The 71,655-nt window shown below is 37.0% G+C and overlaps 5 protein-coding genes and 2 long non-coding RNA genes across 11 annotated transcripts; 6 read left to right on the top strand and 1 right to left on the bottom strand.

Annotated features, from left to right (window-relative positions):
• The first annotated feature begins 7,459 nt into the window (after window positions 1–7,459).
• On the top strand, window positions 7,460–11,270 carry LOC113704015 (uncharacterized). Of its 4 annotated transcripts, none has more exons than XM_072050726.1 (3): window positions 7,460–7,620; window positions 7,732–7,843; window positions 8,549–11,270. In XM_072050726.1, exon 3 carries the CDS (start codon window positions 8,581–8,583, stop codon window positions 10,873–10,875), a length of 2,295 nt encoding a protein of 764 aa, XP_071906827.1. In that variant the 5' UTR covers window positions 7,460–7,620; window positions 7,732–7,843; window positions 8,549–8,580; the 3' UTR covers window positions 10,876–11,270. The 4 variants fall into 4 exon arrangements, with proteins under 4 accessions (XP_071906827.1, XP_071906826.1, XP_071906825.1 ...); XM_072050725.1 differs by having other exon boundaries at window positions 7,460–7,628; XM_072050724.1 differs by having other exon boundaries at window positions 7,461–7,620; window positions 8,487–11,270.
• Window positions 11,271–30,554: 19,284 nt separating this feature from the next.
• LOC113704670 (uncharacterized) lies at window positions 30,555–32,558 on the top strand. The gene is made up of 5 exons (XM_027226552.1): window positions 30,555–31,001; window positions 31,080–31,526; window positions 31,648–31,943; window positions 32,120–32,237; window positions 32,313–32,558. Exons 1-5 carry the CDS (start codon window positions 30,555–30,557, stop codon window positions 32,556–32,558), a joined length of 1,554 nt encoding a protein of 517 aa, XP_027082353.1.
• Window positions 32,559–36,078: 3,520 nt separating this feature from the next.
• On the top strand, window positions 36,079–36,480 carry LOC113704669 (probable transmembrane ascorbate ferrireductase 4). The gene is made up of 2 exons (XM_027226550.2): window positions 36,079–36,096; window positions 36,154–36,480. Exons 1-2 carry the CDS (start codon window positions 36,079–36,081, stop codon window positions 36,478–36,480), a joined length of 345 nt encoding a protein of 114 aa, XP_027082351.2.
• Window positions 36,481–36,567: 87 nt separating this feature from the next.
• LOC140007469 (uncharacterized) lies at window positions 36,568–37,812 on the bottom strand. Its single transcript, XR_011814781.1, has 2 exons — window positions 37,669–37,812; window positions 36,568–37,155 (listed from the first exon to the last, which is right to left on the bottom strand). It is a non-coding gene; the product is annotated as an uncharacterized lncRNA (long non-coding RNA).
• A 289-nt stretch (window positions 37,813–38,101) lies between these two features.
• On the top strand, window positions 38,102–44,289 carry LOC113702807 (uncharacterized). Of its 2 annotated transcripts, none has more exons than XM_027223953.2 (5): window positions 38,102–38,259; window positions 38,374–38,444; window positions 38,616–38,687; window positions 38,818–38,861; window positions 43,882–44,027. In XM_027223953.2, the coding sequence occupies exons 1-5, from the start codon at window positions 38,220–38,222 to the stop codon at window positions 43,979–43,981; spliced, it is 327 nt and encodes a 108-aa protein (XP_027079754.1). In that variant the 5' UTR covers window positions 38,102–38,219; the 3' UTR covers window positions 43,982–44,027. The 2 variants fall into 2 exon arrangements, with proteins under 2 accessions (XP_027079754.1, XP_027079753.1); XM_027223952.2 differs by having other exon boundaries at window positions 38,103–38,259; window positions 38,607–38,687; window positions 43,882–44,289.
• Window positions 44,290–48,648: 4,359 nt separating this feature from the next.
• Window positions 48,649–49,799, top strand: LOC140007688 (uncharacterized). The gene is made up of 2 exons (XR_011815031.1): window positions 48,649–48,885; window positions 49,565–49,799. It is a non-coding gene; the product is annotated as an uncharacterized lncRNA (long non-coding RNA).
• A 6,389-nt stretch (window positions 49,800–56,188) lies between these two features.
• On the top strand, window positions 56,189–57,136 carry LOC140007241 (uncharacterized). The gene is made up of 2 exons (XM_072049940.1): window positions 56,189–56,581; window positions 56,822–57,136. The coding sequence occupies exons 1-2, from the start codon at window positions 56,189–56,191 to the stop codon at window positions 57,134–57,136; spliced, it is 708 nt and encodes a 235-aa protein (XP_071906041.1).
• Window positions 57,137–71,655: the final 14,519 nt, after the last annotated feature.

The raw sequence follows: 71,655 nt of genomic DNA, 5'->3' as shown, positions 1-71,655 counted from the left end.
ACAATCGCAGTTCTCAGGTTCGGGTAGAAACAGGACAGCAAGGGTAAATCCATCTTTTCTCATTCTACGCTACTCCGATTGACCTGAAATTTTGTAAGCACCTCTAAAATGTCATTACCTACAACTTTCATGTTTTAAACCAAGACCAATTCGGCCTCTAACATAGGGCTACAAAACCGGACAGAAAGGGGAACAAATTTTCCAGATTCTGGAATTTTTGGTCTTCAATGAAACTTTCTCAAATTTCTTGTTCCAATCACTACCAAAGCCCCTTATATAACCTTATATACAGCATATACTAACTATACAACAAGTTTAGGCAGAAAATTATTAAACCCTAACTTGCATATCTCATCCAATAATCATCACAACTACTTGCACATCTTGAAATCAAGCCAAAACTTAAGCTAAATAACATCTTAAAGCAAGATTCAAAGCAACAAAGATCATGATCAAATGTTGGTACCTCAAAAGCAAGGCTTGGTAGAGTGATCTTTCACCCCCTTTGATATTTCTTGGTTCCTCAAGCTTCCCAACTCACAATTAGCACTTTAACCGGTTTGGAAATTTGATTTGTCACTTGGATTGCTAAGATTCAAGAAGAAAGAATTTTTCTTTTGCTCTCCCTTTCTCTCTCTCTTTTGGTCGGCCAGCAGCAGAAATAATGAAGGGAAAGTGCAGAAAATTGGTTTAAGAAGGTTAGTTGCTCACTTGGCCAAGAAACTCTAGGATGGCGACAAGTGTCGCCACCTCCACCTTTCATTTTTCTCTTTCTTTCCTTGCTATTTCTAGCCTCTAATTTCGGTCAAACAAGCTGAAAATTAAGAGGATATTTTGCTCAAATACCAATAAACTTGTATGGTAAGAAAGTGGTGGTCAATTGGTGCGTTCAATCGGTAGTGCGTGGGACCCGCCGGTTCGCGCCGTTTTTCTTAAAAACACACGTACTAGGGTTTTTACTTCCTATTCACTAATCTTATCTCATTGCTCCTAATCACATATTATTTCTCACTTAAAAGTCACTTTTAATCACCAAATTGATCCTTGGTCAGTACCGAAAATTCATCCGGCGAAAAATCGCGAAAACCCTAATTTGCCCCAATCTTGAAAACGAAGAATGAAACCCTACTTTCTAGGCTCATTTGCACTTATTATGGAATAATTGGATAGTAGGGCTTTAATAAATAATAATTTCCAAATAAAAGGAAATTTTTAAGAAAACGTGAGGAATTTTCCAATTCCAGTGATTAAAATTAGGGTTTCAATTAAAATGTGAGAGATTTAAGAAAACCGGTTAGTCACAAGTAAACTAGGGTTTTTGACTAAAATATTAGGGTTTCTAGTCTTTTAAAACAAAATAAGGTTTTAATCAAACCCAAAGAAATACACTTTAGTATCTTCTTTACCAACAACCTCCTTATTATTATTATTATTTTTTTTTCGGGGTGTTACACGCTAGGTTGTTTGTACAACCAAAATGACACAACAACCACAATGAATAGACGAATATCAGTAGCAAGTAACGACCAAACTAGACAGATTGCACACACGACACAAGAACTTAGAACACAATAATGAAACAAGAACCCTAGCGGCTGGATTTTCTTGTCTTTTTTTTTTACTCGATTACTGCCAAGGCTCAACACACGACACTAAGATGCAAATAAGGACAAGAATCACAGCAACAACACAAGGAACAATTCAGATAGTAAGAGGAAATTTGCGGACAGCAAAGGAAACGAAAAAGAACTAGTGACTGGAAAAAATTTTTTTTGTTGTTTCTGCTCTTTGACACACGAAACAGATTTGAAAAGACAAGACTATATGATTCGACACAAAAGAAAAGAATGATATAACCTGGTGGTTGTCGACTAGCTCTGATTACCAACTGATGTGATACCAACTTGGACACGATCTAGACAACGAACACCGATGGTTTGGCAGCGAAAATTTGACCCAATCTAATCCCCGAAGTAGCGAACAATATTGATACTATCTCAACCCACTACTTAACGAATTAGCAAACCAAACTATAGGTAGAGGAATGCCACAACCAAGGAATTACTTGATTGATAAGTTCACTTGAATAACTTGAGAAAGATTCTCAAATATTCAAAGAAACTCTCTTAGAAAAAGAAAAGTGAAAACTCACAATTTTATTCATTCAAAAACTGATTGTAAAGGTCTCTTCCCTTGGCTATATATAGCCATACAATTGACAACCTAAAGTGACTTGAAAAAGAACCCAAACTCGGCTAGGCTAAGGCCTTTTGGGCCCAAATAAGGACTAAATGGACTCTCTAATATTCGGCCAACTAGAAGGCTATTTGGCCGAATTTATTGAACAAGGAAACAACAATAAAAATGACAAATAAGGCTCGGCTTGGATTAAGCCAACTTGCATGACTATTCCTCATTTGGCTCTTCAACTTGGAGTAAGGTATATATTGTCGTATCTTCATTCTCCAAGCCTTCAATGGTCTTCAAATCATCTCCACCTCTCTCTCGGATGGTGCATACAAGAGCTTGAAGGGATTCGCGCATCTTCTTGGCACGAGCTCTTGTGATTGGACCACTTGGTAGTCGAATGACTTGCTCTTGATCGCCATTGGTCCTTGGTGCTCCGTCATCAAATGTGTAATGTTGGAAGATGCAGAAGTTCTTCCTTTAACTTTTGGATTGCTTGGGTTTGAGAAGATCCCCAAAGAGGGGATGTCCTTTTTAGCATTTTAGTCAAAGGGCTAATATGCTTTGCTGCTTTGGGAATAAATTCCTGAACATAATTGACAACTCCAAGAAATTGTTGTACCTGTGTTTTTGTCAAATCTTTTTCTAGAAAATTTTTGACAATTTGTCCAATATGTTGTTCAGATGTACATTGTCTATTGGAAATTTCATTCCAAGAAATGAAATCTCTTGTTTTGCCATAATCATTTTCTTTTCAGAAATCATAATACCATATTGCTTAACAATATTATGAAAATTATTAATCAATTGAAAATGTTCTTCCCAAGTATTACTAAAAAGAAGGATGTCATCAATGTAAATCAATGCAGAATGCAAAATAGGCTAAAAGATTTTTATCATGGCTTTTTGGAAAAGTGAAGGTGCCGTTTTGAGGCCAAAAGGCATGACCTTCCATTGAAAATGATGATTTGGAATACAAAAACCTATTTTGTGCCTATCTTCAGGATGAATTCCCAATTGCCAGAATCCAGATTTTAAATCAAACTTTGAAAACCATTTTGCTTTGGAAATTTGGGCAAAAAGAGTAAATCTATTGGGAATTGGAAACTTGTCATCAAGTAGGAAAATATTGAGAGGTTGGTAGTTGATTACCAATCTCATTTTTCCTCTTATCGTTTGAAATATCTTCATTTCTTCCGGAAGGGTCTTCTTGCAAAGCTTTTGTAACTCTTACTGAAACTTTTGAATCTTTTAAACTCCTTTCTTTTCTTATAAGAGGCACAAGCTTGACATTTTCCTTTTGTTATCAGCTCAGGCTTCTTGCAGGCCTAATCCAAGCAAACATCTCCCTTAAGATATTCACGAGTAACCTTTCTCTTGTTGCAAAGATCATCAAGAGATAATAGAACTACTTGCTTGATTTGTCCGGTGGATAGATTCAAGATAGATCCATATTTATTATGGATATACATTTCTGCACCATCTGCAAGTGACTTTGGAAATGAACTGATAAAAGCTTGTTTGAGATTTATATCTGCACCAAGAGCAAAGAATAATTTAGTCGTCTTCTTGAAATGTTTATTTAAATCTTTTCAATCATAAGATAAACACTTCATCTGAAAGAATTCTTTTCTCTTTGTTTCTTTGCTTTCTTTGCATCACCAATAAACATCAAATGAAGAATATTGACGTTTTCAGAGAAATCTTGTCGAGTCAAGAAATACATCTTGTCAGCTTCTCCTAAACTTGACCACCAATCTTTAAGTATTTTGACAAATGAGCAGTAAAAACAGATAAAATTTCAAAATGAGATTCTTCTACCAAATTTTGAGCAATCATCCAAGCACGAAAATCTTGGAATTTTGCTTCCCATTTTTCTGCAGGAATATGATCAATTGTAAAAATCTGTACTCCCTTTGCTTTAGGAAAATTAGTCTTTTGAGTTCTAGATGCTCCTGATGTTTCTCCTTCATCTTCATCTATATCATCAGGATGTACAACTTCAGCTTCAGTTGCCATATTGATCACAGGGATTTCTTCTTCATCAGCAGATGTTTGATTTGAAGAATTTTCTTCTTCTGAAGTCTGACTGTCATCTGATGAATCTGTTTCTTCTAATTTAGAAGAATCAAATGCCTGTGTATATGTTGAAATATATGGAATTGATTCTTCATGTAATTCATGCATCATTGATGAAAAGGGATTATCATAGATCTTGGTAGCATCATTAGCTTTCTTTTCCTGTTCAAAAGAAAAAGCAGGATTAGTATGTACAGTATACATTAATGCAGCTTGAGGTTCTGGTCCTGTACAACTTCTTTTTCTTTCTATTTCAATTCTTTTCTGTTCTTCTTCAGCTTTTTTCTCTTTTAGCCATGTATCATTGCCTTGTTTAAAGGAAATAAAAAGGAACTTAAGCTGCCATAGAGTTTATGAAACACTCGAAATTATTTTTGGATAAAAGCTCGATGATCCTTCAGATGATAGGATTCATCTATTCATATTACAAAGGGTGACCTTTTAGAAAAGTAAATAACAAACGGCCTTTGGACTCTTGACCTTTCAGAAAAGTAAACACTTTAAGGCTTTTTATAGACAACTTTAACCAACTGGCAGACAATTTTGGCGGACATCTTTATTGGATGGGACCCTTGATATATATAAGCCAACAATCTTCATCTGGAGTATCCGAGGGAGTGGAATCTGGATCAGTGATATTGTACATTTCAATTCATTCTTCATGAGCTCTTTTATTTCTCCTCTTGTTGTCTTGTCTTTTCCATTCAGGTCTTGATTTGTAAGAGGATAAGGATGGTCCTGCATTTGACTTTTGTTGTGAATTTTCTGGTTCATCAGGATTTTGGGAATCTTGCATAACAGAGGAATTCATCATATCTTGCCATTGTTTCTTGGCTTGTTGAATTTTAGTCCAGTAAGGATGACTGTTCTAAAAATTTCACGAGCCATATGGACCTAGCCAAATTTCAGGAGGAATACAACTGTTTTCCCGGAATATATATCTCTATGCTTCCCCATATTCAATTTCTTGATCTAAAATAGTATAAGGATTTTCCTTATAAATAACTGCATTGGGAAGGGATTGAATCTGGTTATTGATAAGATGGCAAGGCCGGTAAAAATGGAAAATAACATTATTGGGATTGGAAGAGAATAGTTTAGACCAATATGTTAAGGGTTTAAACCATTGGAGGAAAACTTGGAGGTTAGAAAGGACTGTCAAATTCCATCAAAATATGATATTGATGGCATAAGCACCAAAAATACCATAATAATTGTTTTGGAAATTCAGTTGGATTGTCTATGAAGATTTGGCAAAATGGGTAATCAAGGTTTGTACCGAAGGGACTTAAAATTGAACCACCATATGAACTAAAAAGGTCTAGGTCATAATTGTTTCAGATTCTTTCAATGTTTTCTTTTTCCCATGGGTGCGGAATTTCATGGATATTCGGAGGTTCTGATTGTATGGATGTAAACATCAGACAAGATGAAATTACCAAAGGATCTGGTTTCAAAGGAGGGTCTTGGATAGGTTCTTTTCTTGAGAAAAAACCAGCAACAATATTTTTCTTTCCCTTAATGTGTTTAGCATCAAAGGAATATTGAGAAAACCATGCTGACCATCTTTTCTCCCATGAAAAGATAGAGATATCCTAATTGCTCCAAAATGAATATGAGAAAATCCTTGTTCTTTCCATTGAGAAGGAAAATCATTGGGAATATGTAAAGTGATAAACTGTTCCTTCTTAGTGGCAAAGATTGGATGTTGATCTACCTTAGAAGCTTGAATATATTCATTCTAACTTGTCTACTAACTATAGAATAAGACATATGATGCAAAAACTCAGAATAATTTTGCTGTTCATCTTGGTACATATTTATAAGCATAAGACAATCTTCTACAAATACCAGCATGCTTGTATTGCAACTGTTGAAACAACTCTTAATGCTAGAACTGTTTTTGTGACCCTTTTCCCTAATTTTAATATGTCTTTAGAAGATCCTCATCTGTTAGATACCTTAAAGGTACAGGTACAGATTGTCGGTGCAGATCAAGTTACAGATGCAATTGCAGCAACCCTACACTACCAAATGGTTTATCGAGTGCAAAATCATGCCTTAGATCTTGCAATTCCTAGTGGTGAAGATGCTCTTCTTATCCGTGTTGATGAGAAAAATTCTGCATGTTGTACACATGTTCCCCGACAAATTTCTTTTTCTTTATTCAAAACAAAATTAGCTAAGGAAGATGAATTTGAAGGTAATTCATACTTGAGATTTTCAAGTCTTCTTTCAAGAACATCAATCATATGAGATACTTGAGAATTCTGTGTTAACACGACTCTTTTTGCAATCTTGGTTATTTTTTTAATAAAGTGGGTAACCATCCCCTCTCGCCAGGTTTGATTGGTGGTTTTAAAAGAAAACTACTAAACTAACACCATGAAACTTGATGAAACCTAAACTCAGCCAAAAGTGATGCTGGAAACTTGAATCTTCATTGGCTTAACTTGAGAGGTCAAGTTTGCATCAAACTATCTCAAAGAATTGCTATTAACATTTTGTATGTATTTCAGTATTTGATGAATATTATTACTTTATATTAAATTTAAGGTGTAAAAAGCTTTTTAAAATTAGTAAGGTGGTAGTAAATTTAGAATACAATTTTTTCTAGAAAGCATATTTAAAATATATTGTTGTTACTTATTTCTTGATTTATTTGACAAATATTATCGATCATAATAAATTTCAAATATAAAAAATTTTTGAAATCAATGTGGTAGTTGAACCTTTAAGCTACAACATATCTTTTGAATAAAAATATAAAAATATTGTTGACATTTCATTCTTGGATTTTTTATGCCATACAAAGGTTCACAACTATTCACAAGGAAAAAAAATTTCAAATATAAAAAATTTCATAATAAATTTCAAATATAAAAATTTCACATGGGATCATAATAAATTTCAAATATAAAAATTTTTAAAATTAATGTGGTAGTTGAACATTTAGGCTACAACATATCTTTTGAATAAAAATATAAAAATATTGTTGACATTTCATTCTAGGATTTTTTATGCCTTACAAAAGGTTCACAACTATTCTCAAGGGAAAAAAATCCCGTGCTAAATGCGCCAAAATAACTACCAGTATGTGTTAATATTGAGTCCTCTAAAAAGTATGTGTTAAAATTGAAATATGTCAAAATAAATAAGTAGAGAAATACAACTCTAATCACACACATTATTATTTAGCTAATATTTGCTTCTAATTGTATCTACGTGTGTAGGTTCTGTTTAACTACTATATACTAGCAACAGTTACATTTTTCTGGTCGGCGTTTTTGAAGGCGGGATTTATCCACCCTTCGCCGCTGCTAGCTGCCGGAATCTTGGGCCCCCAAAATTTCAGTAAAATTGTACATGAGCCCCTCTTTGAATATTTACTTTTCTTTTAGCTCTTTCTTTTTTTTTCATTTACCTTTTTTTAATATATATATTTTATGTGGGGTTGCTTTATAGATGTACCCTTTAAGGATTCCTAGATTTGGTCAAGATCTGAAGCAAATTTGAGGATCAAAATAGCTTTTGCTCATCTGGGTCTGCTTCAGTTCTCGCTGCAAATCAAATCTCAGTAAGTTCAGTACAACTCTATGATCTTTGATTAGTGCTCATCTTTTTTTCTTTACTTTTTTCTTTTTTTTTAAAGCCCCACTTCAGCTTAATATGTGAAGAAATGGTATCTGATTGTTGGAAAGTTTCTTCTATTTTTTGTGTAGGGTTTAGTTTCGATCTTGTTGCTTCTTGAAGAATTTTGGTTTATTCTCAGTGATTAAGGAGCAGTAATTCAAATTTTATTTTATTTTTTGAATTTTGAATTTTGAATTTTGACTTCAGACTTGAAACAAAGTTGAAATCTTTTGACTGAAATGAGCTACTTTGGGAAGCTGAAATTGGCTGATTCAGGATATCCTAAGAACTAGTCTGTAAATTACCTGGATTATGTTTTTTTTTAACCGTATTTATTAATTAAAAATAAGGAAATACAAAGGTTCACTTAATTATGTTTTCCGAGTTATTTTTGACACTGTAATGGGAAATTGGTAAGGTCTATTTGTTAATTGAATTCATGTTTACTGGGGTGGACAAAAGGGTGGGTTTTGGAGTTTGGATTGAATTCTTTTGAATTGTCTATTTTTTCGAATTTGGGTTTAATTGTTAGTTGCTGAAGTGATTAGAAACACTGTATTGTTTATACATCCATCATATTCCTGTAGAGGTGCTGCTGAAGCCGGAATATAATTGTTGAGGAACAATGATCCTATTATAGAATCTTCAGGATAGTTGTTGTTTGGATCCGCTGACGTTCATATGGAGTCAAACATAGACGAAGCGCTTACAGTGAAAGCATATGCCGAGAAGCGATTTGTGGAGAGGGACTTTGCAGGTGCGAGAAATTGTGCTTTGAAGGCTCAAATGCTCTGCCCTCAGTTAGAGGGTATAGCGCAAATGGTAGCGACATTTGGAGTTTATACTGCTTCAGAGGTGAAAATTAATGGAGAGTTTGATTTTTATGCTATTCTTGGATTGAATCCATCTGCAGACAAGGCTAAGTTGAAGAAACAATATAGAAAGATGGCTGTGTTGCTTCACCCTGATAAGAACAAAACTGTGGGTGCTGATGGAGCTTTCAAGCTTGTTTCTGAAGCATGGACAGTTTTGTCTGATAGTGCTAAAAGGAACTCCTATGATCACCGGAGAAACTACTTTGCTGCACATTCTACTGGGGTAAGTGGTTTTGACAATTATTCCAAGTCTTCAGGTTCTCATCAGAGACTTGATACATTTTGGACTGTCTGCACCTCCTGTCATGTTCAATATGAATATCTCCGGAAATATGTGAACAAGAAACTTTCCTGTAAGAACTGCCGAGGTGTTTTTGTTGCTGTTGAAACAGGAGTGGCTCCAGTTAATGGTTCTTTTCCATATTGTCCCTGGTCATTTGTCCCTGAAAACGGATATGCAAGTCATGGATGTGGGGTTACATACATGCCAACAGCTTCTGCATATTGTTCGGGCAATGGGATCTCAGGACATCATTCTGGACATGGGCCTGGGGAGTATGTCTCTAATGTTTCATTCCAGTGGACTTCCTTTACTGGACATTCTGCTGGAGTTTCAGATGCTAATGGATTGTCTGCTGTTACCGAAGCATCCCATCAGGTAAATGGAAAGGTAAACAGAGGAAAAGCTAATGGGCGACATCGTATGAGGAATGCTACAGGTGATGTTTCTTTGAATAGTTGTACAGTTTATGCTGAACAACCTGCACCCAAGGTTACTAGACCATACAAGAAGAGAAAGTTTGATTCAGGAGGCAATTGTGCCAGTGGCATCTCAGATTCTGCGAAAAGTGTTGCAGAAGAGAGACTGGCCAATGCAAATGGAAGTTTGAAAATTAATGCTAAGCCTTCAACTCCATCTGATACCTCATTAAGACGTTGTTCAGCAGCTCCTGCATTTGATGCACGACAATTGTTAATTGACAAGGCTAGAACAGTAATCCGTCAGAAACTGGAGGAAATTAAGTTGGCTTCAGCAGCGGCTGCTGCTGCACAGGCTGAGAAAAAGAGAAAAGCAGAGGCTGAAGCAGATAAATTTAGTGAGGCACCTAAAAGAGTAGGTTTGGGTTTGGGTCATCAATCAGAACTGAAGAAGGCTGGTTCACTGTCAATAACTGTTCCTGATTCAGACTTCCATGACTTCGATAAGGACAGAGCTGAAGAATGCTTTAAGCCAAAGCAGATATGGGCTCTATATGATGAAGAAGATGGTATGCCACGTTTATATTGTCTAATCCGCCAGATTATCTCTGTTAAGCCTTTTAAGATTCACATCAGTTACCTGAGCTCAAAAACTGATAGTGAATTTGGGCCTGTAAATTGGTTGGATTCTGGGTTTACAAAATCTTGTGGAAATTTTAGGGCATATAATGCTGAAGTTGTTGAGCAAGTTAACATTTTTTCCCATCTGCTGAGCAAGGAGAAGGCAGGTAGAGGAGGTTGCATTAGAATCTACCCTAGAAGTGGAGATATTTGGGCTGTTTATCGTAATTGGTCGCCTGATTGGAACAGAACAACCCCACCTGAAGTAAGACATCAGTATGAGATGGTAGAGGTGCTCGATGACTATTCTGAAGACCTTGGTGTCTGTGTGACTCCTTTAATTAAGCTGGGTGGATTCAAGACTGTGTACCAAAAAAATACAAGCAAGGATGCCATTAGGTGGATTCCTCGAAGGGAGATGTTACGGTTTTCGCACCAAGTGCCATCTTGTTTACTGAAAGGAGATTCCCTTAACTTGCCTGATGGCTGCTGGGATCTTGATCCTGCTGCGACTCCAGATGAGCTTCTTCTGGGAGCTAGTGAAGTGCAAAAGGAAGACAGGCCTACTCGGATTGACATAATTTCAGATGACATTTTTCTGCCTCAAAGCAGCACACGGGCTGAAGAAAATCCGAGTCAAAAAGACAAATGCCCTGCATTTCAAGAGAATGATTCCCAGATTTTGTGTGAAGTTCGGAGTGAGGAGATTTCTAGTCAAGCTGAAAACATAGCCATAATTCCAGCTGAGGTTCATCAAGCCAAGACCAATGTGCAGGCTTAGGAGAGAGAGCCTAGTGAAAAGGGAATTTGCATTGCTGCTCAGCCTAAGCATCTAATATGTAACCAGACATGGTCACGAAGCATGGAGAATGATAAGCATCTAAAAGGGAACCATACATGGTGACGAAACACGGAGAAGGCTGAGCAAATTTGGAATCAAGTTCAGAGGTCCAACTATATTCATTATTCTAACAAAGTTGAGACTAAACTTGTATAGATTTAAATACACAGCGAAGGATCAGTTCCTTAAAATTTAGATAGCTGGAAGGGATCAAAACCGATCCACGTCATGTGTCTCCTATTGTTTTAGCTGGCTCTAAATTTGTTGAGCAAGTTGTAATGGGAACTCAGTTGTATTGACTGCTTGTTTACATGAACAATTGTCATATTAATTCAGTTGTTTTGACTGCTGATTTAGATAGAATGCTTCAAATGCTCTTCACGGTCTACTTGCCTCAATGGTGAGATTGTAATTGAAATTGACGTTATATCTTGGTATGCGAATTTTGCTATGTATCTGTGGCTCCATTCATTTGCGGGGGTTAATTCTGAAAAACCTTGAGGTTTTGTGGATCCGGATAATCGTGAATGTTGACATTCCTGATTTATGGTTTGTACTTTGTGGTGCTGCCTATCTTATGTTTTCAATTGGCTGTAGTTAAATTCTTCGTGTTTATAAAGCCAGGTGACTCGTATTCATCACCAGTAGCTGTTCACGGGCCACAGCCATCCCAAAAGTGGATTCATGTGTTTTTACCGAAGTATTTATTTATTTTGTTGGTTCAAGGAAAATTTGGAAGTCTTAGAAGAGGGAGGGAAAAATGGAAGTCTTTTTTTTTTCTATAGAGAGAAAGAACACACATACCCAATTAAATTAGAACGCTCAAAAAGTCATCGTCAAATTGAGTCAGAGATTAATTTAAGGGAGATCCATAAACCAACACTATCCAGTCAATTGGTGATAGGAAGTACGGTTGAGGATCTTAAACCCAGGTTAAAGAACCCACAATCTTTCGATGTGGGACGAAAGCCCATCCCCTCTCCCGAGCACATCCTCACCAAATCTAAGGGGGAAAAATGAAAGTCTTGAAAGTTAAAATTAGAGATTTCATGGCTGTCCCTAGGTTAAATTGTGCCTAAGATTGCCTAGGATCTCAAGTATTGACGCTTACTGAATTCTCATTAAGCTCGGATAGCGGTTTCAAACTTCATAAATTTATCCCGAGTCGTACCTGAACCCTTCCGAAATTCTACAGCCAAGCATTTGAAACCTTTTGACAGTTGCTCTATTCCGTTTTGTGGTATTGCTATCACAATGCCACAATAATTGCAATTACTCTTAGTTGGAGTTGTGCTTCTCACATTAAATGTAATTGCTCGTCGAACTTCGAAAGATATCAAAATTAGGCAACGAAATATGTTCTGTAATGTCTTTTTCAAATAGTAGTGGTGTACAGTGAGCATGTTGCGATCCATTTCGACTTATGCATTATGTACAATCAGGTGGTCTACATTCCTTGCCATTTTACCAGGAAAGAAAAAGAGAAATCGTCCCTTAATGGATTTTGTCAGTTGGATTGATACTTGAAAATAATTGTTTATTTAATATAGTGCTTTTTTTTTATATGATCCACATGTATACAAAGAAAATTGAATGTGTTTAAATTGTTATGAGAAAAATATTTTTTTAACCTTATGATGTCAATCTAATGGTAAGAGGAGGATTCTTAGAGTTTTTCCCCTATCAAGTTCCGGATTCAAAAATAATTGAGGGGTGGACAGATTAAAAAATTAAAAAAATTTAAAAAAATGCAGTTAGAGATGGCAATTTCTAAAGGGGTTTTGGGTGGGATGGGTTTACTAATTCTAAGGTTGGGCCTAATATGGGACTAATCCCATTTACACCCATCAATTAATGAAAATTCTTGGAAAATACTTACATAACCATTGGGACTCAAACATCTCACCAAAAATTAATTCTTATCCAAAAGACTTCTGTCCAAACAATCTATAAGCCAAAAGTACGCCTCCAAAGATACTTCAATTAGTTTTTTTTTTTTTTTCAAACCATTCCAACTTAAGTATATGTACATGAGTTTGCTGCTTTATTCTTGTATAAAGAACTTTTTCTACAGATGCTATTGCTAAGATATTCAACTATGACAAAAAGATACTTCAATTATTTTTTTTTTTTTTGCCAATCATTCCAACTTAAGTATATGTGCACGAGTCTGGTGCTCTGTTTTTATATAAAGAATTTTGGTTCCTATTGGAGTAACACCATTTGTCTATTCTTTCGATACTCATTAGCCATTTATGCAATCTATATCCAGTTAAAGACAAATCTGAAGATATTTTTTTATTATTTCCTGTTGTATTAATCAAAAACTCACAATATGCTTTTGAAAATTAGTGTTGCATGATTTTGAGAGACATCCAAAATATTAATGTTTGTGTTTTTGTTATGTTCCACAAAGTTTTCATGTCTGAGTTAAATTGATAGTGATACTCATTTAGATTGATTATAAAGTTGTAACTATTTACTAGTATCTTTGTCTCGTAATACTCAAGAATTCAAGAAATCTGATCATGTGCATAGTAATCACTAGTACTCGCCTCTTTTTACATTTTCATAGGACTTGTTTTTTCCGCAACTAAAATTTAGCAACATTGGAAATCAAAGATAATATATATATATATATATATATATATATATATATATATATAATAAAAAGAAGAATCGAGGAAAAAAAGAGTTCAAAAAAATATAAATTCACAATAAGATCAAAAAAATAATAAAAGTTATATATAAAAAACAATAAGGTTGCATTTGGGTAGAGGGATTTGATGAAAGATTTGAAATTTAACTTCCTCTAATTGTTTAAATTCTTTAGGAGGTATTTGAATTTGTAGATCACAAATTAGTTTAGTGTTTAAAATGTATTTTAATAATTGATGAATTATAAAATCAAATGTCTCTTAAATAATCTAAACAACCAAAGCAATTTGGGTGGATTTCAAATCTTTCATCAAATTTTTTAATCCAAAAGTAAGGAAGAACTAAATAAAAAATATATATAGGAAACAGATTTGAATATTGGATGGCATAAATCTAAACCCATCTTATCCGGCCCAAATTAGTTTCAAAATACATATGGGTAGGATCGGGAATAAACCCATATCACTCAATCCCATCTCAAATCAACAAATCCACCCTCCCCAATCATGCCCATTTGCCATCTCTAAATGCAGCCACTTGATCTCCTTCTTTTGTTTTCATTTTTTTAAATCCTTCTATTATTCTACATCTATTCAAAAAGCAAAAGATTTGATTAACAGCCTTTATTCGACAACATTGATTATTTTGCATGTATGGTATGGATAGTCATCAACCAGGAAAGGAGCTGTAGGCCAATATTGGTAAATAATTCCATTATGGTTGATTCATGTTAAGATGGAATTTAACTTTTTATATGCAGTAAACTTGTTGCTTGTAGAACAATTTTGATGTGTTCAAACTATAAAGGATTTAGTATCTACTTGATTGCATAGCTTCTAGAAAAAAAAAAATCCATTTTAGTAGAGTTTTAGCTGAAACTATTTATGAGTGGTTTTGTTTGTATTGTTTTGAGTTTTTTTTTTTCCGAAGAGAATCAACAGTGGCGGCCACTTTATGTGAACTAACAAGTCAGGTCTAGACGTATGAATCAAGTTGAATAAATTTGCGGAACACTTGACCCTTTTAAAACCACGGAATTATGAACTTCTTGATATAATCTCAATCCACAATTTAATAATTTAGTGAATCAAAAGGTGTCGGTGGAAGATGACACAACAAAGTGCGATTCTTGGTTGATAAATCAAATTAAATACTTTAAAGTTAAGCTCTCGAGTATTCAAGAAATCTCTCTTTGCCAAGAGAAATAAACTCACGCATTTATTTGCTAGTAGAATTCATCTCTCTATGATGGAAAAGAAGCTACTATTTATAGCCCTTCTGTGATGCCCCGAAAAAAAAATGAGTTTGAAAACCCGTAAAAACCCTAATCTTTTCCGAGGGTTTTATTTCCTTTAATAGCATGTTTTCTGCATTTTCTGGCTTAGGAAATTTTCATGAGGAATTTTTATGAGTAATTATAGTTTTAGATGATTTTTCTAGCCTTGGAGAGTTTTTGGAAAATTAAGAATATATAACGGACGTGGGACCCACTAGTGCGAAAAGTTCGGAAAAATTCGGCCAATTAGGTTAAATTCCGGATACTGTGTAAAATTTATCGGGTGTTAAGAGATAAGTAGAGAGTGAGATTTGATTGATGTGAGAGGAAAAAGAAGTGATAAGATTGCATTAATGAGGTGACAAGTGTCACCCTCTTATTGGTTTTACTTTAAGATTTACTATTCCAATTTTTGACTTTTTTTGACCAAAGGTTAAATATCTTCAAAAATCACCAAAATTCACCATTTTTCTCTCCTCATATGGCCGGCCCTCTCTCTCCAAAAGGAAGCAAGAAACTCTTCAAGTTTTAGCTCCAATCTTGCTCAAGGTGAACCATCCAACCATTTGATCTTGCAATTACTCCATAAAACCTCTTCACTTAGTGTTTGTGAGTTGTTTGGTGGAGTTGTTTGAGAAGCTAAGGTGACAAGTAGCTCTCCCTCTTATTTTGCTAAGGTAAGTGGTGGATGAACACCTCTCCTTCCTCTAATGATGTTCAATTCATGATTAGTGGTGTTATAAGATGCAATTTCATGGATTATTTCTTGAGTTTGGTTGAATTGGTGAAGTTTTATTATTTTTGGGGATTTTTCTGTTTTCATATGGATATGATTAGGTGGGCATGTATGATGATTGGAAATGATGTTTAATGACTTTAGGAGGTGGAAAAAGTGATTAAGTGCAATCAATTTCTGTTTTGGAAGAAATTTCAGAAAATTAGGTTTTGTAGTTCTTCATTCTGTCCGAATTTATTGCACCATGTTAGAGACCTAATTGGCCTTTACTTAAAACATGAAAGTTGTAGGTATTGATGAGTTTGAAGTGACTGTAAAATTTCAGGTCATTTGGACTAGTGTAGAGTGAGATATGTCGATTTTACTGTTGCTGTTCTGGGTTGATCAGAATGCGAAAACTGTACTTGTAATTGGCCATTTTGACTGGAATTGCTTTGGATTTGGATGTTGGTGTCTTCTAATGAAATGTAGCTGGATGTCTTAGCTACCATATGCCTTTGGAATCAATGCATTTGGACTTGTATGGACCGAGTTGGACTCATTACAGCATTGTGTGATTTGTGAACCTATTTTAGTGGTTCTAGTTTGGTATTTTGGCATATTTGACCTAGTTGTGCTAGGAACTGGACTGAGTGACCTTCTGCATTGTTGTAGCCCTATCTCTTAGCTTCGAAACGGTGGGTCTTGCACCTTCATCCGTCAATCGTAGAGCCTTTGGTGCCATTACCGCAAAATGACGTCAAAACCTATTTTTCTGGTTTTGAACTTAACTTTCATTTCCAGACTTTTTCCTAACTTGACTTGTCTTTGTACTACTTGGAGCTTGCTGAATGACTATTGGATGAACTTGTTGTTGTGTGTGTACCTTTGGGACTGGCTGAGGAAATAATGAAGCCATGATGGCTGGGAAAGTAAGCAAATTTAGGGGGAGTGCTGTCCGAAGTTTTAAAGGACTTGTTTGCATTGAGTTTGTGATCTAAGACTTGGATTTGAGCAAGGCAATGTTATGTGATGGATGATTTCTGAGCCATGGAGGTGAGTGACTCTAAACTGTTTCCAAAGTTACTTATGAACCGTTTATTGCACTATTTACTTGATTGCATATCATGAGTGCTTGCATGTGGCCCATGACATGTTTTGGCTTAAATGAGTGCTTGGAATTCGTGTGTTGAACACCAACGTCTCCACCTCTGTGTACTGTTCATCTGGAGCAAATGGCTCCCCACTGACTGTTTACTGTTTAATGTTTGTTTGGAGCGTTGGGTGTTTAAGTACAACGATTTCGCTGGCTCACGAGAGCAATAAGTGTACATTTGATTTTGAAATCATGACATCACTGAAATGAATGACTGTGAAACTGAATTGATTACTGATTTTAATGGTTACTCGCTGAGCTTCTAGCTCACCCCAAAAATGTTTTATTTCCCCCCCACAGGGCTCAAGGCGAAGAAAAGCTTGGAGTGCTTATTCACGTGACTGGATGGCTTATATCGTGTACAGTTTAAGTTTGCATCTATTTTATGTACGAGTTGGTCTTGTATAAATATTTGGAATTGATATGGATGTAAGTATACGTTCCACGATTGGAATCAGTTTTCCGCTGCATTTGTAATATGTAATCATTGAAGAATTTGATGTAATTTTGAGATTTATATTGTAATATATTTGAGGATTGTAGTGAACGACTGAGTCCCGGCGAGAGCTGGGCAGGCCTCTAACATACTCAAACAGAAACGGGCAGAACTGAACCATAAGAAATCTCAATTCTGGAATTTTCTCAACAACCATAGAAATCATCAAATCTTCCACACAAACCCACAAAAGTGATATATAAACCATCATTAACCCTTATTAGCATCTTACAACATCAAAATCAACATTTCTACTCAATTGCTATAAGTTTTTACAAGGGTTCAAGGCTGCTTTACCTTCCAAAGGTGGGTTCACAAGGTTGCACTTCAAGAACCAAGTTCCTTAGCTTTCTTTTGCTCTAACTCCCAAGCTTGTTAGATGGGTTGCACAAAACCAGAATTTTTCTTGTTCTTTCTCTTATTTTCTCTTGGTTTTTCTCCCCTCTTTTCTCCCTAGAGCTGGCTGAAATTCTCCTTGTTGTTTTGGCCTTTGGTCTTGCTAAGAAGATTAATACCAGGTCACTTGGTCAAAGTCCAACACCTTTTTGTTTAGCAAATCACAATTAAGCTTAGGAACTTCATGGAACCTTTAGGAAGTCTAGCAATTTATGATTAACCAAAAGTCACACTATGGCCCAAACTTCTTTTAATCTTTACAATTAACTCCAATGAGTTGTCAAAAATATAATGCATTTACCGCACTAGCGGGTCCCAAAAGATGAACGAGGGATTATTTATAAAAAAATGAACGTATCCTTTTCATGAATGTTACTATCGCTTTCCATTGTACATGTTTCTTGAATTATTGATACTCCATATTTAATGTTTTGTAAATGTTGTAATCGTTTCTGGACTTATCATTTAGTTTATGACATCATTGATTTATGACATCATTGAAAAGAAATATTGTTAAACCGATTTGATTACTGATTTTCTGGTTACTCGTTGAGCTTCTAGCTCACCCCAAAAATATTTTATTCCCCTCCACAGGGCTCGTGGCGAATGAAGGACTTGTAGTACTTATTCACGTGAATGGATGGCCTATATTTTGTACAATTTGGATTTGGAATCATTTGATGTATAGTTGGGAATTAGTTTCCGCTGCATTTGTGACATGTAATTATTGGAGACTTGGATGTATATTTGTGGACCATGTGATGTATATTTGAGGTTTATTCTTGTATTGTATTTATTTGAGGATGGTAGTGATCGACCGAGTCCCGGCGAGAGTTGGGCAGGCGGTCCACCGAACCCTTTGGTACGCCCTAGGGGGAAGTGGGGCCGTCACAGTTGGTATCAGAGCTTAGGCTTCAGATCTCTGTAGTGTATCCTAAGCTTGAAGTTTAGGATGCCGGACTGTGGGTTTGATTTGACTCTTGAGAGATTTGTGCGGGGTGTCTTGACTTGATTGGTACAACAGGGAATGTCGAGGACGACATTCTTTTAAGGAGGGGAGATTGTGACGCCCCGAAAAAAAAATGAGTTTGAGAACCCGTAAAAACCCTAATCTTTTCCGAGGATTTTATTTCCTTTAATAGCATGTTTTCTGTGTTTTCTGGGTTAGGAAATTTTCATGAGAAATTTTTATGAGTAATTATAGTTTTAGATGATTCTTCTAGCCTTGGAGAGTTTTTGGAAAATTAAGAATATATAACGGACGTGGGACCCACTAGTGCGAAAAGTTCGGAAAAATTCGACCAATTAGGTTAAATTCCGGATACTGTGTAAAATTTATCGGGTGTTAAGAGATAAGTAGAGAGTGAGATTTGATTGATGTGAGAGGAAAAAGAAGTGATAAGATTGCATTAATGAGGTGACAAGTGTCACCCTCTTATTGGTTTTACTTTAAGATTTACTATTCCAATTTTTGACTTTTTTTGACCAAAGGTTAAATATCTTCAAAAATCACCAAAATTCACCATTTTTCTCTCCTCATATGGCCGGCCCTCTCTCTCCAAAAGGAAGCAAGAAACTCTTCAAGTGTTAGCTCCAATCTTGCTCAAGGTGAACCATCCAACCATTTGATCTTGCAATTACTCCATAAAACCTCTTCACTTAGTGTTTGTGAGTTGTTTGGTGGAGTTGTTTGAGAAGCTAAGGTGACAAGTAGCTCTCCCTCTTATTTTGCTAAGGTAAGTGGTGGATGAACACCTCTCCTTCCTCTAATGATGTTCAATTCATGATTAGTGGTGTTATAAGATGCAATTTCATGGATTATTTCTTGAGTTTGGTTGAATTGGTGAAGTTTTATTATTTTTGGGGATTTTTCTGTTTTCATATGGATATGATTAGGTGGGCATGTATGATGATTGGAAATGATGTTTAATGACTTTAGGAGGTGGAAAAAGTGATTAAGTGCAATCAATTTCTGTTTTGGAAGAAATTTCAGAAAATTAGGTTTTGTAGTTCTTCATTCTGTCCGAATTTATTGCACCATGTTAGAGACCTAATTGGCCTTTACTTAAAACATGAAAGTTGTAGGTATTGATGAGTTTGAAGTGACTGTAAAATTTCAGGTCATTTGGACTAGTGTAGAGTGAGATATGTCGATTTTACTGTTGCTGTTCTGGGTTGATCAGAATGCGAAAACTGTACTTGTAATTGGCCATTTTGACTGGAATTGCTTTGGATTTGGATGTTGGTGTCTTCTAATGAAATGTAGCTGGATGTCTTAGCTACCATATGCCTTTGGAAGCAATGCATTTGGACTTGTATGGACCGAGTTGGACTCATTACAGCATTGTGTGATTTGTGAACCTATTTTAGTGGTTCTAGTTTGGTATTTTGGCATATTTGACCTAGTTGTGCTAGGAACTGGACTGAGTGACCTTCTGCATTGTTGTAGCCCTATCTCTTAGCTTCGAAACGGTGGGTCTTGCACCTTCATCCGTCAATCGTAGAGCCTTTGGTGCCATTACCGCAAAATGACGTCAAAACCTATTTTTCTGGTTTTGAGCTTAACTTTCATTTCCAGACTTTTTCCTAACTTGACTTGTCTTTGTACTACTTGGAGCTTGCTGAATGACTATTGGATGAACTTGTTGTTGTGTGTGTACCTTTGGGACTGGCTGAGGAAATAATGAAGCCATGATGGCTGGGAAAGTAAGCAAATTTAGGGGGAGTGCTGTCCGAAGTTTTAAAGGACTTGTTTGCATTGAGTTTGTGATCTAAGACTTGGATTTGAGCAAGGCAATGTTATGTGATGGATGATTTCTGAGCCATGGAGGTGAGTGACTCTAAACTGTTTCCAAAGTTACTTATGAACCGTTTATTGCACTATTTACTTGATTGCATATCATGAGTGCTTGCATGTGGCCCATGACATGTTTTGGCTTAAATGAGTGCTTGGAATTCGTGTGTTGAACACCAACGTCTCCACCTCTGTGTACTGTTCATCTGGAGCAAATGGCTCCCCACTGACTGTTTACTGTTTAATGTTTGTTTGGAGCGTTGGGTGTTTAAGTACAACGATTTCGCTGGCTCACGAGAGCAATAAGTGTACATTTGATTTTGAAATCATGACATCACTGAAATGAATGACTGTGAAACTGAATTGATTACTGATTTTAATGGTTATTCGCTGAGCTTCTAGCTCACCCCAAAAATGTTTTATTTCCCCCCCACAGGGCTCAAGGCGAAGAAAAGCTTGGAGTGCTTATTCACGTGACTGGATGGCTTATATCGTGTACAGTTTAAGTTTGCATCTATTTTATGTACGAGTTGGTCTTGTATAAATATTTGGAATTGATATTGATGTAAGTATACGTTCCACGATTGGAATCAGTTTTTCGCTGCATTTGTAATATGTAATCATTGAAGAATTTGATGTAATTTTGAGATTTATATTGTAATATATTTGAGGATTGTAGTGAACGACTGAGTCCCGGCGAGAGCTGGGCAGGCCTTTAACATACTCAAACAGAAACGGGCAGAACTGAACCATAAGAAATCTCAATTCTGGAATTTTCTCAACAACCATAGAAATCATCAAATCTTCCACACAAACCCACAAAAGTGATATATAAACCATCATTAACCCTTATTAGCATCTTACAACATCAAAATCAACATTTCTACTCAATTGCTATAAGTTTTTACAAGGGTTCAAGGCTGCTTTACCTTCCAAAGGTGGGTTCACAAGGTTGCACTTCAAGAACCAAGTTCCTTAGCTTTCTTTTGCTCTAACTCCCAACCTTGTTGGATGGGTTGCACAAAACCAGAATTTTTCTTGTTCTTTCTCTTATTTTCTCTTGGTTTTTCTCCCCTCTTTTCTCCCTAGAGCTGGCTGAAATTCTCCTTGTTGTTTTGGCCTTTGGTCTTGCTAAGAAGATTAATACCAGGTCACTTGGTCAAAGTCCAACACCTTTTTGTTTAGCAAATCACAATTAAGTTTAGGAACTTCATGGAACCTTTAGGAAGTCTAGCAATTTATGATTAACCAAAAGTCACACTATGGCCCAAACTTCTTTTAATCTTTACAATTAACTCCAATGAGTTGTCAAAAATATAATGCATTTACCGCACTAGCGGGTCCCAAAAGATGAACGAGGGATTATTTATAAAAAAATGAACGTATCCTTTTCATGAATGTTACTATCGCTTTCCATTGTACATGTTTCTTGAATTATTGATACTCCATATTTAATGTTTTGTAAATGTTGTAATCGTTTCTGGACTTATCATTTAGTTTATGACATCATTGATTTATGACATCATTGAAAAGAAATATTGTTAAACCGATTTGATTACTGATTTTCTGGTTACTCGCTGAGCTTCTAGCTCACCCCAAAAATATTTTATTCCCCTCCACAGGGCTCGTGGCGAATGAAGGACTTGTAGTACTTATTCACGTGAATGGATGGCCTATATTTTGTACAATTTGGATTTGGAATCATTTGATGTATAGTTGGGAATTAGTTTCCGCTGCATTTGTGACATGTAATTATTGGAGACTTGGATGTATATTTGTGGACCATGTGATGTATATTTGAGGTTTATTCTTGTATTGTAATTATTTGAGGATGGTAGTGATCGACCGAGTCCCGGCGAGAGTTGGGCAGGCGGTCCACCGAACCCTTTGGTACGCCCTAGGGGGAAGTGGGGCCGTCACAGTTGGTATCAGAGCTTAGGCTTCAGATCTCTGTAGTGTATCCTAAGCTTGAAGTTTAGGATGCCGGACTGTGGGTTTGATTTGACTCTTGAGAGATTTGTGCGGGGTGTCTTGACTTGATTGGTACAACAGGGAATGTCGAGGACGACATTCTTTTAAGGAGGGGAGATTGTGACGCCCCGAAAAAAAAATGAGTTTGAGAACCCGTAAAAACCCTAATATTTTCCGAGGGTTTTATTTCCTTTAATAGCATGTTTTCTGTGTTTTCTGGCTTAGGAAATTTTCATGAGAAATTTTTATGAGTAATTATAGTTTTAGATGATTTTTCTAGCCTTGGAGAGTTTTTGGAAAATTAAGAATATATAACGGACGTGGGACCCACTAGTGCGAAAAGTTCGGAAAAATTCGACCAATTAGGTTAAATTCCGGATACTGTGTAAAATTTATCGGGTGTTAAGAGATAAGTAGAGAGTGAGATTTGATTGATGTGAGAGGAAAAAGAAGTGATAAGATTGCATTAATGAGGTGACAAGTGTCACCCTCTTATTGGTTTTACTTTAAGATTTACTATTCCAATTTTTGACTTTTTTTGACCAAAGGTTAAATATCTTCAAAAATCACCAAAATTCACCATTTTTCTCTCCTCATATGGCCGGCCCTCTCTCTCCAAAAGGAAGCAAGAAACTCTTCAAGTTTTAGCTCCAATCTTGCTCAAGGTGAACCATCCAACCATTTGATCTTGCAATTACTCCATAAAACCTCTTCACTTAGTGTTTGTGAGTTGTTTGGTGGAGTTGTTTGAGAAGCTAAGGTGACAAGTAGCTCTCCCTCTTATTTTGCTAAGGTAAGTGGTGGATGAACACCTCTCCTTCCTCTAATGATGTTCAATTCATGATTAGTGGTGTTATAAGATGCAATTTCATGGATTATTTCTTGAGTTTGGTTGAATTGGTGAAGTTTTATTATTTTTGGGGATTTTTCTGTTTTCATATGGATATGATTAGGTGGGCATGTATGATGATTGGAAATGATGTTTAATGACTTTAGGAGGTGGAAAAAGTGATTAAGTGCAATCAATTTCTGTTTTGGAAGAAATTTCAGAAAATTAGGTTTTGTAGTTCTTCATTCTGTCCGAATTTATTGCACCATGTTAGAGACCGAATTGGCCTTTACTTAAAACATGAAAGTTGTAGGTATTGATGAGTTTGAAGTGACTGTAAAATTTCAGGTCATTTGGACTAGTGTAGAGTGAGATATGTCGATTTTACTGTTGCTGTTCTGGGTTGATCAGAATGCGAAAACTGCACTTGTAATTGGCCATTTTGACTGGAATTTCTTTGGATTTGGATGTTGGTGTCTTTTAATGAAATGTAGCTGGATGTCTTAGCTACCATATGCCTTTGGAATCAATGCATTTGGACTTGTATGGACCGAGTTGGACTCATTACAGCATTGTGTGATTTGTGAACCTGTTTTAGTGGTTCTGGTTTGGTATTTTGGCATATTTGACCTAGTTGTGCTAGGAACTGGACTGAGTGACCTTCTGCATTGTTGTAGCCCTATCTCTTAGCTTCGAAACGGTGGGTCTTGAACCTTCATCCGACAATCGTAGAGCCTTTGGTGCCATTACCGTAAAATGACGTCAAAACCTGTTTTTCTGGTTTTGAGCTTAACTTTCATTTCCAGACTTTTCCCTAGCTTGACTTGTCTTTGTACTACTTGGAGCTTGCTGAATGACTATTGGATGAACTTGTTGTTGTGTGTGTACCTTTGGGACTGGCTGAGGAAATAATGAAGCCATGATGGTTGGGAAAGTAAGCAAATTTAGGGGAAGTGCTGTCCGAAGTTTTAAAGGACTTGTTTGCATTGAGTTTGTGATCTAAGACTTGGATTTGAGCAAGGCAATGTTATGTGATGGATGATTTCTGAGCCATGGAGGTGAGTGACCTCAAACTATTTCTAAAGTTATTTATGAACCGTTTTTTGCATTATTTACCTTTAAACTGTTTCCAATGTTACTTTTGAACTGTTTTCTTGCATATCATGCGTGCTTGCATATGAGTGTTCCTTGTTTGCTATATCACTTGATTTATTGGCTTGTTATTATTGATTGATAATATGTTAAGTGTTTTGAATGATTTCCAAAACGAGTTTTCTAGGCGAGTGTGTACTTTATCGCACTCGACCTAAATAAATATGAAATTTTCAATGATTAATGATTAAATGCTAGTTGCGCATGAATGTAAGCCATTTGGCTGAATTGGGCCCTGCCCTTCGTTACCGATCGGCTCGAGCCAGAAGCGGACTCGGTCGGGCGATATGGTGACCCTGGGTGAATTTGGTATACTCGAGTATTACCTTGTAGTCCGGGTACGTCCGGATGGGTGGAGTCCGGCTACGTCCGGATGGGTGGAGACCGGCCAACGTCCGGAAAAAAAAAAAGATGAGATGAACGAATAAAAAGATGAACGAGGGATTATTTATAAAAAAATGAACGTATCCTTTTCATGAATGTTACTATCGCTTTCCATTGTACATGTTTCTTGAATTATTGATACTCCATATTTAATGTTTTGTAAATGCTGTAATCGTTTCTGGACTTATCATTTGGTTTATGACATCATTGATTTATGACATCATTGAAAAGAAATATTGTTAAACCGATTTGATTACTGATTTTCTGGTTACTCGCTGAGCTTCTAGCTCACCCCAAAAATATTTTATTCCCCTCCACAGGGCTCGTGGCGAATGAAGGACTTGTAGTACTTATTCACGTGAATGGATGGCCTATATTTTGTACAATTTGGATTTGGAATCATTTGATGTATAGTTGGGAATTAGTTTCCGCTGCATTTGTGACATGTAATTATTGGAGACTTGGATGTATATTTGTGGACCATGTGATGTATATTTGAGGTTTATTCTTGTATTGTATTTATTTGAGGATGGTAGTGATCGACTGAGTCCCGGCGAGAGTTGGGCAGGCGGTCCGCCGAACCCTTTGGTACGCCCTAGGGGGAAGTGGGGCCGTCACACCTTCAACTACTAAATGGACTAATCCAAATGAATTTTGGATTTAGTCACTTATTCCTATCACTAATGAACTAAACAACTAATGACCCATCTAAACATTAAACTGACCGAGTTTTAGCCTTTAAATAACGAACAAAACGTCTAAACAATGCTAAAGATAAACGATAAAAAAACCCAACAAGACTAAGGGGTGCGTTTACTAAAATTAAAATTTGAAAACTAAAGTGTGAAATATAAAATCTGAAGTCTGAATTCATTAGATTATTGAATTATTAAGTATTAAATCTGATACATGTGAGTGCATATCACATTCAGTGATAAGTGAATAGGTTATTACTTAATTTTGGGAACAAGTTTTGTTTAGAAAATTCAGTGCCACTTAATTAATTCAAATGTTTAATTTTTTATTATCAAACGGTTTGAATATGTTAAGATCTGAATCCATTAAATTTAAGTTCTGAACTAGATTATCAAACATGGACTAAGCATGATTCGTCCCTTCAATCCGCGACCCTTGCTATGGTTTGTAAACCAGATCGTGCTTCGCCAACTTAAATTAGGGTTTTGCAATGAAACTTGTTGGACACTTGACCCCTTCAAAGCTTCGATGGACTCCCAACTTTTCAATTGACTTCCTTAGTTTTATTAGCATGTGCTCGAGTCATTGGCTCACCCGGCGCCTTCCCATGGGCTTCTTGATCACCATGACCAGCTTTGATCTCCGCATCACACTTGCCTCCAACAAGGGATTGGGCCAACTATTCAATTAAGTGACATTGAGCATATTTTCCATCTCTTTTCAAGAAACAAGTGAGCTATTTCTTTGCAAAATTATGCTCAATATCATATGTGTCAATTGGGCCAAGATCTCTTCATTAGTTGGGGGAAGGAATTGGATTTTTTTAGGAATGTATCGAGAGAGAATTGATTTAGTTAGATAATGTATGGTTGATAAACAAGGATTGATTTTTCAATAAGATATGTAATGTATCATCAAATATTTAATATGATTCTATAAGATAATCTTTTGGTGACAAGTGAAACTTATTGATTACAGGTAAAATTTATTTGTTACAGGTGAAGCAAAGTGCATTTTTTGTTGTCGTATTGTTTTGAGTGCATATTCACAATTTTTTATAGGGAAAATTATTTAAAACGTCCATCACATTTTGTAAAATGACTTTTTTCATTCTTCACTTATAAAAATGTATTTTTACATTCCTTACAAATTTACATTAGTCAAATTTGGTCTCTACCTATATTTTCGATTAGTTTTTGTTCGAAATCTACCCATGCCTTGCACGTGATCATTTTATACGGGCAAAATTGTCAATCAAAATTTATATAATTCGATCTATAGTCTCTCACATTTCACAAAATGAATTTTTTGTTTTTCACATTTCACAAAATGAATTGTTTCATCCCTCATATTTTATAAAATGAATTTTTTCATCCATCACATTTTACAAAATAATTTTCATCCCTCATTTATCATGTGTACGAATAACCTTTTTTTTTAACTCATGTATATATCTATTTAATTTCACTGAACAATACGAATAGCATGCAATATATTTTATTTGATTTCACCTGAATGTACTGTTCAGGTGAAATAAATAAATATATACATGGGTTTAAAAAAATTGTTAATTTTTCACTCATGTTTATTTCTTTTTAATCGAAAATTGAATACAAAGAAGACATTTAATCCTAAACATTATCAAGTATTTATATTGAATTAAATTTGGACATAAACAATAAACAAAGGAAAAGTATGACAAAAAGAAGTAAGTGATTAACACTTTCAAATTTTAAGACAATCACAAGACAAGAAATTCAACTGTTGATCTTAAAGGTGGCGAGTAGAAATTTCAAATTTAAACTGCAATTTGTTAACAAGATTATAGAATTCGAATTAGGACTGATTAATTAGATAACCTTATTACACAATTCAACAAATGAACTATTACCAAAAAAGAAAATATCACAAATATTGAATAGATTCACATGGTGAAATCATGTTATTCGTACTGTTCAAATGAAATCAAATAGATATATACATGAATATTTTTTTTAAAAAAATTATTTGTATATATGGTCAATAAGGGATAAAAAATTCATTTTGTAAAATGTGAGGGACGCAACAATTCATTTTGTGAAATGTAAGGGACTACAGATCGGATTATGCAAAATTTGATTTGATAATTTTGCAATTTCGACAAAAAACTAGTCGAAAACTTTGGTAGGAATCAAATTTGATCAATATGAATTTATAAAGGACATTAAATTACATTTTTATAAGTGAGGGATGAAAAAAATTATTTTATAAAATGCGAAGGACGTTTTGAACGGTTTTCTCTTTTTTATATTTGATAATATTAGGACTGCAAGTAGTATTTTGATATATGGTAATATTAGAAGTAATTCTAATAAGTAATTATTGGTATTGTATAATATACATATTTACATACAATTTTTTAAGAATCTTCGTATTACATGCCTTTCAAAAATATTCTGAAAAATATTTCGTTCTTTTCACCCATGTATTTCATAAAGTTTATAGACTTGCACCTGTAAACATGACAGTGCGAGAAAGAAACTCGTCTATTTATTGTCTGGTAAACTTCGATTCTTTCCCGTCCTCCCCGGATGAGGGGCAACCGTCCCAGGCAGTTCACGGTTTGGATGGAGCCTTAAAAATTTGTGCGGCTCAGATCACGTCTTGTAACTCGATTTTCATGTCGTGTGGAATTCACAAAAATATTATTTTATTTTACTCACTATTGTTCAATTATTACACCTTGTACAAATGATGTTACACCATGTACGCGTCCTCTTTCCTCAATCTCCGATTCCCTCCTCCACGCTCTCTTCTTTTTTATTCATTAATTCCTTTGTTGCTGTGTTCTTTTCTTTTTGGGTTAATTACATTTACCTCCCCAGAGGTTTGACTAAATAACGAATCGATCCCTGAGATTTGACCAAATAACATATTCCTCCCTCACACTAACTTCTGTCACTTATAAGTAACGGAAATAGCTAAAAGTCTGAATAACCCTTATTAATTTCCATCAAACTTTTAAGACATAAAAATAGAAATATGTACTTACAATTTTACCCTTTAGGTGGGAAACAAGACAGATAGCGACTTTATCACTTCAACCCCTACAATCCCAACATCAGATTATCATACTACACTCACTTTTCTTGAACTCTCTTTCCATGAAACCCTATGTTTCTATCATTGCTTAATCCTTAAATCACTAAGATAAAACTCAAAAACTACAGTGCGTTGTCTACATATCAACATATTGTGGCTGGAGAAATTTTTCACAACAAAGGTTGTAGGGTCGGAAAGCTATTGGAGGCCTAAGCATGGTACTATCTTTAACTGATCATTTCTTGCATGGGTATTATATACTATTTGAACCAAAAAAATGAGTTCTGCATGCACGGATCTAATATTTATATACATTAGATCCTTCTTAGTTTGATTTCTAGGACACAAATATGCTTCAAATTTAGGGGTTTTTGATTGTGATGCATCAATACAACATTGCCAGCATTTTTGGTTGCTACTGCATGTATAATAGTTATATGGGTGGTGAACGTAGTCATAAATAACAAGAAATCCAGATTTAATAATGTAAATCTGGAGTTTTTGTGAAATTTTTTAATATATCACTTTTTTCTACATTGGCAACATACATATGTAATTTTTAGTAGTTTGAACCACAATAAGGTTGTATTAGTCGTTTATCAAAATAGTTTTACAATTTAGGGTTTAATAGGAAATCTTTATTTATTTCCTGTTATGTCAGATTCCACGTTGATTCATATCTTCAAACTTAGTTGCATGCAAATCAGTTTTTTCTCATCATATTAATGCTATTTGTTAATGAAGCGCATGATAAACTTTGTTGTTTTCGTGGTTTTAGGCTGGACTTGCAAGTGTCTACGGCATTACTCTTCATTGTGAAAGCATGAAGTTTGAACTAAGGAATATTGATCCCGATCGCTATTCTTACATTGACTTGTTATCTGATGTTTGTGAGAATGTTTTGAATCGTATTTCTAGTCGACAAAATATCATGATTGCTTTATGTTGTGATATCCCTGGTACTATGGAAACAATGAACATTGAAATTGATTCGGATGTGCTGGAAATGTTTGGTTTACATAGGAGGAATGGACGTATCAATGTTTATGTTAGGCAGGTTTGTGATGATGTTCAAGAGAACTTGAATGAAAATGCTGGTAATGGGAACAATATTGATGGAAATGGAAATATTATGGGGCTGAATTTTAATAATATTAGTGCCAATGTTAATAATGATAATGAAAACAACACGGGAATAGATGGTAACAATGTTGATATTGCTATGAACTTTGAAGTGGTGGGTGTTAACTTCCATGGGGCAGAGAGTAGCAATACCAAAAGGGCTGGTAAGAAGAATTCAAAAGGTTGGGCAGAAGGAAATGCTAGACAAAATACTATAACTAGCAAAAGGTTGGGTAAAAGAAAGGAATTCGAAAATGTTTTGAATGGTGTTGATGCAGGGATCCAGGATGAAGTGGAAACTGATGATGAGCTATATGTTTATAGTGACAATGATGAGATGAGTGTTGACTTAGATGATGAACTATTTAGTACATTTGTACAAGAGGGATTGGAAAATGAGTTAGATTCTGGTGGAGACTTGTCTGATTATGAGTCCAATGATGAAGTTGAAGCTGAAAATGAGTCCGACAGTGACTTGGAGGATGATTTAATGGGTGCATGCCTAAATATTGCTGAGTTTTCCATGCCTAAGGGAGAGAAATTTAGGCTCTTAAAGGGAATGATATTTGGAAATGTTGAAACTTTTAGAAGGGTGCTATATGAATATAAAATTCAGTGGGGTTTTCCTCTAATTTTTGATAAAAATGAAAAGTCTAGAGTTATGGCGCATTGTGGCAATCAAAGTTGTGATTGGAGAGTACATGCTTCTCCAGCACCTGATAAGATGACATATATGGTAAAAACATGCACACCTAATCATGCTTGTGTCATGAGTGAAAAAATTGTTGCTTCTGCCAAGTGGATTGCAAGAAAAATAATTGACCTATTGAGGGCAGATTCCACTATTAAACCTGAGCTATTAAGGCATGAATTGGCTAAGTATTCCTACTGATATGCAGCTTTATAGAGCAAAGCAAAAGGCACAAGATATTATTGATGGTAGCCACGGTGATAGCTATAGCTTGCTGCCAAAGTATTGTGTCATGATTATGAATACAAATCCTGGTAGTATAGCTAAGATTCAATTTGAAATGACTTTGGGATCGGCTGTTCCTTCAGTTAAAAGAATGTTTGTGGGGTTAGATGCACTAAAGAAAGGATTTTTTGGTGGCTGCCTTCCTTTCATAGGATTTGATGGATGTCACTTGAAAGGGCCGTATGGAGGGGTTTTACTTTCTGCAATTGGTCTAGATGGAAATAATGGATTGTATCCTATTGCTTATGCCATTGTTGAGAGTGAGAATAAAGAAAGTTGGATGTTTTTCTTTGAATGGTTAGCTGCAATGCTTGATGACTTTCGAAGGGATAGGCCTTGGACTTTCATGACTGATAGGCAAAAGGTAAGATCTTAACAACTCATTCAACTAATCAATCACTGATTTTGGGATTTTAACACATGTATTTTTTGACGTTTGTAGGGACTGATTGAAGCCATTAACTCTAAGGTACCATGGGCAGTGAACAGAAAGTGTTGCAGGCATATATATAGCAATTTTAGAGGCCATTTTCCAGGAGTTATGCTTAGGCAATTATTTTGGCAAGCTTCCAGGGCTTACACTGAAGTAAACTTTAAGGAGGCTATGGCCAAAATTAAGGATTTAAAACCTGCAGCCCACGAGTGGCTGGAGAAAATTCCTTATCACCTGTGGTCTAGGCATGCTTTCCCCACAGATTTGAAGAATGATCACATCACAAACAACATTGTTGAATCTTTCAATCATTGGATAGGAGATCTAAGGGGTAAGAATGTGTTAACATTGCTGGACAATATTCGATCTAAGTTGATGAGTAGGCTGTTAAAAAGATTTGAAAAAGGCTGTCTTTATAAGAATAATGTGGTTTCAAATGTGAAAAACAGACTTAATGTACTTGCTAATGAATGTAGAAAGTGCACTATACTGCTTGCAAGTGGTAACGAATTCCAAGTGAAGGATTGTAATGTTTCTTACATTTGTGAACATCAATGAGAGAACATATGATTGCAAGGTATGGAACTTGTCTGGAATACCATGCAAGCATGCAACAGCTGTTCTTATTAACAAGAGAGAAGATTTGGAAAGTTATTGTGATTTTAGCAAGACAAAAGAATTTTACATCAGAGCATACAATGAAGTCATTCATCCAATCCCAGATGTAAAGTTTTGGCCACCTATTGAAGTGAATCCTTCAAAAGTACTACCACCAGTATTTAGAAGAAAAGCTGGCAGGCCAAGAAAGGCCCGGAGAAGGGAGCAAGGAGAAGCACCAACTATAGGCCAAGGAAAAAGATCATCCACGCTGAAGTGTAGTTTGTGTCAACAATTTGGGCACAATAAAAGATCTTGTGAAGGTGATCCAAAGAGGAATAGAAAAGGCAATTTCAAGAGAAGAAAGGTGGAGTGCACTATTCAAACTCTTACATTCTTACGTACCATGGACTGTAATCTTAAGCATTTTCTAACCTTGTTTTCATTACCAGTGGAATGGAACCCCGTGTATCTACTGGAACTAGCATACCAACATCTACTTATTGTCCCACACAAGAATCAGTTACTCTACCTGCTGGAAGTACACAACCTCCCATTGAAGTCTCTCAGGTGACTTCTAATGTCATGTACTCAAATTCTCATATTTGTAGATTTGGCTAACTATAAACATGCATGAAATTGTAGGGAGAAAGCAATACTAGACATGTTGCTTTATCTCAAACACCTGAAGAAATGTTTGGGAGTTCAAGAGCTTCAAATCTACCGGGCAAAAATCTTGCTGCTATAGTCATTGGAAGAAGATCAGTTGCTGGCAACAACAATGGAGGGTCAATATTAGGATCTATTCCTACTTCAGCACAACCAAGGCCTACATCAACATTGCCAGCAACTTCTGAAAAAAATTCTCAATCTAAATATGCAATGTTCTAGCCTTCAGGCTTTGTTTACATATGCTTTTTGTTGACATGGTTGCAAATGAAGATAATTAGGATTCTCAGTCTATTGTGCTTATACTTATTAGACTTTATGGCCATGTTATGGTCTTGTTGTTCTGTTGACGGTTCATAGCACATATGTGGTGCCGATACTGATAATACTCTTTTGATGATTCATAGCACAATGGAACTAAGTTTTGCTTGTTTCTCTGTTTGTTTTCACTAGCTCTTTTCAAGTGCTTGGTATGAGATATTTTAGATTTTATGCAAACTGTTGAGTGCAGCTGAGTGGTCACATATTGCATGATTTTCCAGCAGGATTAGATACAATTTGGGTTACCATTGAAATAGGAGAAATATTTTAGGAGAAAGCCAGAGTGAGTCGAGAGGCAGCAGCCAGGGTTATGTGGAAGAGACTCAGGTTATTTTGCTGAAATGGAGTACGGTCTTGTGGGCCTTGTTATTAGCTTATGATAACATAAAGAAGAAAATAAAACATAAACGTCACTTTATAAAGGCAAGTGGTACTTGCTGTCTGTGTATATACCACAGTCTCATTTGGATTCCGTCCTCCTTCTCAGCCTAAATTCTCAGCTTAGATTTTTATTCCAAACCCCTCAATTTTCTGATCTACGGCATCGAAACCAAGCCCCACAAGATAACCCGACCCATGTGTAAGGCCTGGTGCAACCCAATGAGTACAAACAATTTCACAATGATGCACAAAGATATATCAAATTTAAGCACAATAAAGAAAACTTAATTAAAGAGAAAAGATAAGAAATGCAAACCAAATATCAATCCAATAGCCTCTTCAATAGATGGCGATGCTAACCAAGATGTACAAGTGAAAGCTCACTCCTTCCTCACCCCAAACACACTTTGGTTGAGCCAAGGAGTTTTTCAAAATTTTCAAAATTTTATGATTCACTAAATAAGGGGGAGTTCTTGAGAAAGGGGGAGCTTATACTGCAATCATCAAATTTCATTTCAAACTTTTGTTTTGTCATCATCAAAAAGGGGGAGAATGTTATTATTGGTTTTGATGATCACAAAAGTTCGTTGAAATGTTTATACAGACCAAGAAAGTGAACACTTTGATCAGCCCTGATGGAACAAGGAAAGCATATGTTTGATTGACTCCAGTCTACGATGCTTTGGATGTGGCAAACAAGATTGGAATAATATAAACAAATTTAGTTATTATTTTGTTCCGATCAAAGATACAGTCTTTTAAGTGTGACAATTTTGTTATAATGATCACAAAATACTTTGAATTGTTTATCTATCCTTCTTCAAATATAAGTGTTGTTGCTTACCAAAGAATCAGGCACGAATATGACGTGAGATGCAAATCAACCAAAAGAAGAAGCAAAAACAGGACACTCATGTCGGACGTCTGGAAGGATTCTGTCGGACGTCCGAAAGGATAAAGAACATCAAGAAGGAAGCTCTGTCGGATGCTCGTAAGGAAGCATCGGACGTCCGAAAGGATCGGACGCTTGCCATCGGACGCACATCAACCGCATCGGACGTCCGAAAAATTCCAAGATGACTTGCCAACTCTTTGCCAACGATTGGACGCTGTGCTGTCGGACGAAACAAACGCATCGGACGTCCGAACTTCAACTTGGCTGTCATCGGACGATTGGTTCGGACGATGATTTGATCGTCGGACGTCTGACAGCCCCAACGGCTAGTTGACTCTTCAGTTGCCTTCTATCCGTTGGAAGCATTGATGAAGCTCATTTCTGATTCCCTTTAAAATCAAACTGGTCTGAACCAAGCAGGGACTTTTGCACACTTTGTTTGCAAGATCTCAAGAGATATTTTAGCGAGAAAATAGTCTTCAAAGCGAGATTTGTTTGAAAGTGGTGTGAACTTCTTGTGAGCATTTCTTTTGTGGTTGAAAGGGTCTTTAGTGTAGCTTTGTTGAGGGTTTTCTGAGTGATTGTAAAACTTCTTAGCTTGACTAAGTGAGGCTTAGGGCAAGGAGGAAGTGCTCCCTCCATTGTACATCTAGTTGATCTTCTTTCATCAAAGAGAAGTTGCTCAACCTAGTGATTGGTCTTCAAGTTTGAGGATAGCTTGGTAGACACTTGATTCGATTCCCTATCTTATTTTTCTGTTTAATAAAATTCTCATTGCTTATCTATACTTGTTTTTTTTTCTGATCAATATTGCTCTTGTCTTCTAATCTACTTGGTTGATCATTACTAGAAAAGAAGGTAAATTTTTATTAAAGAAAAAGTGCATAAATTTGGTTAAGATTTTAATCAACCCAATTCACCCCCCTCTTGATTGTCTTTGGGACTTACACCATGTCTTCAAGCCCCTCAAGCCCCTCAAGCCCTTCAAGTCCCTCAAGCCCCTCAAGTTTCTGATCAGATATTGCTAGTGTTAACCCGACCCACGTCTTCAATGCCGCCAGCGTCACGGGCTGTCCCAACGTCAACTGGTGCGAGTCCCACAAAGTTGAGACGATCCGGACAAGTCTTCAATGCCGCCGGCATCACGGATAGAACCAATGTCGACTGGTGCGGGTGAATTTTTAAGTATGATGCGGGTCATCCACTCGGGTCGGGTGTTGGATTCAAGGAGAAGGAAAAACCTGCAACTTTATTGGATCTTTCTATTCCAAGTTCCAAGATCAAAGCCATGGTGGGTTCTCTTTCCTTTTATCTTTTCATTCATTTTTGGTTTCCTATTTGAAATTCTAATAATTTATGTTTTAATTTTTTTATTTTTGGAAATTGTGATTAGCTGAGCTCAAGTTGTTATTTGGGTGTTTTCTTTTCTTTATATGGGATATTATTAATCTGTTTCATTAGATAGTGGGTAGGCTGAATGGTTGTCGAGAACAGCATGCAATATGGTTTAATCCGAAAATGAGAAAGAATTGCGAATTGTGAATTTCTTAAGCTGGTGCCAATCTGATTATTGAAGAATTGTGAAGAATTGTGGTTTAATCTGTATCATTTGATTATTGAAGTTTGAGTTTGGAACTGAAAGACGAGACTGGGAAGAATGTATTTCTGTATCCGAAAATGTTTTTTGTCACTTTTTCTTTAAGAATTTCCGGGATTGAAATTTACTCTTCTTGTACCTTTGGTGATAGACATTCAAGTCATCTGAGGCTTTTAGTCTTCTATATTTCAGATGTGGTCTACTGTGCTCTCAATATAGTGCTTGATTATGTTGATTATGTTGATTAGTGGCGCTTGCTACTGCTTAGATATACCTTTTCTTGGAGCAATAGGCACTGATTTAGAAAGAATCTAGTCCTACTGCATATCTCTGCAGGACATGAGGAAACTGATTCCAGCTATGTAGTTGTTTTCTTTAGAGGATGTGTGCTTGTTTTCTCCTTGATTTAGTGGGAACAAGAGTATCTACGTAGCTATCCTACAAGTCATTAATATGTACCGTTCTCCCTAAATTGTATTTTGGTTTTCAGGTTGAGAAGCAAATGCTGCTAAAAAGACTACTAGGGTAAAAAGACTACTGGGGTAACTATGGCTCCAGTAGGAGTGGTAAAAAGACTACTGGGGTAACTTTGCTTGTTATAGACGTCCTGATCTCGTTTGCAGTGGTTGCTGGGCTTTATGAACTTCTGGCATAAAGGAGAGATGCGAACCACAAGGGTGAGAGTCTTGCCATGGCATGTCTTTCTTGGCCACTACACATATGCTTTGGCAGTGGTAACAGCTGAGACAAGGCTTCCGAAAAAATTGACATTCTTGCAAACCAGAGGAGATGTATTGAGACGTTGCACCGAGTCAATGGTTGTGAACGGTTTAGGACTTGGATTGGCCCTTCTGAGTGGTATTGTAATATTAGCAGCAGTTTTACCAAAGCATGAAGCTCCACACTTTAAGATGATGTACACAAACAACAAATGCTTGTCTTCTCAGTAACAATTATCCAAGTCTTTGTTATGAATAATTATTTTAATTGTTTGCATGAAATGAAGTAGACTATAAACAACTCGAAACAACCAAACATTATACCACTGAAATAACACTAGAGGTTCCATTTCATCCAAGAACATTTACAACAAATCTTTGTAGCATTTTAAACTAGACACAAAAGACATTTCCATCAGCTAACACATATGAGCCGTGAAAATCTAGATAGCCAGTGCCACTTTTTTCAACTTCTTAACATGTTTATAAGTTGGGCAAACAAGTATGCAGCCAACAAGACAAGATTTATTGCTACCAATATCTTAATATGCCCAAGCCAGCTCCAAATAGAACAGAGCACCGTATTTGCATCATTTCTTTGGATCATATGACTTGCTGCACCAACGTCTCCATCTACATTTCTCCTCAACCATGGATTATAGTTTACTTCAGTAAATTCAGATCTTGCACCTTGCATAAATCTTGGGTTATAGTTCACCTCATTCTCTACAACATAATTTAGCAAAACCCACTTCAACCATCCATGCACACTACAATTATAATAAAGCCTTCCGGGGTTCTTTTGTGTTCGAGATACCATAATTGAAGCTATTTGACCACAACCACATCTTATGCTCTCAAAGCTCAAATTTTCAATATTTGAGCTATTGCTTGAAGAAGCCATTCCTACAAAATAAAAGTCATATTATAAAAGTAAAAACATTAACAGCAACCAAACTCAATTAGAGTAGGCATTAAAGTAACAAAAAATATAATTCCTGCAAAATGTAATTAACCCTCATAAGATTTACTAAAAGCTAATCAATTATGCTTATTGCTAACAACTACAAAATTATTACTCGTTGTTTTTACTTTGCAAATTATTTTTAAATTAAACTCTTCAATTTCATCTTATTAACAGACCATAAATCGTAATTTTATAATTTTATAAACCCCAAACCTTGAGATATCCTAAATGTGGCCACGGAATAACAAAATACCAACAAAAGCAAATAAATTACACATAAATGAAAATTAATCTAAGAATGATAATGTCATAATTAAAGAACCCTTAAATTCCGTCTTAATTAGAGGCAACTCCATAAATTCCTAAATCCCAAACCCTAAACAATAACTCTTTCAATATTAACTTATGTTAACTCACCATTACATTATGATTCGGAACCAACACATGCTTACCTGATGTAGCGGCAAGTTGATTTTTACGTAAGTAGCTTGATTCTCTCCAAGTTTTGTTGCTGTTGTTCTCTTGAAGTTTTTGCTCGTCAAACTTGGGGCAAATGGGCTCTCTTTTTGTCCAGATAAAGGTAGGCAATGGGGATGTGTTTTTCTTCTCAAGTCAAACGTGATTGGGATGTAAATTATATATTTTTAATGAAAAGGGTATTTTCGGAACTATAATTAATCTTCATGACAGCTGGATACAATAAATGGCAATTTCATCATTCCAAGTTTTCTTTTTCCTGATGTCAAGTACAATGACTAACGTCTCTTAACAGTAGGGGGGTGATTGTTAAATGTCTGGTTATTCAAAGGGGTGAACTGTTATTTGGTCAAATCTCAGGAATCGATTCGTTATTTGGTCAAACCTCAAGGGAGGTAAATGTAATTAACCCTTTCTTTTTTCCTTCCTCTTGGCCTCAATTTCTCAGTACGGGGGTAGTCACGGGGTACTGAAACTGTAGTCATTAATCCCTGTGTCGAAACAAAAGAGCAGCAGAGTTGAGGAAATGGATCCTCATCTTTGGCACAAGGTTGCTGCAATATCTGGTGGGTGCCTTCTTTTCCTCTGTTTTCAATTAAGATTGGTATTTTCCTCTCTGTTACAAATTTCCCCTCCCTTTCGTTTATTTTGATTTTGTTTTCTTCTGTCTAATTAAATAGGAATGGCAGCACTTGGGTTGGGAACCTATGGTTCTCATGTCTTCAAGCCCAAAAATCCTGGTTACAAAGAGGTTTCCTCTTCTTCTTTGGCTTCGATTTTGGTTTAGATGAAATTTTCTGATTCTTTAGTTCTTTGTAGGGTACAAACAAGTTTAGTTGCATTTTTCTGTAATTTTGAATGTGTTTTGCTAATTTTATAAATTTTCTTATTTCGTCGTAACTGGTAATGGAAGGTTTGGCAGACAGCATCATTATATCATTTGGTACACACTGCAGCGTTGCTTGCTGCTCCCACGACTAGCCGCCCTAACATTGTGAGTCAGCCCTCTGTCTCTTATTATTTCAAGCTGGATTTTGAAAAACGGTTTTGGCTGCGGCTTTTGATAAATTGTTTTTCTGTTTTTCTATTTCGTTTACTATTTTTTGTTGGTTCTTCTGTTGTAGTTTGGAGGACTTTTGACGACTGGCATTCTGGCTTTCTCTGGGACGTAAGTGCTAATCATTTTTACCTTCTTCTTTTTCTTCTTTGGTGGACAAAAGGTTTGTTGTGCTTACGAGTTTTCATGGCTAAAAGAGACATTCCTTTCATCCGGTCCTTGCTAAAGTATAAGAGGCCATATGCGCTGCAATGAAGTATCACAGTTAAGTTGAAGATGCAGTACGAGTTGAAACACAAGCTGAAATTAGAACCTGATGTCCATTAATTACACCGAAGTCCAAAAAACTGAAATTTTACTGATAACAAAGATAATTCTACCTTGTAAGTAATTGGATTAAAGGTGCCATAGCTCTCTGGAAGTTGCAGTGAAAGAGACTTTATTTTGAAATCTTAAAAATCATCCTATACTTTGTTGAGTGCCACCTTTATATCTGGTCATATTGGGGTTTAATGGATAAAAATTGAAGGATGGTAATGAAAAATAAAATGCTAACCATAAGTATGTGAAAGTAGTCATACATGTTTGAGAGTCCAAATTTGATGGTGTACATTAGATATTGGTTTAAGTAAAACATCCCTGTAACCTTGTCTTACATAACGTAAACTATCAAGATCTTTTGATGAGTTTTAAAGAATCTGACAGAGAAACTGGTATATCCCCAACCCCTTGTATGATTTAGTGGAGGAATAATGTGTAGCACAGGGCACGTAGTCAAGTGCTATGGGAATTAATATATCTCATCTCCATTTGGATAACAAAGAAAGCAACTTAATGGTTAATCTATTAAGTTTAGATATCCCTGTCCATAGTACTAGTGATTCTCTCATGAATATGACTGATAATTGAGGAATGGTAAAATTGATTTTCTCTGAGCGACGTTGCCTAATAAGAATGTCTGATTGATAATGTTTCATGACATGTATATGAATTTAGATTTTATTCTATAATTTATAATATTACCCGTGGTTTTTACAAGGTGAATGTCATGGAGTGAATGTTTGATAATGAAAGGCAAACTTATGCTGACTGTCCTGAAAATTTCTCGAAATGTGATGATGTTCATGCCTTAGAATGTTGGAGAGATCTATTGCAATAGCTAAGGGAATTGCCATTTGTTCTTTTATATGGTCTCCTTAGGGGGTCAACTTATCTCTATGTCAAGTTTTACCGTCAAATAATTAGTTAAGCTGCAGCATTTGGATAATTGCAAAGAGATGGACTTGCTGTGGCTCAAATCTCTGCATGCTTGCTATACCGAACAAGCTTTCAAGTATTAGTTCGTATTTTACTATTTTAGTTCGTCAAATATGTTTAAAATTTGGGGTAATTGCAGGAACATAATTGGTCCTGATCTGATGTAGTGGACTCTCGTTAGGTTCAAACCTCTTAAGAGATTCTGCACTGGTGTGCTATCTATATTGAGGAAACTTTCAAGTGTTAAGTCATATTTTAATTACTTGGAATTGGTGCTAAAATTTGGGGTCAGCACAGGAAGGTAATTGGCCCTTCTGATCTGACATAGTGGTATCTACACTTGGCAATTTTGATCCCTATCCAATTATCCATCCAAATAATCCTGACTTAATGAATTTAGATTAGGGATGGCAACGGCCCGCCCCGCCCCGTCCCCGTCCCCTGCTTCCCTCGCCTCGCCCTGCTTCCCCTGCGGGGGTACCCGTGGGGTTAATAAAAATTTTTTATAGTCAAATTTTAGCAAATAATCAAGTACTACAATATCAACACATCATCAAGTTATTATTCATTGTAATTTCACAATTGAAACTCATAAAAACAATCAAATAAAAGCTATTATACAATCCAACACGATAAAACAAATACAACTAAAGTAGCCAAGTTTTCACTTTTGATACAAATACAATCACTAAATCATTATTGTGTTTTTTTTTTTGAGAAAAAGTGTTATTGTGTTAAGTGTAACTAGGAATTTAGTATAAATGTATTAGTAAATTTAGTATAAATAATTAATAATTTCTATTAGTAGACATGTATAATTATTAGTATAATTGATAATATCAATTATATTGGATATACTAATATACATTATATAATACATATAATTAATAATATCATTATTTTAAGTTTGTAGCTAATTTATTAAATATTATATATAATTATGTACATATATATTTATTAATTTTTTTAAACGGGGGGAAAAAATTCCCCCCACCCCGCCCCAATTGCCATCCCTAATTTAGATGACTTTAAAATTCTTGATGACTTTAAATGGTTGACCATTGAAACCCACTTTACTTGGTGGATTTAAATGGATTATCCACCTCATCATATAAATCCATTTATTTAGAGAAAAAAAAGTCTCTCCACTGTAACTACCCAAGTGAACAACCTCTAGGGAATATCAATCCATTATTCTGATCAAAGATATCCAAACAGAGCAAAACAATAAAGTGGAAACCATAAATACCAGCTATCAAAAGATCCATTTTAAACTGAGAAAAGAAAGTTTTTGGTGTGGGGGGGGGGGAACCAGATCATCTATGGAGACTATATAGTGTTCGACAAATGGGATAATTCTCCTGAAACCTCAACAGAGAGTTCTGAGTTTATGACTCTGGAATTCCAGCTCATCTAATGCGGAAGTCTCTGGCTGCTGCTCTTTTTTGGCAAATGGGTAGCAATTACATGATTTTGTAAGCTTCTAGTGTGAATTTTGACTAAGCATTTGTTTTGAACTCCAATTGAGCAATTAATGTGGGCAATTTTGCTTCATGATGATAAAAGTGTGCAGAATGTGCTGATGTGCTCTGACACTTTCCTAGTTTCTGATTCTGAACCCATTGGTTTCAATCAGTAAATACAAGGTTATTTTGAATTAGGTTGGGTTCTTGACCTTCAATAATGCTCAAATCAGTTCACTTCAACCAGGTCACATTTTTTTGGGTATATTTTTTCCTAATCTTTGTGTGAGTTGGACTGTTGGAGTATATGCAGATATATTACTGTGTAAGTGGGTAGGGGTGGAGGATGATAAATAGTGTTAGATGTTGAGAAAATAAGTGGTTAAATGGTTGGATTGTGGTTTTAGATTATCCACTTAAATCTCATCCATTGACTTCCATTTTTTAATTGGTGTTAGTTGGATTAATATTATTATTATCCACTGTCCATTTAGCTAAGACCATTTACTATCAATTTATCCATCTTGCCACTTCTAGCGGTATCCTTCTGTATTTTGCTATGAAGGTCTAGTGTTTCTTTTGAAATGTATTTCATTGGTGTTCATAAACATCGAGCATTTCCTTATTTGCAATGCATTATTTGCTCCAAAGAAGATCTACTTTCAGCATGTTTATCTTCAAATCATTATTAATATGCTGTTGGTTGTTGCTTTGCACATCTAACTTCAGTTGAATCAGGAAATTTTGTTTGATTATGGGCTTGCCCTTCTGTTTAGAGCCCATGTGCCAATCATGGCTGTCACAAATTGCCTTTATGTTCTTGAACAAACTATCCCTATCCTCTCAAGTATTCATGCTCTTCAGCCTTGTTCTTTAATTGTTTTGCATGGTATATTAAATACGTATTCCGTGTGATTGTGGCTTTTGTCACTGTTTGGTTGAGAAGCCCTCAGATATACATAGCCCTGCCTCTGTCAGGAGATCAATGCCCTTTTTGTTACTTTCTTTTTTCTTGAATCCAATGTAGTGAGAAGTAATTTACTCTTCTCTAGTTGGATGAAGATGATGAAGGAAATCAGTTACTCCTGTGATAGTTGATTTATTTTAGTTACTAAACCTCTTCTTTATGAATCCTAGGATGAATTTGTAGGAGACCTTCAACTACTTAACATGCATGCTGTTTGATAGGTAATAGCTGTTTCCATTTTGTTTTTAGTTTGTAGTTCTGTTTCTGTTGAGTACATTTTTTTTTTTTGGAGTAAAAATTAACCTTTCATATAATATAGCAAGAAAACTTGCACATTTGCAGCAGTAAGCTGCCTTTGCATCACACAGTCACCTATGACCATACAAAGACAAGGTAATTACAAGAATCTACAAAAACCTATCTACTCATGGTCAAAACACACATGCAATACCCCCAGTCCTTGATCAAGCACCAGTTCACTCTTGACCTTGGGATTACGTGCCAAGTAGCACCAACATATCTCATTTCAGTAACTATACTATTTATATTACCAATGGGAGTAACAGAAGCTTGCTGGAACTTCACCCTGTTTCCTTTTCGCCATATATGATACACTGTTATAGCCAGAGACAACTTTCTAAGCCTGTCTATAAATGTTTGCTATTCCAATGCATAGTTAGCCATTCTATTTCCAAGCTCCATGGGTACGCAACATAAAGCCTGTACTTTAGTCCAGACTGCAGCAGCCACTGGACACATGAAAAACAAGTGATGCATATTCTCTCTTCTCTATGACATAACACACGTTCAGCAAACCCACTCAAACATCCCCATTTTCTCAATTGATCCCTTGTGAGCAGCCTTCTTTTACACAATAGCCAAGGATAAAAGAAAATCTATGAATGTGATGCTTATCCCACACCAATTTCCACCAAGGCACCACAGGATGGGACGAGCTTAAACTTCATAAGCAGGGCCGACTGTGAACTTGCCAGCAAAACTAGGCGTCTAAGTAGTTTGGTCTGGATCTGTAGTGGGCACAAGAATAGGAGTTTGTTGTTGCAACAGTTTTACCTCAGTATTGAATTTCCTGCCAAAGGCCATTTCAACACACCATTATGGATCCACTTTGCTATCTTGTCTTGGTATCCAAGGTTAGAAAGCGGGTCACCATTGAAATGCTGATAAAGAGGTTCAATATGGTGCCCCAGATCATACCAAAAACACGATTCAGCCATGAGAAAGCTGTTCAATACAATTGGTAAAACAGATGGGAGAAGTCACGTTTTTCTTATTCTCAATTTTGTGTACTCTGATTTGGAGAGCCAACATAAATTCGAGTATCAGATACTCTCTTCTTGCTTTATTTACTCTGGAATTAAATGTTTAATTATGAGAAAGATCCTTATTACATTGAAAAATACAACCAATCCTGGGTTTGCAGGTGTTATGCTGTTGCCTACCTTGAAGACAGAAAATATGCAACCTTAGCTCCTTTTGGTGGCTTTGCATTTATTGGTGCTTGGGCAAGCTTGCTGTTTTAGGAACTTTTAGCACCCTGATTAAGGAATAGCTGCTTCACTTCTCAAAGTTTTGGAGCATGCATTCAGGACAAGCCTGTTGTTACTTCATGTGTGGTTTTCTGAAAGTATGTCTTTAGGTCACATACACGTGGTTAGAAGTCAGTTTCATGGCAAGTCCTTCAAGCTGTTGTCACAGGTTCATTCCATCATCATGTTAAAAGATATCAAGGAATTTGCTGCTTACACTTTAAGTACCTCTTATCTTTGATTGTTTGTTCTAGCAGTTCGTCTTAACTGGTTTGATTAAATTAAACTGCTATCATTTTGTATCTCTTACAAAGTACTCGTTCAAATCGCCCCTAGTTGTTTGGATTCCTTAATAGGCATTTGACTTTGTAATACATCAACTATTAAAATATATTTTAAATACTAGAATAATTGGTAATTTACAAATCCAAATACTGCCTAGATAATGTAAACAACAAAAGGGATTTGAGAGGATTTTAAATCCTCATCAAACTCCTTAATCCAAATGCAGCCATATAGAATTTGAATACTAAAGAGAAGATTAACATCAGTTTTACAGAAGTAGAAAATAGTCAAATACAACAATTTGCATTCAAAATAGCAGGATGGATGTAGAATTCAAACATATACTTGACTGGTTCCCTGGATAGGCTATCAGGAAAGTTAGACATCACCATTTCCGTCAAATTACAAGAACTGAATTGTAAGCCATTTCCTTCAAGAAACCTATCCCTGGATAATAATAACTTTTTTTCTAGATTTCTTTACTCACACAAATCAATCACATAAAAACTAAGAGAATGTAATTTTTTTGGCTGATGTAGCGAGCACAACATGCATTAAGCAGATCTTTTCATGATAATCGTATATATGTTGATTACCTTACCAGTTATAATAAATGTCTCTCTGTTGATGCTTGTAAAAAAATACATTGCGGTTAGTGCTTTATATTTATTCCACTTAAATATAAAAATCTTAGATTCAACTAAAAGTTCAATCTGATACATGCAATGTCCTTAAAGAAAGGAAAACAATTAAATGAATAAATAAGTATTGATAGTCAATAATATATGCCTGTAATAATAATACATTAAGCATCAGTTCTCCTTCAGCGGCATAAAGTCATGGTGCCGTGAATTATGACCTACGTAATGTAGCATAATGCATGTTGAATTAATTAGAGTATACTACGTGGAAAACTATTTGAATATCAATGATATATTCTCTAAGAGCCTTTTTTGTTTAAATGAAAAGTTTTGAATTTGAGATCTCTTATTTACAACCCCTCTCACCTTTACCACCTAATCCAGCCCTTCCCTGTGCTATGTTAGTAGGGATTATTAGTATGTATGCCCTTAAACTGATTGACTTCTAGGGATTTGTTATACATTTTTACTATTTATATATTCATGAATTGCATCTTTATCATTTCAATTATATATGATTTATATTAGAATGATAAGGTCTTTATATTAAACCTAATTCAGTGAAATCATAAGAGCTATGATGGTGACATTCATTCGACTTATGTTTATTCTTATTTTTAGTTATAGTATTAATAAGATAAGAAATTATTAATACAGATAGACCAATATATACTATGCCTCTTTCTTTTTGAAGTAAATAGTAAATCTCATATATTATAATATGGAAACATCTAAACTAGTATATGAGTATTTGATAAAATGATCAAATTTACTAGATTAATCCTTATAGAGATTTTTATGATGATAGTTATTTGAGTGTCAATGGATTAATCTCAAAAATATCAAGAGTGTAAATGATCTTTAGACTTAGATTTACTATAGAATCTCGAATGTGGATAACCATGTTTTTACTCTATTTGATTGCTTTTCATAAATGGGTGGCTCAAATTATTAAGTTGGGTATAGTATCTATGTCTATATGTATTCAAGAAGAGGTTTTTAGCAGAAACCCTCTCAATGGCTTCTAAATTTCTCATTTTTTTTCTAGATTTTTATATTTATTTTAATACATAAAAAGTAGTGGGTTATAACCCAACTTATCACCAATTAAATTTAAATTTAAAATATTCCCACTATCTTTTAACTCATCCTACAACCACTCCTACAAATCCTCTAATTATCATCCCACGTTTCCCCTACATTTCCTCCCACGTTTTCCACTCCAATTAAGAGTCCACTCCAATTAAGAGTTCTCCAATTTAAGAATTCCACCCCTATTAAAACTCCTCCAAGCATAGCATGCTCCTTCAATTTTCTTGCATGCTCATTCGTATTTTTTGGTTAACCAAAACAAGAATATGTTATCTCTTTCATCTTTCTTGTGGTGTCAATCTTAGTCTTTATTATTTTCGATTATTTCCAATACTATAATATGTCTATAATTTTTTTTTCAACCATTTTACTGATTGACTTAATTAACTTATCGAGTTAATTCCCCCACCCTCTCTCTCAGTTTCTTCTTTGTTTTTGAAAAAAATAAAAATAAAATGGTGAACAAATAAAGGTGAAAAATTTGTACCAACAAAATTAAAATGTAATATCTATTTAACAATAGTTTAAAATATAATAGAATGTGTATATCATTGAAGAACTGTCTTTGTTTGGAAGATAGATCCTGAAAAAAATAAAAATTTATATTAAAAAAGGGAATGATATATTTCTACAAATAAATGTTGTTAAAATGAAATACTTACAAATACTAAGCATTCGATTTGATAATCTTATTTGAATGTGCGAACACTCTTCATACCAATCCACTTTTAGTACGAAAGCCAAAACCATAGGATTCTGACTAATGTGGCCCCGTGGATCAAGTTTTTTAAGTTGGACTGCGGAGGCAAAGGTAACTTTACAGATGAACTTGGTCTCCTGTGGACTCCTGATAGTCAGATGATCAGGGGAGGAAGAGCTAATATATCTGTTGCAAATGAGCAAAGAACTCAATATATGACTTTGAGATATTTTCCTGCGGATAACAGAAAGTATTGTTACACACTTAATGTTATAAGTAGGACCAAATACCTTTTAAGAGCTAGCTTCTTGTATGGAAACTTTGACAACAACAATGTGTATCCACAGTTTGTGCCGTGCCAGTAGTAGTACGTTACCGGTTTCTGCGGATAACCCATTTTCGAATAGATTTGTTACCGGTTTCTGCTCGATTCAAATGTAAATGGTGAAGTTGAGGTCGCTTTCAGAATTTTATTCGCTCATCGATTTTGGGCTTTAGGCTGAGGAGTTTTAAAATTGTGGTTCACTTGTAGAATTTGATAGGTGATCAGTATACTATTGGCCATGATAGATAGTTATGCTGAGTTTTTTTCTTTTTTCTACTGTTTTCGAAAGGCGGAATAAGAGTATTAAGCCCTTCAAAAATTTTTTTTTGGGTGGCACTTGGTTTTATGTTAAAAATAGTAAAACCCTCAATCAGGTTCCTATACCATCCGCAATTATATAATCAAGCAATACCTTATCAATTAAGGCATAGCACTAAAGCCCTTTCAAGATTTAAGTTAATTACTTCGCTAGGTTATTATAAATAAAGCATTGATCATGTATGCAATCAAAACCATCCTGTGAGAACCCGTAAATTTTCTTATTTTCTAGGGTTTATTTTATTTAATCGCTCGTTTTTCTATAATTTCTTTATTAGGAAAAATTTTCTAAATCATTTTTATGGATAAATAGGGTTTTTAAATTATTTTCCTAGCATAAGTTAGTTCATGAGATTTTAGAAATGTATACCGGGCGTGGGGCCCGCTAGTGCCGGAAGTTCGGTAAAATTTGGCCTGTTAGGTTAAGTTTTATATACCGGGATTAATTTAGCAGGTGTTAAGAGATAATTAGAGATTACTAAATGGATTGGTGTGAGAGGGATAAGAGGATAGCCATGCATTAATAGTAGTGACAAGTGTCAGTTGGAGAGCAGTTCTTGACTTTGACCACTATTCACTACTTTACCAATTAAATCAAAAATTGACCCAAAAATCACCCAAATTTGCAAGCTTCTTGGCCAGCCATCTTCAAGAGAAAAGAAGAGAAAACTTCCAACTTTCTTGCTTCTAATCTTGCTCAATCTCCAAGTTCAACCGATTAAACTTGGATTCCCTCCATAAAATCTCTTAGTTTAGTGGTATTAAGGTTGGTTGTGAAGTGGTTTGGAAGACCAAGGTGCTAGGTTGCTTCCTTTCTTGATTTGGTAAGGTGAGTAGCTAAGGGACCTCTCTTGTCTTCTCAATCATGTTTAATTAGTGGTTTTTGTGAGTTAAAGAGATGGTTTTAGAGGTTATTTCATGACTTTTGATAGAAATTGGTGAAGTTTTATATTTATTCATGATTTTTCTGTTTTAATATGTTTAATATTATTGGGCCATGGATGATAGCTTGGAATGGTTTGGAATGAGGCCATAGTGCGTAAATTGTGGTTGTTTGCGAAAATTTCCGCATTGTATGGAAAATTTCAGAATTAGGGTTTGAATTTAGGGCTTTTCTAGGGTTTCTATGTAGCACTTGTATTGGCTTGGATTAAAGGGTTTTGTGGCTCTAATGAGGGGTATTGAAGGGTTTATGACTTGTAGTGGTAATGATAGTTGTGTTTGGAAAGTATGGGTGAATGTGTGTAAGTTGGAATGTAGGATTTTAAGGGAAGATGCTATCCAATTGGAGGTTCTTGTGTGTAATTGGAGTTGGGTCGTTTTAGGGGTGACTAGAGACCTTAAGGTTGTCTAGACCCTTAGTGCCGAGTGTTTCTTAATTTATTTGCAAGTTTCTTTGGTTTACATTAGTGATTTGTAGCTTTGATTTATGACTCGTGATGGAGTCTCATCGCGCTTGTTTAAATGTTTTAGGGTGTGACGGTGGTCCGAGACGCGCGTCGGGTGAACCAGTGTGAAAATTATCTTTGCTTGCTTGGTGAGTGTACTACTCACTTGATTGTTACTATGTGGCTTTGTTACACTTGAAATCGATGACTTGATTGCCTATTTGCATTGTTGGCATTGATTGATGTGGGATGTACTTGATCACTCTCACCCTTTATATCTTATATAACTGTTTACTGTGTAACTGGAATGATACATGAATGTACTTGAATTGGTGTCGTTTGGAGGAGTATCCAACGGCCATTACTGTTATTACTGAGCTCAACCCCATTGGTGGTCAATTGAATCGAGTCGGTAAGGGTTTGGTCGTGAAAATTGACAAGCCATGGGGACTGTTATATGGAATCGTGGAGTATGAGACTCACGATTCCGGTATACTCGAGTATTACCAAATCTAAACTATTTGGAGTTCATGCCCAGTTGGGGTATGTGTGATGGAAGGAAAGGGAGTAAAGTGGAGTCTACGTTTAGTTATACTTTGTACATTGACGGAGGGTCAATGAGATACGATCAAGGATGACAAGCGAGGAAAGGGGCTCTTGAGAGCTGACCGTATCCTTTTACCACTTGTTTTGATATGTGACAGTAGTTGGTTTCCTATTGAATGAATTTGACATTGATCGGTTTTACGCTTAATTGAACCTCCTTGCTTGTGTGGAAGTACCTCATTGGGCGAAAACTCATTCTATTCTCTTTTGTTTTCCTTACAGGGATTGGAACACCTTTTGTATTGCCTTGATATTTTGTGACTGAGTTGAGCTAGTGGCATAATTTTGAAGTGTTCCTCAATGGACAAAACCCTACTTGTATTCGGACCCAACTTTCTTGTTTAAATTGTAATTTTGGAACCGCTCTTGTATAAACTTGTTGGATCACTTTTTTATGCTATTTTGGACTTGTAAATGTTGATTCAAGGTATATATGCTTTGTGAAGATTTAGATGGATTTGGACAGATTCGGATTTCAAACGGCGAAAGAAGAAAAAAATTGGCGGCAAAAGACAGGGCCGAATCCGGCCAGGCGGCCAGATTGCCCTGGGAAAATTAGAAATCCGGCCATTGCTCTCTGGCTAGCATCCGGCACTGTTCATGTCGGCTCCGATTTTCATTTTTTTATCTTGTGATTTTGAATTGTTTAAGCGCGCTTGCATGTTCCGAAACGTTTTTGATCGCATTAAATTGTTTCGTTAGTCCTGGTGAGAGTTGGACAGACCGTCCGCTAACCCCTTTGGTTCGCCTTTGGGGAAGGTGGGGCTGTCATAGGTGGTATCAGAGTCTAGGTTTGAATTAGTTTGAACGTGTTAGAAATGCTCGACTTGAGGTTTATACTTGGTTACTTCTTTAAGAGTTCTTAAGTTAACTGCGCTTTTGGTGTAGGATGGACGGATCTAGTGGGCCGAGTGGTAGCCCTGCCGGTGAGCGACCTCATGGAATGCTCCCAGTGATCAAGTATCAGATCCGGCCAAGAGGGGCCGTCGTGCGTTGGAGCCCGGCAAACCGCCTCCGACGGTGTGAGTGCCGCCACACCTATGCCTACCCCAACACCGTTGTGTTAGCCGTGGTTGAGGAACGAAAGGAGTTGGCAAAGGATAACGCTAGGTTCGAGGCCGAGGTGAACCAACTGAGGGCGGCCAACGAGAAGCAAGCCGAGCGAATCAAGGAATTAGAATATGACGTGATCGAGCGTGAAGATAGGATGGACGACCTTTGCACTCAACTCGGGGAGGCACATGAGCGTATGACTAAGAGAGCGCGGAAAGTCAGGGTTCGAGTCGAGTCAATCTTGAACCTTTGTGATGACTTGTTCAGGGAGGAGAGCAACGAAGCGTCGTGTACAGGGGCCGGAGCGGGAGGTGAATCCACCTCGTCGGGTGGGTCCACTAGCCCAACGACGGACTAGGCTGTCACTTTTGAAGTATTTTGGGGGCTTTTGACTACCGTATATAGGAAGGACAGGGAATGGTAGATTTGGAAAAGAACTTTAGCTAGTCGATTTTGTACGTTTGGACTAGCGATGTATGTATTATGGTTGGTGATGTTTTTCCCTTGTGGACTGTTTTTGTTGTACTTGACTTGACTGGTTGTGAATATGTGTTTTGTTTGACTTTGTTGAGAGTGAATATATGCTTTATTGTAAAAGCTTTTGGGTGTCTTACTTACATGCATTGTTATTTCATTGTTCTAGTTACGGTTGCCTAGATCGAATAGAGTTCATGGAGGACACACGTAGTGGACGGAGACGTGGGCGCTGGAGTAGGCAACCCACGTCGGACAGAGGCGCTGGGGAAACCTCATCTGGACCTATCCCTGAACCTAGGGTTGACCCCAACGTTCAAATAGCTGCTGCCACGCAGCAAATGACCAACTTACTGGCACGAGTGGTGCAGCAACAGGGTCAAAACCCTAACCCTGGAAACCCTGGCAACCACGTCGAGAGCGACGACAGGACTCTTGAAAGGTTCTAGAAGTTCGCCTTACCGAAGTTCATTGGGGGGTCCGATCCGGATGTTGCCGAGAGATGGCTTGAGAAAATGGTGGACATTTTTGCTGCCTTGCACTACACCGAGGAAAGGCAGGTGACCTTCGCCATTTTCCAGCTAGAAGGGGTGGCCCGACAGAAGTGGGAACGGGAGCAAACGCCCCGGATTTGGGTGAATTTCATGTGAGAGTGTAACGCTAAATTCTTCCCTCCTCTAGTTCAGGAGCGGAAAGAAGATGAGTTTATCCGACTTCGTTAAGGGGCCCAGTCTGTAGCGGAGTACGAGAACCAGTTCACCCGCCTATCTAAGTTTGCCCCTGAGCTGATTATGACCGAGCAACGACGGATAAGGCGCTTTATCTAGGGTCTGAACGTAGAAATTCAGAAGGATCTCGCGGTGGCTCAAATTAATGCTTTTAGCGAGGCCTATGAGTCATGACCTAGTCCGTTGTCGGGCTAGTGGACCCACCCGATGGGGTGGATTCAACCCCAGCCCTGGGCCCTGCACACGAGGCCTCGTCGCTCTCATCCTCGAACAAATCATCACAGAGGTGCAAAATCGACTCGACTCGAACCCTAACCTTCCGAGCTCACGTAGTCGAACGCTCACGTGCCTCCCTAAGTTGAGCGCACAGGTCATCTACCCTATCTTCTCCCTCAAGCACGTCGTACACCAACTCCTTAATGCGCTCAGCTTGTTTCTCGTTGGCCGCCCTCAGTTGGTTCACCTCGGCCTCAAGCCTAGCGTTATCTTTGGCCAACTCCTTCCGTTCCTCGGCCACGGCCAGCACTAAGGCATTAGGATAGGCGTAAGTGTGACGGCACACACAATGTCGGAGGCGGTTAGCCGGGCTCCAACGCACAATGGCCCCTTTTGGCCTAATCTGGTAATTAATCGTCGGTAGCACTCCACCGAGTCGCTCAACAGTAGGGCTACCACTAGGTTCACCACATTCGTCCATCCTACACCAAAAGAGTAAATAAACGTAAATAACCTTAAGGAACATAATCAAAATAATCCTCAAGTCGAGCATTTCTAACACGCCCAAACCAAATCAAACCTAAACTCTGATACCACCTGTGACAGCCCACCACCCCTTAAGGCGAACCAAAGGGGTTGGCGGACTGCCTGCCCAACTCTCGCCAGGACTAACGGGATAGTTTAAAGCGATCGAAAATGTTATGGAAAGTACAAGCGCGTTTAAACAAGTCAAAATCACAAAATAAAAAAAATGAAAATCGGAGCCGAACATGAATAGTAACTGACACGTCAGAATCCGGGCGGATTTCTGGCCGTATACTGGCCAGAGAGCAAAGCCGGATTTCAAAAAATTCTCAGGGCAATCCGGCCGCTAATCCGGCCAATTTCTGGCCGGATTCTTGGCCGAATTCGACCCTGTTCTTTCCCGCCAAAAATTTTTCTTCGCCGTTTGAAATCTGAATCTGTCCGAAATCCCACCAAACATCAATCAAACATATACACCTTGAAATTAAGCATTTACAAGCCAAACTAGCATACCAAAATAACCAATCTCATTTACACATGTACGGGTTCAATTCTCCAATTCAAAAGAGGGAACGGGTCAAAATACATATAGGGTTTCACTCTTCGAGGAGGTATACAAAATGAGTTCACAACTAGCTCAACTCAGCAACCAACTATCAAAGCCATCCCAAAAGTATTCAAACTCCTGTAAGGAAAACAAAAGGAATAGAGTGAGCTTATGCCCAGTGAGATACTATCACTCAAGCAGCAAAGTTCATATAAGCATCAAGTTTTTCATTCCAATTCATCAAAAGAAGTAAGCCAAGAGTACAGATCAATAGAATTGGTAAAAGGATACGGACGGCTCTCAAGAGCCCCTTTCCTCGCTTGCATTCTTGATCGGATCTCATTGACCCTCCGTCAATGTTTAAGAGTAACCAACCATAGGCTCCACTTTACTTCCATTCCTTCCACCCAACATACCCCTACCGGGCCCGAACTCCATTCAGTATAAATTTGGTAATACTCGAGTATACCGGAATCAAGAGTCTCACTACTACAAGATTCCATATAACAGTCCCCATGGCTCGTCAATTTTCACGACCAAGCCCTCGCTAGCTCGATTCAATCGACTACCAATGGGGTTGAGCTCAGTAGTGACAGTAATGGTCGTTGGATACTCGTCCAAACGACACCAAACCCAGTATTTCATGTACCATTGAAGTACCACAGTGAAACAGTGGACAGTCATATATAATGTAAAAGGGGTGAGGGCGATCAAGTACACCCTCACTTTAATCAGTTTCAACGGTACAAATAAGCATTCAAGGCATCACGTTCCAATGTAACAAAGCCACATAGTAACAAGCAAGTGAGTAGTACACTCACCAAGCAAGCAAATGATATTTCATACACTTCTGCCTAAAGAGCGTCTTGAACCACCGTCACGTCCTAAAACATTCAAATAAGCACAATAAGACTCGATTACAAGTCATAAACCAATTCCATGTACTACCAAAATAAGGCTCCATTAGAACGTATAAGTATTAAAGTAAACTAGGGAAGTCCGGAAATGGAAGTTAAGATCCAAACCCTAAAAACAGTTTTTGACATCGTTTAGCGGTTTTGGTACCACTAGCACTACGATCATTGGATGGATGTACAATATACATCGTTTCGAAGCTAAAAGAAAGGCCTACAATGTTGAAGAAGGCCACTCAGTCCAGTTTGTAGTGCAACTAGGTCAAAAGTTCAATGTACTACACTAGAACCGCAAAAACAGGTTAACAAATCGCATTCTGGTTAAATAACCATAATTCAGGCTACCTAAGTCCAATTCAAGTGATTCCAAAGCCATCCGAAAGCTAAGATACCAGGCTATATTTCTTAAGAAGACATCAACAACCAAATCCATAGTATTCCCAATCAATTTAACCAATTACCAAAGCTGATTTTCAGGTTCGGACAGAAACAGGGCAGCAGGGGTATTTCAGTCTTTTCACAGGCTACATTGCTCTGATTGGCCTGAAATTTTGTAAGAAACTATAAAATACCATCCTCTACAACTTTTATGTTTTAATCCAAGACTAATTCAGCCTCTAACTAGGAGGAACAGTAACGGGCAGAATGGGTTTAATTGAAACCCTAATTCCAAAAATTTCCTTTCAAAGCAGAAATTTTCTGCAATTAACCGCAACTTACACCTTCTAGCTTCATTCTAGATCATTTCCAACAATCATTCATAGCCAACTAATAATAAACATATGAAAACAGAAAAATCATGATTAAATAGAAAATTGCACCATTCTCAACCAAAATCATGAAATAACCCATGCAATCACCTCTTAGGCTACCATAAGCCACTAATTAACCACCATTAGATAGAAAAGAGAGGTTCCTTAACTACTCACCTTAGCAACCAAGGAAAAGAGGCAACTTAGCACCTTAAGCTTCCAAACCACTTCACTAATCACCTCACAACCACTCACTTAAGGGGTTTTATGGAGCAAATACAAAATTAAATGGTTGGAATTGAAGATTGAACAAGATTAGAGCAAGAAATTGGAGAGCTTTTCTTTTCTTTTCTTCCTAGAGAGGGCCGGCCATGAGGAGCTTGAAATGAGGAGATTTTTTGGTCAATTTTTAGTTTATTTGGTAAAATGGTAAAAGGTGAATAGTGGTAAAAAAGGTAAGAATTAATCTTTAAGTGACACTTGTCACTTTCATTAAATGCATAGCTATCTCTTTGTTCCTCTCACACCAATCCACTTGGTAACCTCTAATTATCTCATAACACTCGGTAAATTAAATCCAGCATCCAAAACTTAACCTAATTGGCTGAATTTTATCGAAATTTCCGCATTAGCGGGTCCTACATCTAGTATACGTTCTTAATTTCTCAAAAACTAACCGATACTAGAAAAATCATCTAAAAACTATATTTACTCATAAAAATTATCTAGAAAATTTTCCTAATAAAGAAAATGCAGAAAAACATGCCATTAAATAGAATAAAACCTAGAAAATGAGAAAATTTACGGGGTCTCACAAGCCACGGTTGTCTTTGCTCTGAAGAAATGGAGACACTATTTGTATGGAGTAACATTCGGGGTGTACTCAGATCACAAGCCTTAGGTATCTTTTCTCCCAAAAGAAATTGAATATGAGGCAACGACGGTGGATGGAATTTTTAGAGGATTACGACTGTACCATTAACTACCACCCGGGAAAGGCGAATGTGGTAGCCGATGCCTTAAGTCACAAGGCTCAGGTAGCGGGATTAATGATCAAAGAGTGAGATATGTTAGAGTCCGTTTGCGAGTGGAAACCTTGCCTTGGGAGTCATAAGGTAGTTTTTGGCAATATTAAAGTAGCATCTCTCCTACTGGAGCGGATTAACGAAGCTCAAAAGAAGGATTCAATGGTACGGAAATGGGGAGAGAAGGTAGAAAAGGGGGAATCAACCGACATCAACTTTAGTCCTGAGGGTATTTTAAAGTACCGAAACCGCGTAGTGGTGCCTAAAGATGAAGCGCTCAAGACGGAGATCTTAGAGGAAGCCTATCGATCCAAGTATACGATCCATCCGGGTGGTAACAAGATGTATCAGGACCTAAAAGGAGCCCATTGGTGGGATAATATGAAGAAGGAAATTGCTCTGTACATGCAGAAATGTCTCGTTTGCCAACAGGTTAAAGCAGAGTACCAAAAACCATCGGACTTACTCCAACCCCTTGAGATACCCGAATGGATGTGGGAGAATGTTACCATGGACTTCGTTTCAGGGTTGCCACGAACACAGCGAGGACACGATGCCGTGTGGGTGATCGTTGATCGATTAACCAAATCGGCTCATTTTCTGCTGGTAAACATGAAGTATTCCATGGATAAATTGGCTCAGGTGTACATGGACGAGATTGTAAGATTACATGGCGTTCCAATAAGCATTGTATCCGATCGAGATCCCCGCTTTGTATCTAGGTTTTGGCAGAAGTTCCAAGAGACTTTGGGGACTAAACTCAATCTAAGCACCACCTACCACTCTCAGACGGATGGACAATCAGAACGCACAATCCAAACTCTCGAGGACATGTTAAGGACCTGTATTTTAGACTTTGGGGGAAACTGGGGTCAACACATGACCTTAGTGGAGTTCACGTACAATAACAGCTACCATTCGTCAATTCAAATGGCTCCGTACGAGGCACTGTATGGGAGGAAGTGCCGGTCACCGATTTACTGGGATGAGATCGGTGAGAGGAAGGTCTTAGACCCAACAGCTATTCCGTGGATGGAAGAGGCACGAGAAAAAGTCAAATTGATATGGCAAAGACTCCAAATGGCTCAAAGTCGACAAAAGAGCTACGCGGACAATCGCAGAAAGGATTTGGAGTTCGAAGTTGGAAACCGTGTTTTCCTCAAGGTTACACCGTTACGGAGCATCACGGCGGGTAGAGGAAAGAAATTGCAACCGAGATTCGTCGGACCTTACAAGATTCTCCAGAGAGTAGGTATGGTAGCGTATCGGTTAGAGCTACTGCCGAGTCTCTCCAGAATTCACGACGTCTTCCACGTCTCAATGCTGAAGAAGTACTATTCCGACCCGTCTCATATCTTACAACCGAAGGAAATCGAGATTGATGAATCGCTCACGTATGAAGAGAAGCCTGTACAGTTGCTTGACCGAAAAGTTAAAGAGCTGAGAAACAAACAGATTCTTTTGGTAAAGATATTGAGGAGGAATCATGGGGTAGAAGAGGCTACTTGGGAGGTGGAAGAAGAAATGCAAAAGAAATACCCTGAGCTGTTCGCTAATTAAGGTGAGAAATTTCGAGGGCGAAATTCTTTTAAGGGAGAGAGTGTGAGAACCCGTAAATTTTCTTATTTTCTAGGGTTTATTTTATTTAATCACCTGTTTTTCTATAATTTCTTTATTAGGAAAATTTTTCTAAATCATTTTTATGGGTAAATAGGGATTTTAAATTATTTTCCTAGCATAAGTTAGTTCATGAGATTTTAGAAATGTATACCGGGCGTGGGGCCCGCTAGTGCCGGAAGTTCGGTAAAATTTGGCCTGTTAGGTTAAGTTTTATATATCGGGATTAATTTAGTAGGTGTTAAGAGATAATTAGAGGTTACTAGATGGATTGGTGTGAGAGGGATAAGAGGATAGCCATGCATTAATGGTAGTGACAAGTGTCACTTGGAGAGTAGTTCTTGACTTTGACCACTATTCATATCTTTACCAATTAAATTAAAAACTGACCCAAAAATCACCCAAATTTGCAAGCTTCTTGGCCAGCCATCTTCAAGAGAAAAGAAGAGAAAACTTCCAACTTTCTTGCTTCTAATCTTGCTCAATCTCCAAGTTCAACCGATTAAACTTGGATTTCCTCCATAAAACCTCTTAGTTTAGTGGTATTAAGGTTGGTTGTGAAGTGGTTTGGAAGACCAAGGTGCTAGGTTGCTTCCTTTCTTGATTTGGTAAGGTGAGCAGCTAAGGGACCTCTCTTGTCTTCTCAATCATGTTTAATTAGTGGTTTTTGTGAGTTAAAGAGATGGTTTTAGAGGTTATTTCATGACTTTTGGTAGAAATTGGTGAAGTTTTATATTTATTCATGATTTTTCTGTTTTAATATGTTTAATATTGTTGGGCCATGGATGATAGCTTGGAATGGTTTGGAATGAGACCATAGTGCGTAAATTATGGTTGTTTGTGGAAAATTTCCGCATTGTACGGAAAATTTCAGAATTAGGGTTTGAATTTGGGGCTTTTCTAGGGTTTCTATATAGCACTTGGGGTTTTGTGGCTCTAATGAGGGGTATTGAAGGGTTTATGACTTGTAGTGGTAATGGTAGTTGTGTTTGGAAAGTATGGGTGAATATGTGTAAGTTGGAATGTAGGATTTTAAGGGAAGATGCTATCCAATTGGAGGTTCTTGTGTGTAATTGGAGTTGGGTCGTTTTAGGGGTGACTAGAGACCTTAGGGTTGTCTAGACCCTTAGTGCCGAGTGTTTCTTAATTTATTTGCAAGTTTCTTTAGTTTACATTAGTGATTTGTAGCTTTGATTTATGACTTGTGATGGAGTCTCATCATGCTTGTTTAAATGTTTTAGGGCGTAACGGTGGTCCGAGACGCGCGTCGGGTGAACCAGTGTGAAAATTATCTTTGCTTGCTTGGTGAGTGTACTACTCACTTGATTGTTACTATGTGGCTTTATTACACTTGAAATCGATGACTTGATTGCCTATTTGCATTGTTGGCATTGATTGAGGTGGGATGTACTTGATCACTCTCACCCTTTATATCTTATATGACTGTTTACTATGTAACTGGAATGATACATGAATGTACTTAAATTGGTGTCATTTGGAAGAGTATCCAACGGCTATTACTGTTATCACTGAGCTCAACCCCATTGATGGTTAATTGAATCGAGCCGGCAAGGGTTTGGTCGTGAAAATTGACAAGCCATGGTGACTGGTATATGGAATGGTGGAGTATGAGACTCACGATTCCGGTATACTCGAGTATTACCAAATCTAAACTGTTTGGAGTTCGGGCCCGGTTGGGGTATGTGTGGTGGAAGGAAAGGGAGTAAAGTGGAGTCTACGTTTGGTTATACTTTGTACATTGACGGAGGGTCAATGAGATACGATCAATGATGACAAGCGAGGAAAGGAGCTCTTGAGAGCCGATCATATCCTTTTACCACTTGTTTTGATATGTGACAGTAGTTGGTTTCCTATTGAATGAATTTGGCATTGATCGGTTTTACGCTTAATTGAACCTCCTTACTTGTGTGGAAATACCTCATTGGGCGAAAGCTCATCCTATTCTCTTTTGTTTTCCTTACTGGGATTGGAACACCTTTTGTATGGCCTTGATATTTTGTGACTGAGTTGAGCTAGTGGCATAATTTTGAAGTGTTCCTCAATGGACAAAACCTTACTTGTATTCGGACCCAACTTTCTTGTTTGAATTGTAATTTTGGAACCGCTCTTGTATAAACTTGTTGGATCACTTTTGTATGCTATTTTGGACTTATAAATGTTGATTTCAAGGTATATATGCTTTGTGAAGATTTGGGTGGATTTGGACAGATTCGGATTTCAAACGGCAAAAGAAGAAAAAAATTGGCGGCAAAAGACAGGGTCGAATCCGGCCAGAAACTGGCCAGATTGGCGGCCAGATTGCCCTGGGAAAATTGGAAATCTGGCCATTGCTCTCTGGCCAGTATCCGGCCGGATTCTGACGTGTACGGCACTGTTCATGTCGGCTCCAATTTTCATTTTTTTTTATCTTGTGATTTTGACTTGTTTAAGCGTGCTTGCATGTTTCGGAACGTTTTTTATCGCATTAAATTGTCTCGTTAGTCCTGGCAAGAGTTGGGCAAACCGTCCGCTAACCCCTTTGGTTCGCCTTAGGGGAAGGTGGGACTGTCACACATCCCCCAGCCTAGAAAATAAAAGGAGAAAAAATAAAGAAAGTAAAAGACTAAATCACCTTAAAAGAAAAGCAAAACATGACAAAAAGAAGGGGCAGAGGGGACTGATCTGGAAAATTAAGCTGGCAAGCATATTCTTCCAGTTCACCACAAGAAGATTGATTTCCGTTGAAGTCTCTGCACATAATCTCTGCCATAACTGTTCACAAAAGAAACAAAATCAATACATTTACAAAATCAATAGAGAACCAAAAACAAAGAAGAAACTGAGAGAGAGGGTGGGGGAATTAACTCGATAAGTTCATTAAGTCGATCAGTAAAAGGGTTGAAAAAAAAATTAGAGACATATTATAGTATTGGAAATAATAAAAAATAATAAAGACTAAGATTGACACCACAATTCAACCCTTTTACTGATCGACTTAATTAACTTATCGAGTTAATTCCCCCACCCTCTCTCTCAGTTTCTTCTTTGTTTTTGGTTCTCTATTGATTTTGTAAATGTATTGATTTTGTTTCTTTTGTGAGCAGTTATGGCAGAGATTATGTGCAGAGACTTCAACGGAAATCAACCTTCTTGTGGTGAACTGGAAGAATATGCTTGTCGGCTTAATTTTCCAGATCGGTCCCCTCTGCCCTCCTTTTTGTCATGTTTTGCTTTTCTTTTAAGGTGATTTGGTCTTTTACTTTCTTTATTTTTTCTCCTTTTATTTTCTGGGCTGGGGGATGGTTTTGATTGCATACATGATCAATGCTTTATTTGTAATAACCTAGCGAAGTAATTAACTTAAATCTTGAAAGGGCTTTAGTGCTATGCCAAGGTATTGATAAGGTATTACTTGATTATATAATTGCGGATGGTATAGGAACCTGATTGAGGGTTTTACTATTTTTAACATAAAATCAATTGCCACCCAAAAATTTTTTTTTTGAAGGGCTTAATACTCTTATTCTGCCTTTCGAAAACAGTAGAAAAAAGAAAAAACTCAGCATAATTATCTATCATGGCCAATAGTATACTGATCACCATTCAAATTCCATAAGTGAACCCTAATTTTAAAACTCCTCAGCCTAAAGCCCAAAATCGATGAGCAAATAAAATTCTAAAAGCGACCTCAACTTCACCATTTACATTTGAATCAAGCAGAAACCGGTAACAAATCTATTTGAAAATGGGTTATCCGCAGAAACCGGTAACGTACTACTACTGGCACGGCACAAACTATGGATACACATTGTTGTTGTCAAAGTTTCCATACAAGAAGCTTGCTCTTAAAAGGTATTTGGTCCTACTTATAACATTAAGTGTGTAACAATACTTTCTGTTATCCGCAGGAAAATATCTCAAAGTCATATATTGAGTTCTTTACTCATTTGCAACAGATATATTAGCTCTTCCTCCCCTGATCATCTGACTATCAGGAGTCCACAGGAGACCAAGTTCATCTGTAAAGTTACCTTTGCCTCCGCAGTCCAACTTAAAAAACTTGATCCACCGGGCCACATTAGTCAGAATCCTATGGTTTTGGCTTTCGTACTAAAAGTGGATTGGTGTGAAGAGTGTTCGCACCTTCAAATAAGATTATCAAATCGAATGCTTAGTATTTTAAGTATTTCATTTTTACAACATTCATTTGTAGAAATATATCATTCCCTTTTTTAATATAAATTTTTATATTTTTTCAGGATCTATCTTCCAAAAAAAGACAGTTCTTCAATGATATACACATTCTATTATATTTTAAACTATTGTTAAACAGATATTACATTTTAATTTTATTGGTACAAATTTTTCACCTTTATTTGTTCACCATTTTTATTTTTATTTTTTTCAATAATGTTAGCATCGTGCGTAGCACGGGTATTCACACTAGTGAATCATGTAAGGATAGTGTGTAATTTACAAGTACATACTGCCTCTAATAGTAGAGGAGTTATATCTTTTGTGACGCCTGAAAGAAGAAAGAAAAGGGAAAAAAATTCTGGTGACTAGTGTTAGCAAATCCAGTCGCATATCTGGCCAGTTCTTGGCCGGATTGGGTTGGCCGTTTGAAAAAAAATTGGATCAGCCACTGCCTTGAATCCGGCCGACTATCTGGCCGGATTCTGTCGCGTACAGTTTTCCTTAATGAGTAAGTTTTCACTTTTGACCACATTTGGGGGTTCAAAACCCACTTTTCTTCCTCCACCAAGCTGACCGAACCTCTTGGGAGCAAAACTAAGAGAGAAAACCCCATTTTTTCCCTTTGATTCCTTCACCAAATCTTGAGAGGTTTCTTTGAATTTCCAAAATCTACTCCGATTAACTTCACATCGAAGGTGATAGCAAGCTAAGGGTGGAGTGTTTTGAGAAGAAAGGGCTTTGTTTTACTTATTTTCAAGGTGATTGGAAGGTATAATCCTTAGAAGCTTCTTTTTGTTCTTTAATTTTGTGATTAAGTATTGATCTTGATGATTTATGGATATTCTTGTGAGTTGGAAGTTGGGATGATGATATTCACTAAGTTTTAGACTTTATCTAAGTAGTTCCTCTTTGATTTTGGCATGTATATGATTAGTAGAAGTTATTCTAGTGCTAGGGTAGATTAGAAATGTTATATGTGCTATTTTGTGGATGATTTCGTGATTTTAAGTAGAGTTTGACAAATTTCTGATTTATTAGTGAATTTTCTGATTTTATATGATAACTATTGGTTGGCCATGAATGATGGCTTGATATGGTGTCAAATGGAGTTTTTATGTGTTAGTTGTGGATGTTGTGGAAAACTTTCAGTTATACGGAAAATTTCAGCTTTAGGGTTTCAAAATTGGGGATTTTTCTGCCTTTATATGATGAGTAATGATTGGCCATGGTTTGATAGCTTTAGTATGAAATATATTGAAGTTTTATAGACTAGTTTAACTTCCCTAAAGAAATTTTTGGTATGTGTGCATAAATTCCAGATTTGGGTTTCCAATTTTGGTAGTAATCTGTCCTGTTTTTACACTGTATGTTTGACCTGGAGAGAGACTGAATCGGCTCTTGCTTAAAACATAAAAGTTGTAGATATATGAGTTAGCTATCTACCTGCAAAATTTTAGATCGATTGGAGTATTGTAGCATATGAAATGATACCAAAATACCCTTAACTGCCCCTAACCCCTGTTTCACGGACAGTTTCCATTTTTCTCTAAGATGTCGAATTTTGTCCAGGAAAAGGTATGCTTTGGCCTTGGAGGTCTTCATAAGAAAGTTGGTATATGTCTTAGCTTTGTAGCGCTATAAGATTCGTTTCAATCCAATAAGTGTAGTTTCAGTTATGGTTGTTATGCTAAAAGGTGTGTTTTATAGCCTATAATTGGTATGTGAAATGTGGTTATTTTGGAATGTGATTTGGTGTTTGATTGTAGGGTGGAAAGGGGAGGAATTTAAGGGGAAATGCAGTCCGTTTATTTTCTTGAAGATTGAGTGAGTAAAAGTGAGACTTGAATGTGATTTGGTGATGCGTTGGACGTTATTTTGTTTAAATAGGTGAATGATTCCACAACGATTTGCAAAGTTACTTTTCGAACTAATTCTTGCATTGGTTACACGATTGCATATCATTTGTGTTTGTGTGTGTACCATGACATGATTTGGCTCCAATTAGTTCTTGGGAAATCTTGTACTTGGAACCAACGTCTCACCTCTGGTTATTTGGAGCAAATGGCTCCCTGGTACTGTTTGACTTACTGGATCTGTTTGAGTGTTGGAGCTCTAAGTACGATGATTTCACTGGCTCACAAGAGCAACATACATACATTTGATCACTGATTCATGACATCATTTAAACATATTATTGTGAAACTGGTTGATTACTGATCTTTAATGGACACTCGCTGAGCTTCTAGCTCACCCCAAAATATATTTTCTCCGCACAAGGATCGAGGCAAAAGAGGCGCTTATATTAAGTTCTTCGTGTGACTGGATGGATTACCTTATGTATAGTTTGAATTTGGACTCCTCTTGTGTAATAGTTAGGATTGTTTGAATGTTTGGACTTGAACGGATGTATGTATATGTTCCACGCTTGGTAATTAGTATTTGCTTCATTTTTTATATGTATATTCATGGAGGAAGTGATGTATATTTGAAATTTACATTGTACTATAATCGAGGATTGTAGTGAGTGAGTGAATCCTGGCGAGAGTTTGGCAGGCGGTCCGCTGAACCCTTTGGTTCGCCTTAGGGGGAGGTGGAGCTGTCACATCTTTGATAACCATTTGTTGAAGTATAACTTAAAGAAATTTTGGCTCTAAGTGGATAGATATTAGAAACATGTTTCTAAGTCTATCTTCATGGGGTTTTATTTTGGTAACAAAGAATCATGATTAGTCATATTTAGAGTTGCCACATATGTCATACTCTACATTAATATGAGATAAATATAGTGACATATATTAATTACATGGAGAATGTGCATGAAAGGGTGACGTTATCAACTTGACTTTTTTCATTGCTTGGATAATCACTAGATGCCAATCTTGATTTATAAGAATAAATAAATTAGTTAGTTGAATCAATGATTAATTAAAGAAAAATTAATTTATTTAATTCTTATTTATTTTGAGAGTTATAACTTATTGCCAATGTGTATGTGAACTTAATGGGGTTCCATTAGCAAGATTAAAAGGAATTCAAGTAGGGAATTGATTGATAAATTTTAATAATTTATAGTTTTATTTGAAAGACAAATTAAATTTGAGGGACTTATACTGCTAATAAAGTTAACATTTTTAAAACAAGAGTTGTATTAAAAGATGAAAATTAAATTCTCTTGGAAACCACTTATGCATTTCTCAAGAAAATTAGAGTATTTAATTTGTCTATAAATACTCTGTTAACTTAAATTTGAAAGACTAACCACATAATATCAATCTGTGAGATTTAGAGAAAATCATGAGAGAGGAAGTTAGTGAGTATCAGTTAGGGAAAGATGGAAGACGCATCGTCTCTCTCCCTCTCTCCTAGTCGTTCCTCTAAGTTATAGTTGTCAAACAAACCCATTTAACTAAATTTATCTATATCCGTCCATGAATAGATTGGCATTGTGAGGACTCGCAAATCTCTTATATTTTTCTCAAAAATACCTTTTATTTGGAAATTATTATTTATTAAAGCCCTACCACCCAATCGTTCCACAATAAGTGCAAATAAACCTAGAAAGTAGGGTTTCACTTTTGATTTCAAGATTGGAGCAAAATTAGGGTTTTCGCGATTTTTCGTCGGATGAATTTTCGGTACTGAGCAAGGATCAAATTTGGTGATTAAAAGTGACTTTTAAGTGAGAAATAATATGTGATTAGGGGCAATGAGGTAAGGTTAGTGAATAGGAAGAAAAAAAACCCTAGTACATGTGTTTTAAAGAAAAACGGTGCGAACCGAAGTGTACCGTGCACTACCGATTGAACACACCACTTGATCACCACTTTCTTACCATACAAGCTCATTACTAATTGAGCAAAATATCTTCCCCCTCATGGCTATCTCTTGGCCGAAAATTGGGGAAAAAAATGCAAGGAAAGAGAAAAAAATTTTGTGGTTGAGCTTGAGCCAAGTGTTGGCAAGCTTATGGCCTAAATTCATCCTAATCCTCTTGTCTTCTTAACACCATAAGAGCAGCATTTCTTCTTCATTTTTTTCTGCTCTTGGCCGAGAATAGAGAGAGAGAAAGGGAGAGCAAGAGTTGCACCATTTTGTTCTTGAGTTACACCAACCAAGTGAAGAATCAAAATTCTAAACCGATTAAAGTGTGGGTTGTGAGTTGGGAAGCTTGTGGAACAAAAAAATTTCTAAAGGAGGTGAAGTATCACTCTTTCAAGCTTTGTTTTTGAGGTATAAAGTCTGATTTATGGCTTTGATTCTTTTATTTTGGTTTAAGATGCTATCTAGTTCATGTTTTGGCTTGATTACAAGATATGCAAGTTGTTGTGATGAATTTTGGATGATATAAGCAAGTTAGGGTTTGATAAATTTTCTGCCTACACTTGTTGTATAGTTAATATATGTTGAAAATAAGATTATATAAGGGGCTTTGGTAGTGATTGGAACAAGGAATTTAAGAAAGTTTCATTGAAGACAAAAAATTCCAGATTTCTGGAAATTTCCTAATTCAGTTATGCCCGGTATTAGTACTCATAGTTAGAGGCCGAATTAGGCTTGGCCTAAAACATGAAAGTTGTATAGAATGGTATTTTATAGGTTCCTACAAAATTTCAACTCAATCGGAGCAATGTAACTTGTGAAAAGATGAAAATACCCTCACTGTTCTAGGTTACATTCCAGAGTTCCGCGTGGACAGTTTAGTCTATATGGTTGTGTTTATTCACTATAATCCGTTTGGATTTAACCTTTTATCAAAACACAAAAGTTTTAGTACTCTGTCTTAGCTTTTCAATGCCACTAAGAAAGCCTTAAATGGACCTTGGTAGGCTGAGATATGGCCATTTGAATGCAGTACAGTTGATTAGCCGAATAGTTGAAACCAGATTATATGAATTGGGAATTTGATTAGGTTACACTAAAAATTAGACTAAGTGCTCTTCATGAAAATTGTAGTCCTGTGTCTTAGCTTCGAAATGGTATAAGTTATACCTCAATCCAATAAGCGTAACCTCGGATGTGTTCTTTCCGCAACCACACGTCAAATCTGTCTTTTGCTAGGTTACATTTCCGCACTTGTTGTCACTTTGATTTTTGTTCTTATGTGTTATGAGCCTATGGAACGGCTATTTACTTGAATCTATGATATGTATGACTTTGGGATTGGCTGAGAAAAATAATGAAGCCATAAATGGTTGGAAAATTTGGTAAACACAAAGGGCATGCTGCCCAAATTTACGCTCGAGGACTAGAAAACGATACTTGCAACTTGAGTAAAGGTTAAAAGTGATTATCACTCGAACTATCGAGGACCTTGGCTACTTTGGTTATCGAGGGTTATACGTTAGGACTTGGCCGAACTCGTACTCTTAGGAAAACGATATGAATCACTATGAAACCGTTTTACTTGCACTTTTGACTTAAAAGTCATCTCCAAGCAAACATGTTATCAAATTTTTCAATTTGAAAAGCGAGCAACTATTTCACGACTATTTTTCAATTGAATTTCAATTTCTTGATTCTTATTGAACGAAACGCTTAAGTTTCGAACCTTAGTTGATTTTCAAAGTTCTCAAGTTAAGTTTTATCGCAGATTTGGACTCCAAACCCGAAGTACCACCCACACACGAGCACTAGAGGCACTATTTTGGTGAGTGCTTCCAAATATCTGATTGAACTCGATATTTGCCATTTATCTTTGATCAACGTGAATACGTGATATATATATGTGATTTGATAGGGCAAGGGTGTACTTTATTGCACTTGCTCTGTCCAAATTTGTTCTTGTTTATCGACTTTACTTGACTTGCTCTACATGCACACGAATTATATTATGCCTGGAATTCCAGAAACCCTGTGGCTAGTTAATCGAGTCGAGCCGGCAAGGGTGTGGTCGATTAGATAACAAACCCTAGGTCACTAGTAAGGTCGAGTGAAGGGTTATCTCCTCGGCAATTCGGTATACTCGAGTATTACCACCCGTGTTTCGTGTGAGTGAGTGAGTCTTGGCGAGAGTTGGGCAGGCGACCTGTCGAACCCTCTGGTACCCCTTAGGGGGAGGTGGGGTCGTCACAGGTGGTATCAGAGCCTAGGTTGTGAATTGATCTGGATAGATTGAGTGCTTGATATGATAGGCTAGGGTTTTATCCTTGAGCTTAGCCTTTAGCCTTGTTTTCTACGTGTGGAGTACTCACTTTTGCAATGTTATTTGCAAACTTAGGTGATGGCAGACACTGACGCTCCTGGGGGTGCGGGGCCGTCTCAGCTCGTACCTACTGATGTACCCACTGATGCGCCTCCTGATGTACCTACTTGCTTACCTTCCGACGCTCCTGCTGACGAACCACATCTGGAGGGGCCCGTCTATCGCGTGATCACATACCAGGAGAGCCCCGGTGGGCCAGTGTAGCGATGGTCCCCAGCGCGCAAGATCCGACGCTGCGACTACTGGAAGACCTACTCCTACCCTGACCGAGTAGTGCTCGTTGTGGATGATGAGTAGAGATGATTGGGTAGCACCAATCGTAGGTGCTATGCGGAGATAGAGCGTCTTTGTAACAGCCCCACTTTCCCCTAAGGCGAACCAAAGGGGTTAGCGGACTGCCTGCCCAGCTCTCGCCAGGACTACGGATCAGTTAACGTCGATCTAATGCGCTCCGGAGCTTACCAACGCGCGCAAATAGGTCAAAATCACAAAATAAAAAAAACGAAAATCGAAGCCGCGATGAACAGTAGAGGACACGTCAGAATCCGGCCGGATTTGGCCCTTTCCTTTTTCCAAATTTTTTTTTCTTTTCCGTTTGAAACGCGTATCAGTTCGAAATTCAACCAAGCATCGACCAAACATATATATACATTGGAAACCAACATTTGCAAGCCAAGACGGCATATCAAATATTCAACTAGTTCATACATGTACAAATAACCATTTACAAGCCAACCATTGGTTGCAACAAAACACTTAGGGTTTTCACCCTCAAGGAGCTATTCAAAATATACATTCACATGAGCTCAACTTGAACCAACTAGCACATTCTTTCCAAAAGTGGTCATTTTCCTGTAAGGAAAACAAATGGCACGGTATGAGCTAAAGCCCAGTGAGCAACTATCACACAAAAGCAGTCAAGATCACATAATCATAACCGTTCAGTTCAAATATGCAATTAAGAGATAAATCAAACCAGTGAAAGGATACGGTTGGCTCTCAAGAGCCCATTTCCATACTTGCAATCTTGATCCAACCTCATTGACCCTCCGTCAATGTTAAAAGTACCAAAACCGTAGACCTCACTTTACTTCCTTTCCTTCCACCAATCATACCCCAACCGGGCCCGCACTCCATTCAGTCACTTTTGGTAATACTCGAGTATACCGGAACCAAGAGTCTCATTACTACAAGGTTCCTCAGTACAGTCCCCGTGGCAAGACAATTTTCACGACCAAGCCCTCGCCGGCATCGATCCAATTGACTACCAAACGGGGTTGAGCTCAGTGATACAGTAAAGCCGTTGGACATTCATCCAAACGACACCAAATCAGTTTCCATGAGTGGAATTCAGTATTTCATATAACCAGTACAGTATTTCAGTGAACAGTCATTAACCATGAATAAAATCACAAGGGGTGAGGGCGGTCAAGTACACCCTCACCTTAATCACTTCCAATAAGCAAATAAGCCTTCAAGGCATCAATTACACATATAACAAAGCCACATTGTAACATTTAAGTGAGTAGTATACTCACCAAGCGAGAAAGTGGTGTTTCATACACCGTAGTCACCAAGACGTCGTGAGCTACCGTCACGCCCTAAAACATGTAACACATACAATAAGACTCGAGAACGAGTCACTAAACAATGCTAAACACAACAACAATAGGGTTTTATATGCATAAATGAACATGATAGCAAATCAGAAATTTAGAAAATGGCCTTAGTCTTGGCCCCAAATAGAAAACTGTTTTACACTTATTATGCGGTAATGGCGTCAATTTCACTACGGTTATCGGATGGGGGTGTAAGACCCACCGTTTCGAAGCTATGAAACAGGGCTACAACAATGTAGAAGGTCACTCAATCCAGTTCCTAGCTTAACTAGGTCGAAAATGCCAAATACTATACCAGAATTACCAAAACAGGTTTGCAAATCACACAAAACTGTAATTACTATAACTTAGTCTATACAAGTCCAAATGCCGAAATTCCAAAGGCATATGTTAGCTAAGACATCCAGATACATTTCATCAGAAGACACCAACAGCTAAATCCAAACCAATTCCAGTCAAAATGGCCAATAACCAGTACAGTTTTCGCATTCTGTCCAAAGCAGAACAGCTACAGTAATTTCGTCATAACTCATTCCACATTAATCCAAATGATCTGAAATTTTACAGGCACCTCAAACACATCAATACCTACAACTTTCATGTTTTGAGCAAAGTCAAATTCGGCCTCTAACCCTATGATCCAAAACCGGACAGAATTGGGGATTTAAGAACCCTAACTTTTCAGTTTTCATGCCAAATCCAAAATTGGTTGCATTTATCCACATTTCACACCCACTAGAGTTATTATAGGCCATTGCCAATCATCACAAACAACCACACCATCATAATCCAATTAAACCAGAAAAATCATCAATAAATGGAAAACTTCACCAAATCACTTCAAGTCAAGATAAAACCAGAAATTTCAGCACTTTAATTACTAATAAGCATAACTTAAGCATCATTAGATGTAGGAGGAAGATACACACACCACTCACCTAGTAACAAGAGAGGTAGAGGTGTTGGACACCTTAGCTCTTCCAAAAACTTCACCAAATCAACCACTAACACCAACTAGAAAGATTTTATGGAGTAGAAACTAGTTTAGTTGGTTGAGTTATGGATTGAAGCAAGAAGAAATCAAGACTTGAAGAGGTTTTCTTCCTTCCTTGAACTTGAGAGAGAGAGCCGGCCAACAAGAGAAGAAAATTGTGAATTTTATGCAATTTTTGGATATTTAATCCTTTGGTCAAAAAAGTCAAAATTGTGAATAGTAAATCTTAAAGGAAAACCAATAACATGGTGACACTTGTCACTCTATTTAATGCATTCTTATCACTTCTTTTCTCTCTCACATCAATCACTTCACACACTCTACTTATCTCTTAACACCCGATAAACTTTACACAGTATCCGGAATTTAACCTAATTGGCCGAATTTTTTCGAACTTTTCGCACTAGTGGGTCCCACGTCCAGTATATATTCTTAATTTTCTAAAAACTCACCAATATTAGAAAAATCATCTAAAAACTATAATTGCTCATAAAATCAACCCAGAAAATGTTTCTAAGCCAGAAAATGCAAAAATTATGCAATTAAGGGAACTAAAACCCTAGGAAAATTTTTAGGGTATTTACGGGTTCTCACACTCTCCCCTCCTTAAAAGAATGTCGTCCTCGACATTCCACCTGTACTAATCAGATCAAATATCCCTCAAGAGTCACTCGAGCCTTCTAACTAATATAGATCCGGTCAAGATATCGCTCAGAAACCAATCAAGCATTGGGATTCAATCTATTCCAACTTGTATTCACCAGGTCCAATTTGTTTTTCCCCAAAGTCGGCCAAATACTAAAAATCATTCGAATCTCACTTATCGTAATTCATGATCCAGGAAAGCATGGCCTATATAATCCAAGTACTACATATCACGCCAATCCAACCTATCAAATGGTCATGGTTCAATAGGGAGTTAATCACGTACCCAAATAAAACAGGCAAAAGGCTTGAAATCGGACGCAAGGTCCCAGATATTTGGAAGAAATTCAGGGTATAGTGATGCTTTAGATCAAAATTCATCTCTGGTGGTGCTGGACAACATAACAAGCTAGCACAACGGCTATGCTTCACCAAAGAATTTCAGTTCAGTAAGTTGGCCCTGGTGGTGCTGGACAACACAACAAGCTAGCTCAACGGCTAAACTTCACCAAAAGCCTCAGTGCAAAATGTCATCCCTGGTGGTGCTGGACAACACAACAGGCAATGCCCCACCAGAGAGGTTCAGTTCAACCGCTACAAAAGAGTAGTAGCCGGTCTACAGTCACACCAGTACGAATAAGTTCAAGAGTAGGGTCAAAGCAGAGCCAAATACTTCAGGTTCATGGTGCATGAGCACGAATAAAAGTATAAGTTCAAGTTCAAGTGCAAGTTCAAGTTCAACCTCAAGGATCATGAGTACGAGTAAGAACACAATGGTCTAGTCTCTGTCCAGCCAATTCACATT

This window comes from Coffea arabica, chromosome 5c, assembly GCF_036785885.1.
Source record: "Coffea arabica cultivar ET-39 chromosome 5c, Coffea Arabica ET-39 HiFi, whole genome shotgun sequence".
In the NCBI taxonomy this organism is placed as follows: domain Eukaryota; kingdom Viridiplantae; phylum Streptophyta; class Magnoliopsida; order Gentianales; family Rubiaceae; genus Coffea; species Coffea arabica.
This window is presented reverse-complemented; position numbering and strand designations above follow the sequence as displayed.

What these genes read in the sequence shown, in the direction of transcription:
- LOC113704015 (XM_072050726.1), top strand. Translation starts at nt 8,581, where the DNA reads ATGGAGTCAAACATAGACGAAGCGCTTACAGTGAAAGCATATGCCGAG.
- LOC113704670 (XM_027226552.1), top strand. Translation starts at nt 30,555, where the DNA reads ATGCAGCTTTATAGAGCAAAGCAAAAGGCACAAGATATTATTGATGGT. An exon ending in ATGTGAAAAACAGACTTAAT is followed by an intron (nt 31,527 to 31,647) that starts GTACTTGCTAAT and finishes TATGATTGCAAG; the next exon opens with GTATGGAACTTGTCTGGAAT. An exon ending in AAAAGATCATCCACGCTGAA is followed by an intron (nt 31,944 to 32,119) that starts GTGTAGTTTGTG and finishes TTTCATTACCAG; the next exon opens with TGGAATGGAACCCCGTGTAT.
- LOC113702807 (XM_027223952.2), top strand. Translation starts at nt 38,220, where the DNA reads ATGGATCCTCATCTTTGGCACAAGGTTGCTGCAATATCTG. An exon ending in AAAATCCTGGTTACAAAGAG is followed by an intron (nt 38,445 to 38,606) that starts GTTTCCTCTTCT and finishes TGGTAATGGAAG; the next exon opens with GTTTGGCAGACAGCATCATT. An exon ending in CGACTAGCCGCCCTAACATT is followed by an intron (nt 38,688 to 38,817) that starts GTGAGTCAGCCC and finishes CTTCTGTTGTAG; the next exon opens with TTTGGAGGACTTTTGACGAC.
- LOC140007241 (XM_072049940.1), top strand. Translation starts at nt 56,189, where the DNA reads ATGAAGTATTCCATGGATAAATTGGCTCAGGTGTACATGGACGAGATT. An exon ending in ATGAGATCGGTGAGAGGAAG is followed by an intron (nt 56,582 to 56,821) that starts GTCTTAGACCCA and finishes AAGATTCTCCAG; the next exon opens with AGAGTAGGTATGGTAGCGTA.